This window comes from Prosopis cineraria, unplaced genomic scaffold (assembly GCF_029017545.1).
Source record: "Prosopis cineraria cultivar Desert tree isolate PC_DT_omini unplaced genomic scaffold, ASM2901754v1 PC12, whole genome shotgun sequence".
Lineage (NCBI taxonomy): Eukaryota > Viridiplantae > Streptophyta > Magnoliopsida > Fabales > Fabaceae > Prosopis > Prosopis cineraria.
The window spans coordinates 5,740,955-5,796,103 of NW_026555343.1; the positions used below are offsets into that span (position 1 = coordinate 5,740,955).

The window sequence follows — 55,149 nt, forward strand, 5'->3', positions numbered from 1 at the left end:
GGGATGGTAATTATAATTAAAAAAACATACAAAGGAGGAGAAATCTTTAGTTGTATTCAGTGTACCAAGTCATTTATAATTTATTTTATAAAAATATAATATTTAGATGATATTAAATATAAATTGATTATGACATTAATGATAATAGAAAGAGAAAAGATAAGAAATTAAACAAGCATTCCATTATAAAAATAAATTCATTAAAAATAATGATATATAAAATCGGTTAAAATGCATAAAATCTCTTTGAAATTTGAAACAGTTGTACATGACTCTTCTCGCATTTAAAAATTTACAATTAACTCCCCTAACCTTTATTTTTGTTTTTGCCCCCTACATATTATTTATTAATTAATATTTGAGGTAGACTTTATTAATAACATAACAGAATCAAGAGTAAAATGCTTTGAACTCCCCTCTGTTTTACCTTAATTATATATACCTTCTTTATATTTTTTGAAACAAAATAATTATACCTGTTATGAATAGTTACAAAACATAAACACCCCTTCTATTTTTAAGTTAACATTTTTATCCACTCAATTATTAGTTGACCATTAAGTTATATATGTAGGACAAAATACCCTTCTTTAAATGTAAATATTGTCTAAGAATTAATCATATTACCCAAAAAGATTAATGTATATTTTTTCTTTTCAATTTCTTTTGTATTGTAATCATATTTATCAAAAAAAGAATCGAAAAACTTAATGTAATAGGGATTTTTTTGGCTAGAAATAAAATAATTATTTGATATAATAAATTTCTTAATATAATTTATATTTATTTTTTAAAAATTTTATTAATTTTAACACAGAATTTTAAAGTCATTTATATTAAAATGGAAAAATATAGAATAACTATTGGGTCAATAGCAATAAGAAAAGAGAGGCAAACAAAAACTGGAGAAGGCCTAGCTAGTCAAGAAGCTGGAAAAATGAGAAAGGGAAAACAACCCAAAAAAAAAAAAACCATTAAAACATGCAAACAATAATTAAATACTACAAAATGTGATAATTATTAATTAGTTTGATATTTTAATTTTTGATGACTATTATATATTGGGAACAACTAATTTAATTCAGTTTTTGATTAAAACGAAATAGAATATGACTATTTTTTATGAAAATTTATTTATTAATTAAATGCAACTAAAATAATCATTTTAATAAAAGAAATAGTCATTTTTTAAGTAGTCATCTTCAAAAACAACAAAGTCATTTTTTAATCTGGTTATAGATCATAAATTTGCATAAAGGAAGTGGTTATCTTATAAGTCCAACCAAAATTATTTCCCAACATATAATAATCATTAATTTTTAGTATTTACACTTGATTGATAAATAAAATATGGAGTGAGAAATTAGTCATTTCCTATTATATTTTAATCAATAGAATAATATTCATTGAAGGTAATTATGTCATTTCATCAAAAAATTTAAAATAAAAAATTAAATAATAACTCATATTTTATAGTACTTAACTGTTATTTAAATATTTCGAGATAATGTTTTTGTCAAATTGAAAAAAAATCAATAAACCTTAACTTTATGCAAGCAAGATGCAAAAGGAGATTTAAAAAAAAAAAAAACGCGTGGTCATCGTCTGTATATAGTGAAAAAGGGATCGATGTGATCATTTCATCCTAGATCTGAAAGCTAGTTGAGATCTGTGCCAAACAAGTGGTCTTCTTTCCGTCAACGAGTTGAATATGGCGTTCGAGAACCACCGACTGATTAAAAGGGGATAATTCAAGAAAAGTGGAAAAACAGTAGAGGCTGTTAATAGATGAAGAAAATTCTGGATGCAGTAATATTTAATCACATGGGCGGTAAATAGAAGAAGGTCCCAGAAGAATGAAGAATCTGACAGACATATACACACATATAAATAGATGGGTTGGAAGGTTGTTAGTGTGTTGTATGTAGTGTTTACCGAGAAAGAAGGGAAAAAGAAAAAGGAAAGTGTGAAAAGAAGAGTGTGAGTGTAAAGAAAGAAAGAGAAAATAAGTAGTGGAGGTCGGTGTAGCCTGGTAAAGCGTCAAAAAATTTGAGTGAAGAGAAGAAAGAAGGAATGAGTGGTGCAAGGAAGTAATTTTCAGATTAGTCTATCCCTTTCTCTACGCTAAAATCTCAACATATGGAGAACAAGAAAAGGGAACATTTGAAACATGGTTCCTCTTCTTCTTCTTCCCGTCTGGATCCGCCAAAAACTAGAAGCGAGAGTGAAGGTAGAGGCAGGTCTGGAAACAAAAGCTCAAGCAGGTCGTCCAGAAGTAGCTCTAGAAGCCGTCCACAATCTGTAAGCAAGTCTGGATATAGAAGATTGGCTCCAAAGAAATTGAATATGGAGAACAAGGAAAGTGATCATTTTAAAATTGATTCTTCTTCCTCCAGCACTCAAGAGCAGCGAAGCAAGCATGGATGTAGAAGCAGGTCTAGAGAGAAAAGCTCAAGCAGGTTGTCCAAAAGTAACTCTGGAAGCCGTCCAAAATCTAGAAGCAAGTCTAGAGGTAGAAGTTCAAGCAAGTCATCCAAAAGTAACTCTCGAAGCCAATCAAAAACTAGAAGTAAGCTTAGAGATGGAAGCTCAAGAAGCTTGCCTGGAAGCAGCAAGAACTCTACAAGCTCGTCAAGAGCTACAGGAAAGTCAAAAGGTAGCGAGAACCTGAAGAAAACAATCCCGGAGAAAATGGATCACCCAAAGCATCAACACCCGATAGTACTGATGAGCCAAGGAAAGCCTTTCATGTGTAGTGGATGCAAAGAACTAGGATTTGGCCTGAGGTATAAGTGTGAAAACGATCGCTGTGACTTCATCCTTCACGAGGAGTGTGCCAAGGCTCGTCCCACAGACATCTACAAAAAGCATCCATTAATGGATGACTCTGAATTTGAGTTCCTTTGGGAACCTCCGGGTGGAACGAACAGCCGATATTGCGATGCTTGCGGGAGGGACATTCGAGGGTTCTTGTATCATGATCAATATTCCAGAAACAAGTTTGATTTGCACCCTTGTTGTATGAATCTTAAGAGAACCCTGTCTGACACTCGTGGCACTGTGAAGCTGAATCTTGAGGACGAAATGCCCTCCACATGTGTGAAATGCAAGAGGAAGGATTTAGATAACGTTAAGAGCAAGAAGCCCTTCAAAGGGTGGTCCTATGTGTCCTCTTGTGGGGACTATTGCTACCATGTCTATTGTGTGAAGACTTTGATTCTGGAGAACTGGGAAAAGGGCTATTTCAATGTTGGTTCTTCTTCTTCTTCTTCTTCTGGTTCATCTCTGAGGGGAACAAGCTTGGTCATCAGAAGTGAGACTGCAGGCTTATCAAGAAGTAGGACCGTGCAAAGTGATAGAAGCTCGATCACATCTTTGGCCTTGGTTAGAAGATCGGCGAGGCCGAGATCATTTTTCACAAGGGTGATTATCAAAGGGGCGAAATTAGGTTTCAGTGTTATATTATCATTGATATTCGGAAATCCAACTCCATTGTTTGCTGCTCTCGCTGAAAACTTGTTAGATTAGAGCTTGGACCCATCAGTTTGATGCTTAATTACATAATTGTGTTCTTATGTTGCTTCACTTACTGAAGTGATGTACTTTGTTAGAGCACTTTTTGGTGTGACGAGCTACGTGGTCTTTTGTCACGTTGGTTGTACTTTTGACTGTTGTTGCTAATAATAAAGTTTTCTTTATATTTGTTTTCTTTCGGTATCCCGACCTTTAAATTTTCGGTACAAATACAGATTATTTTCTTTTAATTATTTAGTGGTGTTGTTATTGGCAATTGTGATCTAATAATCATTCAGGCCAGAATGAAAAGACAAAATGGTATTTTTGGATTATATATACAAATAATAAATAAAATTCATCTCTTGATATTTAATGATAATTTAAAATATTTAATTGATATTAATTTTTTAGTAATTATTGAGCTTTGTTTTTTAATAAATTTTTAGGTTAATTAATTATGAAATTTAATTTTTTTTAGGTCATGAGAATTCAATGTATTGTTTTTGGGAACAAATTGCCACAAATAAGTTTACATAATTATATGCCCAGGAGTAAATAATTTAAGAGCAAAAATTTAATTAGATCTCCAAGTTTTTTCTTCGATCAAGTCATTATGATTAAAAAACAACTAGACATTGTGGGCCACTCTTGTCTAGAAGAGATGAGGCTCAACAAAGCCTTTGCTCAAATCTCATGACCCAATACTCTACTTGCAGGGGTAGGCTAGCCCGACCGAACTGAACAAGGGCCGGGTCCCCCTCTCTCAATGCCCTAACTTGAATTACAAGATGGCTATCCAGTTGGCGGATAGGTTAGTAATGTCAGAGCTTTATATAACTTATTTTTTAATATTACTTTTTAAGTGAATAGAGAATTGAAATGATAAACTGTGGTGTAATAACTATTTCTTTTGGATCACAATGTTGTCAACTAATTTAGCTTCTAATAGAAAAAGTTAATTAATATATTAATTTTTTAAAAATAATCGCATTTTTTCATTTACGCTCTTGAGTAGGATATTTAAACTACCCTTGTTAATAACATTAATTTCATTAAAGTAAGAGTATAAATGTCAAAAAAAAAACTTAATGCTCTATATTTTGAATTGAGGGATGCTTCAAGAATATGATTTATATTGTGGTCTAAAATAAATAAGTGCATGAATTTAAAGTTATATTAAATGAAGAATATTTTTAAAAATTTATTAAACTTTATTGATATGTATAATTTAATATCAAATTATCTTATAATTTGGGAGTGAGGGAGTTACTTAGAGTTTGTGATATATTTTCTAGCTCTGCCTTGCTATGACTTAGATCTTCAACTCTTTACGTAAAATATAAATAAATATATAATTCTATATCCTACTGACTTGTGTTTGATTATTTCCTTGCTGTGTCTATCTTGCAGGGCTTTCACATTATTTTGCAGCTTGACCATTGTCTAATGCCCTAGAAGTAGCAGCTTCATGCAAGAATCTCTGATAAACATGAAAAGGGAAGAGGCCAAGAAATCTTAACTTGGGTTAGTTTTGCTCTTACAACGACAGATTTATTTACAAGCATCGAAAGCTCAAATTTGTTGAGCCTTGTAATCTGTGCTCGGCATCACTTTGTAACCAAGATAGACATTCATACATACATACATACATATGTGTATAACCCAACATCCTACTCCTGCTTTCTTTAGATTATCACTCACAACTAGAATATATCATGATAGCGTTTGGATTTGATGAATTTAAATCTTAAAATTAAAATCTCATATTTAAAATTCATATATTTAAAAATTTTTATTTAAAAATAGTATAAGAAATTTTAAAGATATATAATGAAGATGAACTAAGATTTAAAGTAGAAATAAAAAATTGGTAGCGTATTGATGGGTTTTTTTTTTTTTTCAACTGGTGAGAGAGACCAGGAAGAGAGATGAGATGAGAAGTAAGATAGAGTAACAGACACTGATAATAAAAATGTGAAGAAAATAAGCGGATTAAAGTAGCTGATATATAGTTGTTTAATTTCTATTGGTCTTTTCTTCTATAAGCACGAGGGATCTTCGGTTCGGACCGTGCTCCTGATCCTTCGTTGTTTGGGTCTTATTTGCAGTTTACCTTGTCCTGAACTCAAAACTATCAGTTTACCTTCGCCAGGCAGTGTAATCCCGAAGTCATGTTTGTATTAGTCCTTCCTCTTTCTGTGTGCGCGGAGAACTTGTGATGGCCTTTAATATTAATTGATCCTAGTTTATGCCAATTGGCTTCCTGTTCTCTTAGTGGCACTAGCTTTTTTGTACCTTTTTATTATAAACAAAAGTTTAAGTGAATTGAGTCTCGGGGACTCACCGTTAGGGTTAGGACATAATTTCAAATTTAAAGACCCCTTACAAATATACTTATAAATCGTCTATCAATAAAGTTCTTATATAATTGGCTGACTTCTAACCAATATATATATATATATATATATGACTGATATGCTTCTTTTAACTCAGGCTTTTGTACTAAATAATTCAAAATTGGATGACTGGTAAATGAATGAATCATGAAGTCACTTTTATTATAAAAATATCGTCAGGCTCTGTTTCCTCTAGGAGATGACATTTCGTTCTTTATTAAAGAATGACCATAATGGGATTAGATAATTTCTTAGACAATGACCTGGAGCATTTGATTGTTAGATAATTTCTAACAGGTATACCATCGCTATGTGACTCTCCAATGAGGATCAGTCTTAAATTACACACAAAAACACCTCTCTCAGTAAAATTTTCGATGAACATATGGCTTGTAAAATTTTTTAAGAAATTAATTGTGTCAGGTTGAATTGTCTATTTGCAAAAAGAAAATTGTCATTTTTTATTCTGTTTTATTCAATAACATAATCAAAATAGTCATTTTTAAATATATAATAATTATTGAAGACAAATATGTTATTTCGTCAAAAATTTAAATAATAGACAAGTTCCTAAGGACTAAATAATAATAATAATCATATTTTGAGATAGTAAATTATTATTTTCATATTTCAAAGATAGTTTTTTTTTGTCATTTTCCCATTAAATAAACCAATTGATTTGAATCGTCTAGATGAAAATTGAATGGCTTAGATTTTGATAAAATAATATTTTTATATTTTAAATAAGTTATTATTTTAATAGCTAGGTAAAAAATTTAAAATAAAGAAAGTCTTATAACTAATCTAAGGGAGATGGAGATTGGACCAGAAAGAGGGAGACTACAGTGGCTGCGAGTTCATGGCGAGAAGCTTTGAGATCCAGTAACAGTGGTTGCAAGATCCAGTCAGTAGTACTTGTGAGATCCAATGTGGTTGCGAGATCAAAGACGAAGGAGAAGGCGATGAAAACGAAGGAGAAGATGATATGGAGGTGACTGTAGGGTGTAGATTGAGAAGGAGAGAACACACTAAGGGAGGCTATATTTTAGTATGAAAATTAAGTTTCAATCCTAGGCTTAAATTTTCAAGAGAGAATTTCAATGTAGGACCACAAATATGACTTTATATCGTCAGACCTAACAAATTCTAAAAATTTACTATTGGACTGAGGGGCTAAATTGAAAATAAGTTTTGAAACAAAATGACCATAACACCCATTGTTAGTTTTTTTTTTTTTTTCAAAGAATTAACAAGGCTCATCACTAAGGCCAGAAGTCCGATCGCTCTAGGATTTTCACCAAAACTCGCGGGATGACTTATCGAATTTGCCAGCCATGAAACGGTGAAAAGGAGCTTTGAGATGGTCAAGAGGGCAATAACACGCAAGATAAACAGGGCGAGGTAGGGAGAGTCATGATATGAGAGTTGAGACCAAATATCAAGAAAGCGAAGATGACAAGAACGTTTAATAGATTGCATGACTTAAGGTGAAACCATAGATGCATAAGGTAAAGAGATTAATTAAAATTAAGTAGTGGCACCCTAACGTATTTAAGATTAATGCTCTGAAGGAAAGCAAGGAGCACCCGCTAGTTGTGATGGATTTGCACCCCAACGACAGGTGGTGATAGGCATGCTGGGTTAGAGGCCTTTAATGTCTCTTATAATGTTCAAATTTTTTAATTTTATTTTTCATTTTTTGGATCATTAGTTTTCATATGAAATAAGAAACATTTCCATATCTTAAAATCTTGAAATGATGAAATTTAATATTCTTTTATGATTTTTTTTAAAATATTACAATGGCATCATTTTATTTTTGAAACGTCATAAAAAAAGAAATTTTGTAGTTTTGAGACTTAAGATATCGAAATGTCTATTATTTAATATAAAAGTCAATAATTAAAAAAATAAAAAATAAAATTGCAAAGTTGAAGCATTATAAAAAATATTAAAAAAAAAGTATATTAAATGCTCCCAGCCTGAGTGCGGGTCCATGGCGGTGGAAGCCTGGCAGAAGTGAGCATGTAATTGATTAGAAGTGATGGCACCAAAGAGATGTTAAGTATAAATGTTTCTTTAATCTGAAAATGAATGCCCTCAACCATGACGATGTCAGTGGCGTATTTTATATGCGAAGAAACCTGTTGGCATCTTCAGCACGGAATCACTCTCCCATCCTAAATGTAAGAGCTAATTAATTAAAGAGTGTATTTTGATACTAATTAAATGTATATTCTTTTAATGTAATGATTAAAAGAATGAGTATTTCAGAAGAAGCAGTACACGTTTTACAAAAATAAAAAGAAAAACTAATTTATTTTCTTAATCGGTGTAGTTAATACCTAGCTTTTATATTTAGATATGGACGAGTCCAGCATTTTAAAAACAGGCAATGGACATTAATAAAAGACTGAACATGTGCATTGAATGAATAGTAAACTGAAAATTGAAAAAATATTAGTGGGGAAAGAAAAGTATGGGGGGGAGAGAGAGAGAGAGAGAGAGAGAGAGCTCAAGAAGGTTGACCAGAAATCACTATATAAGCTCGTGAAGAAGCAGAATAAGGAAGTGTGAAGGCACAGCCAGAGAGAACAGAAGCTTTTGGCGAGGAATATATATATATATATATATATACATAGAAAGTGATTATCAGAGAGATGAGGATGGTTGATGGGCACGCAGTGTTCCAAGGAAACGTACAGGAATTTAGTGGATGCGATTGGTTCTTCTTCTTATTCTTCAATCAGAAGAAGAAGCATGCTCAGGACTACTGATCAGACTGCAATAACCTCACCATCAAGAACATGAAGTAACAGTATATGTTTATATGTATTGCTCGTGATCCTGCGCTTTTATTTACGTTTGTATCAGTGCGTCCTTCCTCTGTGTGTGTTTGTGTATGTGTGGGGAACTCGTGATGCCCAATAATTGATCCCAGTCTCCGCCAATTGGCTTCATTTCCTTGATGCCACTTGGTTGTTTGTGCCTTTACCGTTCATGCCACTAGAGTTTTCTCAATTAAATTTCTTTGTTTTCTCGGTGTTTGGAGGGGCAGATTTGAAATTAATTTTTTGATTTAAAATTTTTATGCATTTAATATCCTTTATTTGTGTAAAGTAAAAAAAAATTAACGAAATACAGACAGTGAGATTTAAAAATTGGGAGTCTGATCATTATTTTTCAATTGACGAATGAATGAGAGATAAGAGAAAGACAAAAGTGACAAAGGCACCAACAATGAAAAGAATAAATAGGGTTGAAATAATTAAATTTCAAATATTCAGGATAGGGATAAAATTTGGTAATGCAAATTTAGATTGATGGATTTAATTAAATTTAAATTTTAGATGTACAATTTACATATTTAAAATTTTTTATTTGGATAATGTCAAAAAAATTAGTAGGAGAAGAGAAATGAGTTGAAATTCAAAACAATTACAAGTGGATGAATTAATCTTCCATTTTTCATTCAGTGAAAGACAAGGACAAGAGATACTAGAAAGTGAGAGTAAGAAAAACACCAATAATAAAAAATCATGAAAAAAAAAGGGTTGGGATAAATAAAATTTCAAATAATTAGAATTAGAAAGATTTTGAAATTATAAAAAATTATAATGGAACATAAACTAAATACAAATTCTCATGCATGTTCAAACATGGATAAAATATGAATTTGAATCTGGATCAAGAACAAATCAATGAAATTTTTATGCATTTAAATGGAGAAATTAATTTAAAATGATCCATTATTGAACTTCGCAACACAAATAAAACCGCATCGTCTCGAGCCAGCCCATTCCGTTGGAGGCAATTAATAAAAACAATGGTCCAAGGAGCTAGGCCAACCAGGCGTTGTGGGCCGGAAGAGCAGCGACTTGTAATCCCTCCACTGAAGACAGCCAGAGGTGTTCGCTGTTCTGTGAAACCAGCCTCACGCAGTCCCCTCTCCCGTCCAGGAGCCACGAGATCCAAGCTTTTGCTCATATCCCATGGCTCAACTCTCCACTTGGAGTGGGCAAGCCAGCTCAAAGCAACTAACAGCCCAGCCGACACTAGCCATGTTCCACTGTCTTGAAACCCCCTCTCGGGTTACAAGCTGACGCTACTCAGCTCGGTGAACTACTCTACGTCGTCAGATTGTTATATACAATAACTTGGTTCAGAAGCTAGACGGTGTGGAGCTCTTTGGATCTATCCTGCGCTTTCTCTACTGCAGTTTTGGGATATATAATGACCGTCACGGAATACACGATCTTTACTATGTTATGATCATTAATGGAAACATGAATTAATCGGAAAATCAAAAATTCAGAGTGGAGACTTGCGATGATATAAAGAAAGAGGAATCTCTGTTCTTCCGTTTGCCTTAACTTACGCAATGCTCTTGCCTGTGGGATTTTCTAGCAAATAAAGATCATCACCTGATTCAAAAAGAATCCAGATTAAATGAATGCGGGGAAAAAAAATATGGATTTCTTCCTATTAATCAGCATATTACTGTTCCTGAATTATGAGGAAACAGCATGTATAGATTAAATAATTCACACTGCAATAGGTTTAGCTTGTTCATTAGAGGTGAGGCCGCCAAGATCATCCGTGACTCGTGGGAAATTTCTCCATTTAAAAGCTGTCAAAGTCTATGTGCTCCCACACGAAATATTCAGGTCGTCCCTCAGCGTGGAAAATTTTGCCCCTTTCTTGTTTGACCCGCTCAATAACAGCTCTTTGTTGTTCTTTCTTCTCAATTTACAGAACTTTTTTTAAAAGCTAGTTAATCTTCCTCATATTTATATTACTATCCTCCAATTTTCGCTTCCACATTACTTTTTTGGTTTCATTCCACATGTCTTGAACACCAGAAACATGATCGTTCATGACATTTTCCCAACAATCTTATATTCATTTATAGTTTTATAGTGGAAACTGATATCGAAACTTCTTAGCCACACACTCATTCATAGTCATATCATTTTAGTAATCTCGTGATTAGACAAGAGAATCAGTTTATAAGAAATTTTCACTTATTGTTTTTTTAAGTTGTCGATAAATGTACACAGGACTTTGAAAATGTGCTATTCAAATAAATTGCCTAGTTATTCAAAACACTAAATATTTCTATTTTACTCGAAAGTTAAACTCAGTCTTCGGAATTTTCAAGGGATTTGAGTCATTCCAATAGAAGACTTGGAAAACTATACTTATACACCTAACCATGTTCAAACCTTCTCGCACTTCCGCTTACCCAATATAAGGACACATTTCCATCTGTCTGCTTCAAGAGCTCCACAAGCATCGTCCTTTTTTCCTGAGTCGGATTCTCAGATTACTCAGGTAGGGTTTTGAACATTTATTCACTTCAAGATTCTGATTGTGAATTGATCATAAACTGATTAGCGATGTTACTGTTTTTTCTGTTCTTGTTTTAAACTCTTTTAAATGTGCCTCGTCAGGGTGAGTTCATAAGAATATCCAGAAGGTTCTTGGATGAAGATGGTTCTGGGCAGCCGAACTGTCTGTGTTCTTATCGTTAATTTCTGGTTCCTACTTAGTTGCAGCGTCATGACCTACGGGACTGTGACTGATATCTTCTGCTTGAAAAGTATAAAAGATTCACTTGAAGACCCGTATGGTTATCTGAAGTCTTCCTGGGATTTCAACAACATCACAGAAGGATTTATCTGCAGATTCACTGGGGTCGAATGTTGGAACTCTCGTGAGAATAGAGTCATAAATCTGAAGCTGTCAAACATGGGACTCAAGGGCCAGTTTCCACGTGGCATTCAAAACTGCTCCGGCTTAACAGGATTGGATCTGTCAATGAACAAACTTTCGGGAAAAATTCCTGCAGATATTGATGTTCTTCTTCCATATGGGGTAACTCTTGATCTATCTTCCAATAACTTTTCCGGGAAAATCCCCAAGAGTGTTGCAAATTGCACCTATCTCAATTCCCTTAGACTTGATCGGAATCGATTCAGTGGGCAAATTCCTGGAGAATTGAGCGAGCTCGGAAGGCTGAAGACACTTACTGTGACGAACAATCTTTTAATAGGTCCAGTACCGAAGCTTCCACAAGTGCCAGCTGAGAGCTATGCAAATAATTCTGGTCTCTGTGGCAGTCCCTTACCACCTTGCCAGCGAAATTGATGGTCTCGACGAATAGGTTTGAATTCTTATATTGCTCGTAGTAATGATAATCCTTTTTGCAAGTCTTGTAATAATTACTGTGTGCCTGATTGCCTTGGAGTTAGAACTATCTATTTCCCTGCCAAGATTTTCAATCATTAATTAAATGATGATGATAATGATAGGGCCTAGTTGGTTTTTTGCATTTCATGATGTTTTCTCTTGTTATCGGTTTTTTCAAGATGATTGATATTCTTTTACACTTTGAGTTTGATGGGCCCAAAAAGATAATGTAAATTAATGATAGGTTGGTATTTTGCGTGTAGAAGTTACACTTGGTCAAAAGTGAAGATTATGTCATGTTCATTCTCTTCCATGAAGAAATATAATAATGTTCATCGTCATACTGACGATTCTCTATGTATTTTATACACATATCTATTTAATTTGACTGGATCAATACAGAATCACAAGCTCGACTTGGTTTGATGGGGATGTTGATTTTGTTAAATATATAAAGCACTAATCAATCTTTTAAAATTAATGATAAACGCAACTCTATTTGATTAATTTAGTCTACTCTTGGTGGATTTGGGCCCAGCCCATTTGGAATTTTTTTTTTTTGGTTTTGGGTCAAATTGGTGCTTTGGGAGTTAGTCCCACACATTAGAGAAAAACATAGAATAAATAAATGATTGAAGTCTCCCTGTCCCTCTCAAGTTCTCTCTTTTTCTCAATTCTCAGTGATTTTATTGCATGCCTAAGATTGAGTTTCAAGTGTAATTCAATCTCCCGCGGGTTTCAAGTTTTAGTGACAGAAAGCAAATTAAAGTTTTTATATAAGCTTAAACTTGGTTTGGCCTATTTAAATATTTAATAAATAGACTAAACTAGATATAAATAAGAAGCCCCTAATACTACTTGGCCTACTTCAACCCCTAATCATGGATGCATGAGTGTGTGTTGTGTGTATTATATATTTTGGTTCAGCTAATCATCCCATGATTCTGTTGTCCAAAAAAATCTACCCATGATTCTCATTCTAAAAGGTATAAGTCATGATTTCTTGGCGAAAAAGATATATATCAATTAATTATATCGTCTTTCTTTTTCTTTTTGGATAAATTTATTTTGTTTTTCTTCGTCAACGATATAATATGCCGTGACGATCAGTAGTGTATTTATTTGTGAAGAAACTTGTTGGCATCTCCCGCATTATCAATTTTTTTTTTAAAAAAACATGCAATGCATTAATAAAGTAATGAATATGTGCATTTTATTAAATGGTTATCCGATAAAAATGAAGAAACTTTCGGGAAACAACAGTGAGAAAAGAGAGAAAATTAAGAAGAAATTAAGAAATGGAAAAGCAAAGTCGTCTACAAAATGTAAGATTCTTTGTTAAGAAAGAAAACAGTAGGAGAGAAATTTGAAAAAAATAAAAACAGAGAATAACGGTAAAGTCCCAATAGATCAAATTAATGGCAGTTAAGTCCCAATAAAATATTCTGAAATGAGTTACAAATATTAATTTAAACAGTTATAAACCGGAATGTTATTTAGTTGCAAACTAGCCCCACAAATAAGGGTAGAGAAAACTAGGAGGAAAAATTTTAAAAAATAATAAAAAGATTTACAATTTTTAGAAATTTTCTTTCACAGTTTTCTCTTGATGCAAACCAATCCTGAGAGTTACATGTAAAATTTAAATATCGTATTTGAAATTAAAAAAATTCAATTTACAATTATTTGAGTTAATATTTTTAATTTATTTTTCAAAAAAAAATTATTAAGGACCTAAATGTTACTAATTTAATATTCGGTACTTAATTGTCATTTTCTTTTAGCCAAGAAGTGTCATTTTTTTTTCCAAACAAAAAGCTGCACAAAGAAAGATATATATCTATATATCTATGTGGAATTTAAATTCTTTCATGTTAAGGTTGGTAAATTTCATGAAGATTTCCTTTTAAAATGAAAACTTCAGAGAAATTCATAAATCTCAGCTTATGTATAGGGAATAGCTCTCAAGAAAGTTACGTTGAACAGAAAAAAGACGCTATACATAGACATATAAAAGATCGTCAAGAAGCTGCAGAAGAAAGTTTAAAGGAGAGGAGGGTTGGCACCGAATGGGAAGTGATTTTGAAGAGACGATGAATCACCCATGTCATCTTCAGCATCCAATAATACTGAAAAGCGAAGGAGCTCCATTCCAATGCAGTGGCTGCGAGGAGCTAGGGTTTGGCCCAAGGTACCAGTGCCGCGAAACTGATTGTCCCTTCGTCCTTCACGACCACTGTACCACAGCTCGCCCACCGACCGCCGAAGAATCCACCTGTTCATGGGGAACCGCGGTTCGACTTCCTCTGGGAACCGCAGGGCGGACCGAACAGCCGATATTGCGACGCTTGCGGGCAGGACGTCCGAGGGTTTCTGTATCATGACCAATGTTCCAAACACAAGTTTGATTTGCATCCTTGTTGCATGAACCTAAAGAGAACCATGTCTGATCCTAGTGGCACTGTGGAGCTGAATCGTAAAGACAAAGCGCCCCCTAAATGTGTGAAATGCAAGAGGAAGTATCTGAATAATGTTCAGAGCAAGGAGGCTTTCAGAGGGTGGTCCTATGTGTCGTCTTGTGGAAACTATTGCTACCATGTTTATTGTGTGAAGACTTTGATTCTGGAGAACAGGGAAAAGGGTTATTTTAATGTTGCTTCTTCTTCTTCTTCTTCCTCCTCTTCTTCAAGCTTGGTCATCGGAAGTGAAACTGCATCAGCTACGAGCTCTTTGGCCATGGATAGAAGAAGAAGCTCGTCTAAATTATCTGTCACTCGTGCGTTGATCAAAATGGTGAAAGTAGGATTCAGCGCCATAATATCTGTTTTATTCGGAAATCCACCTCCATTGTTTGTTGCTCTCGCTGAAAACTTGCTAGAATAATAGGCTTTGGACCTATCGGTTTGAGGTTTACGTGATTGTGCTTTTACGTTGCTCGTTATGCTTTAGTTATATAGTCTGTATTATGAGTACTTTGTGCGTCGAACTTTTGAGAGTCAATAATTGATACAAGTCTCTGCCAGTTGCCTACGTGGTCTCTTGGCACGCACTCTGGTTGTACTTTTTTGCATTGTTGTTAATAAAATTATTTTTGCATTTTGATTTGTGTATATCAAAATCATTCTAGATTAATTAGGCTTTCAGAATTTTTATGGGCTTGAAATTGAACCTCTATATATAATATCTTCCGACAAGAGAATTTTCACGTTACTATATATAAAAAGTAAATAAGTAAAAAAATTAAATATTACCCTAAAGTATCTCAACCGTGAACACCTAAGATTGGCTTTTTCCCCCCTAATCCTGAACGTTTTCCATGAGAACGGGAAAAGATATTCGAATTTAATGAGAAACCAATTTTACTGACTGAACGTAAGAGTTTATCTCAATAGTTCAATTACAACTCATAAGATCCTGACATATAATGAGCAAAAGGGAGAATAAAAATTAATTTAGCTGGAAAATGACAATTAGAGCTCCATAAGAACATTAATGACAAGACTCCAAATTATTAACATTTCAATAATGAATCAGGGTTCTTACCTATAATAAATTATTCTTAAAAATAAAAAATACAATTTATCAAAAAGGTATTAAAATTTTAAACTAATCGAGGCAATGATTTTAAGTTAGTAGTCTAACTGTGATTGAATTAAGATCAACTTGATCATGATTAAAATAATATAATTTAATTACAATATATAAAATATTTATATATAATCATGATAAGAGCAATATTAAATAATTAAGACATTAATTTACAAGTAAATAAAACTTTCATGAATAAATTATACATAATACAAAAAAATAGTAATAGAGCTACTAAAGCACAAAGTTGACAAGTTATTATTTTTTACTCTATTCTTTTAAAGTTAAAATAATAGTTTATGCTTAACAAAATTATTTAAAAAATAAAATTAGTTTAAAAAATAAAAAAATTATTTTTAAAAAGTTTAGAGCATTCAGGCTAACCCAAATAAGTTCAAAATTCAAAAGTGTTAGGACTGGGCTTGACTATATGGGCTTTTTAGAAAAATAAGATACTTTAAGCCCAATCTAAATAAATCTAGCTTGAATTGAGTCCGATTTAAATAAGCTCGATCTGCTTGAATTACCAGCTCTAGATCAAAGGAGTTGATATAGTTGTTTAATTTCTATTGGTCTTTTTTTTTTTTTCAATAAGCACGAGGGATCTTTGGCCCGGACTTTGCTCCTGATCCTTCGTTGTTTGGGCTTATCTTATTCGCAGAATATCAGTTTACGGCTTGTCCTGAACATAAAACCTAGAACAATCAATTTTGCCAATTATTTTTAATGATTAAAAAAGGGATGGTAAAATCTGCGAGACCCTTTTCGGAGAGGGTTCTAAAATGAGTTCGAAACTGACTCACGTGAGATCTTAACAAGAAATTTGCTCTGCTATGCTTATATACAATGAATATATCTCCTTACAGAATGAAAATTGTCATATAAATCTAGATAATTTGGAAAATCTACATCTATTTATAGTGCATAAATACTCTTCTAATCCCATTTATAAATTGTTTTTTAATATATTTTACTAGAATCAAAGAAGATTTTAAAATTCATCAACTATGTCTAAAAACTTTATAAATTTTAATTTTGACCTTATTATATATATATATATATATTAATAACAAATTTTTTCTTACAAACATTTAATAGATGGAAAAAAGAAAAAATTGTCATAAAAGTTTAATGATGTGATGTATAAATATGATATGTGTGTGTGGGTGTGCATGCATATTTATATATATATATTGCTAATAGTATGGTAGCCTCATGATATACATGCAATCTTCTCTGTAAATAGGAGGTTGCTTGTTCAATCAGTTTACAGCTTCAAATTATTAGTATCTGTCTCTGTAAAAGAAAAGAACAATTCTTGAATAGATTGATAGGACGGTCAAAATTAATTTAAAATGATGCATTTTATTCATCTCCACACTGGAAAAAAAAATTATAAAACCATGTCTGGTCGTCTTGAAAATCAATATTTTATGGCTGAAATATATCATATGCAAAATAAATTCAAATTATAAGAGTGTGATAGAATGAAGGCAAAAGTTTAAAATATAATAATATATTCATATAACCAAAAATAAAACTAAGAGAGCAGGACGTCTTTTTTTTATAAACAGATAAAAAAAATTATGTAGGAACCCAAAAAGATGTGTTGCTGACATTTTGCCTTTGATCTGGTTTTGTATTATATTTTGTTAAAGAAACAATATAACTTTAAATCGTTATACTTTTTTGCATTTTACTATAGGCCCTTGTATTTTTTTTTTGTGTTTTAGGTCTTTACATTTTTATTTTTTTGTATTTTAAATTATTCTAAAATCTCTACACTTTCTTTATTTAAGGATTAAGAATATAAAAAAAATATAAAAAATTATAACAAAACGCAAGCCAAATACAGTACAGAAATTTAAGGTTATGTTTCCCCCTAATTAAATTTCTTTACACTTCTTGGGGGCAGCCCTCTCGGCCTGAGGCAAATTAAAAACAGTGGTCCAAAGAGCTAGGCCAACCAAACGTTGGATGCCTGGAGAGAAGCGACTTGTTATCCACCCAGAGGTCACCGCGCTGTTCTGTGAAACGAGCCTCACGCAATCCCCTCGCCCGAGGGATCTGAGACTCAGTTGAAATCAATCCCATGGTCCAACTCTCAACGAGGAGATGACAAGTTACCTGGGAGCAGCTTCCAGACCAACCTAACTTGAGTCATAGCCGTATTTCACTGTCTTTAAGCCCCATCTCGGATAAGAAGCAGAAGTTGCTCTGGACTCGACCAACGGCGTTGCCTATACAGAATAAGTTGGCTTGGAAACTAGATGGTGTGGGACTCTTTGGATCTTTCCTGAGCTTTCTGTACTGCAGTTTGATATATAATGACCCTCGCCAAATACATGATCTTACTGTGTCATCATGATGCATGCAAACATGAATTCGAGAAATCATGAATTCAGAGTGGAGGCTTGCGACGCTAAAGAAAGAGAAATCTCTGGTTTTCTGTCGTAGGAATAGAAGTAAAGTTAGAGTTTTGCTTTATCTTATGCGAGATGCTCTTTGGGCGGGGGATATTCTACTATTATTACTGACTAAAGATCATCACCACCTGATTCAATAAGAAATGATTAAAGGGGAAAAAGATCTATGGATCGGATTGGCGTCCTATTAAATAGCATATTATTAATGTTGCTAAATTCTGATAAAACAGCATGTACAGATTAAGTACTTCGCCAGGCAATGTAATCCCGGAGTCATGTTTGTATTAGTCCTTCCTCTCTGTGTGCGTGTGAAGAACTTGTGATGGCCAATAATATTAAAAGATCCTAGTTTATGCCAATTGGCTTCCTGTTCTCTTGGTGGCACTAGCTTTTTTGTACCTTTTTATTATAAACAAAAGTTGAGGTGAATTGAGTCTCAATTATTTACTGTTAGGGTTAGGACATATCTTTAAGTTTAAAGAGCTTATAAAAGTACTTATAAATTGTCTATCAATAAAATTCTCACATAATTGACTAGCTTCTGGCCTATATATATATATATATATATATATTCGACTGACATTTTTTTAGCTCAGGCTTTTGTTCAACGTTGGATGACTGGTAAATGAATTAATTATAAAGTCACTTTTATTAATACAAATATCGTCAGGCTCTGTTTCCTTTAGGTGATGACACTTTCGTTCTTTCTTAAAGAATGACCAGGATGGGATTAGATAATTTCTTAGATAATGACCTGGAGCATTTAATTGTAAGATAATTTCTTACAGATATACCATCGCTATGTGACTCTCCAATGAGGATCGGTCTTAAATTACACACAAAAACACCTCTCTCACTAAAATTTTCAATGAAAATATGGCTTGTAAAATTTTTTAAGAAATTAATTGTGCCAAGCTGAATTGTCTATTTGCAAAAAGAAAATCATCATTTTTTATTCTGTTTTATTCAATAACATAATCAAAGTAGTTATTTTTAAATGTATAATGATTATTGAAGACAAATATGTTATTTCATCAAAAATTTAAATATTAAATGTTTGTCACTATGAACAACAAATACCAAGCGTGTTAGAGATGTTGAATTTTAATTGATAACAAAAGAGTCCTGAGCTTTCTTACCATAGTTCACTCAGATGTAAAAGATACACAAGGCTTTGGTACGATAAGTGTTTTGATTTTTGTTAAATTGTGAAAAAGGTTACAAGTACTAGATTGAAAGTAAAAACTAACTAATAAAATTAAAGGCTAAAGGTACAGAATATGAGTCTTTGATATATTGAGTGTTGATTCACTTTTTTTTTGTGTCTTCGTCTTTTATTTATAGTATCAGAGTGGTGGTAGTCGTTTCCTCAAGACCTAAAATGTTTAGTTGAAGAAACTCACCACATAGTCTTTACAAGTGTTCTCCATTTTTGGTAATTAGCCCGTCTCACCGAGATACTTAGGCACAATGCCCATAGATTTTGGAATCACTCAGGATCATGTCTTTATGTGCCAATGGTCCAATGTTCATAACTAGCGAGATTTCGACATGTTTATTTTATCGTGATCTTCTATTGAGCTCGGGGCCAACCCTTTGTTTAGATTGAACCTGACTTTTCAATTACTCAACCCAAATAACTTTGTGACCTATTCGAGTGATGTTTCATATTTTAGTCCAAACAATAAACAAATTCCTAAGGACTAAATAATAATAATAATAAACATATTGAGATAGTAAATTATTATTTTCATATTTCAAAGATAGTTTTTTTGTCATTTTCTCATTAAATAAACCAATTAATTTGAATCGTCTAGATGAAAATTGAATGGCTAGATTTGGATATAATAATATTTTTATACTTTTAATAAGCTATTATTTTAATAGCTAGGTAAAAAATTTAAAATAAAGATAATCTAATAACTAAGGGAGATGGAGATTGGACCACTGATAGGGAGACTACAGTGGATGCGAGTTCAAGCGGCGAGAAGCTTTGAGATCCAGTAACAGTGGTTGCAAGATCCAGTCAATGGTGCTTGTGAGATCCAATGTGGTTGCGAGATCAAAGACGAAGGAGAAGGCGATGAAGACGAAGGAGAAGGCGATGAAGACGAAGAAGAAGAAGATATGGAGGTGACTGTAGGGTCGAGATTGAGAAGGAGAAACCGCACTAGGAAGGGAGGGTATATTTTAGTATGAAAATTAAGTTTCAGTCCTAGGCTTAAATTTTCAAGAGAGAATTTCAATATACAACCCCAAATGTGACTTTATATCAAGTTAGAACTAACAAATTCTAAAAATTTACTATAGGACTAAGGGGCTAAATTGAAAATAAGTTTTGAAAGGAAATGACCATAATGCCCATTGTTAATTATTCTTTTGAAGAATTAACAAGTCTCATCACTAAGGCCAGAAGACCGAACACTCTAGGATTAATTTTCACCAAAACTCGCAGGATGAATCATCAAAGTCTCGGTGAGCTTGGAATGCTCCATGAAACAATGAAAAGGAGTTTTGAGATGATTGATCAGGAGGGCGATAACATGCAAGATAAACAGGGCGAGGGAGCGAAAGTCATAATATGAGAATTGAGAGGTAAGACCAAATATCAAGAAAGGGGAGACGACAAGAACGTTGAATAGATTGCATGACTTAAGGTGAAACCATGGATGAATAAGGTAAAGAGATTAATTAGTAATTAAGTAGTGATACCCTAATGTACTTAAGATTAACGCTCTGAAGGAAAGCAGAGAGCACCCCACAGTTGTGATAGATTTGCACCCCAATGGCAGTGATGAAGGGCATGTCGGGCTAGGAGCTTTTAATATGTCTCTTGTAATGTCCAAATTTTTTAATTTTATTTTTCATTTCTTTTGATCATTAATTTTTATATGAAATAAGAAATATTTCAATATATTAAAATCTTGAAATAGTGAAATTTAATATTTTTTATTATTAAAAAAATCACAATTGCATCATTTTAATTTTGAAAAGTCATAAAATTTTTTTCATAATTTCAAAACTTTAAAATATCAAAATGTCTCTTATTTTTTATAGAAGTCAACAATAAAAAAAATGAAAATAAAATTAAGAAGCTGAGCCATTACAAAAAGTATTAAATAAAAGTATATTAAAGCCCCCAGCCTGTGAGTGCCTGGGTCCAGTGGTGGACGCCTAACAGAAGTAGGCACATAATTGATTAGAAGTGATGGCACCAAAGAGATGTTAAATATAAATGTTTCCTTAATCTGAAAATGAATGTGATAGGGACGCGGAAGCAGAATCGTGCTAGTTTAGGGACAGAACCCTGAAACAACAAAAACACAAGAACAAAAAGAAAGGGACGAAATTTATGACGAAAATAAAGAAAGGTATGAAGTAAATAATAGGATAATGATCAAGGAGAAGATCCTCTAGAGCACCTGCCTCTAGGAACCTCAACCTTCGAAGACACCACAAGAGTTGATCACGCTCTTGATCACGTCTGTTTCTCACATGGGATACCACCACAAAGCACTAAGGCTTACAAGAGTTATAAACTCTAAAATGAATAATTTCATTCAACTTCTATGTTGTTTACAATAGGGAGCATGCCTAATTTATATAGGCTCATAGAAAAATATTTCCTAAAATTAAAACCCTAATTTCCTAATACTAAAAGGAGAAATAATATAAAATAATGATAAAATATTCAGCCACATAATTTAGAAGATGTGATCCTAAAATTATGGGATTACAAAATTTAGAAATTAATATTATAATTAATTCTAACCTTTGACTAGACTCAAAATAGAAAATCAAATCAAAGGACCATTAAAATAGGAAATAATTTAGGAGACAATTAAGGGATCATAAAGGATTTAAAATCACGCCACCCTTAACTTCTTTACTAGGGTTTCATGCCTCCTTGCTTGCAAGAGGCTCAACTTGTAGTCTTCCTTGTATTGGGCTAAGGTCTGCATCTCTTGGGCTTGACTCTTCATGAGTTTGGATCTTAAATACATTATAAACGTATAGATGCTCTCCTTTGGGCTTGAGAGGAGTGCCCCAATACTCTCCAAGCTCTTGAACTTCTTGCACAAGACTGAATAAGGCTTGCTTCATGGCTTTGGTTCGGGCTCTTGTCATTGGACCTCCAATATGTTGCAATGGGTCTTTAGGTACGTTGGATTGGAAGTATTGGGCTCCTTCTATGTCACCATGCTCATGATTACCATCCTCAGGCTTCATTGCCATTAATGCTATGTCACCCGTGCCATGAGGTCTATCATTCCCTCCCAGTTGGAAAGGATTCGTCCTCGAATCTGCAGAATCATATAAAGATAAATCAGAAACATTAAATGTGGCACTAACATTGCCATAAGAGCTAGGCAAATCAATTTTGTAAGCATTATCATTAATTCTTTCCAAAACTTGAAAAGGTCCATCTCCTCGAGCTTGAAGTTTGGACTTTCTTTGATTAGGAAATCTCTCTTTCCTTAAATATAACCAAACCCAATCTCCAGGCTCAAAGATCACACGTCTCCTGCCTTTATTAGCTTGCTTGGCATATTGCTCATTCTTTCGCTCTATGTTTGCTTTAACCTTAGCATGTAAGTCCTGCATAAACTTAGCTTTTTTCTTGCCATCAGTGTTAGCATGCTCAAAGAAAGGCAAAGGTAAAATATCAATAGGAGATAATAGATTGAAACTATAAACAATTTCAAATGGAGAATAAGAAGTAGAAGAATGAACAGCCCTGTTGTAAGCAGATTCAATATGAGGTAAATAATTCACCCAATTCTTCAAATTTTTTGAATTATTGCTCTTAATAGTGTAGTCATAGTTCTGTTAACTACCTCAGTTTGACCATCAGTTTGTGGATGAGCAGTAGTGGAAAAAAGTAACTTAGTCCCTAATTTATGCCATAGGGTACGCCAGAAATGACTAAGAAACTTCACATCTCTGTCACTCACAATAGTCTTAGGTAAACCATGCAAACGAACAATCTCTTTAAAGAATAAGTCAGCAATGTTAACAGCATCATTGGTCTTAGCACAAGCAATAAAGTGTGCCATCTTAGAGAACCTATCAACAACAACAAATATGGAATCTTTGCCTGCAGAAGATTTAGGCAATCCAATTACAAAATTCATAGAGATATGTTCCCAAGGGTAAGAGGGGACGGGTAAAGGAGAGTAAAGTCTATGAGGTTGGATCTTAGATTTTGCCTGTCTACATTTAATGCATTTATCACAAACAGATATGACATCTTTTCGCATGTGAGGCCAAAAGAAATGATCAAACAAAATAGCCAAAGTTTTATCTACGCCAAAGTGTCCTATCAAACCACCACTATGTGCTTCCTTAGTAAGCAACTCACGCATAGAACAAATAGGAATGCATAATTTATTTTTCTTAAAAAGAAATCCATCAAATTTAAAGAAATCACCAGATCCATAATTTTCACAAGATTTCCAAATATTTTCAAAATCAGGATCAGTTTTATAAAGATCTTTTAGAATCTCAAAACCAAGTAATTGAGCATGCAAATAGGAAAGTAATGTATACCTTCGAGATAAGGCATCAGCAACGATATTTTCTTTACCTTGCTTATGCTTAATCACATAAGGAAAGGTTTCAATAAATTCCATCCAGCGAGCATGTCTCTTGTTTAACTTACCTTGAGACTTGAGAAACTTTAAACTTTCATGATCAGAATGAATGATGAATTCCTTGGGCCACAAATAATGTTGCCATGTTTTTAAGACCCTCTTTAGAGCATAAAGCTCTTTGTCAAAGGTGGAATAATTCAAAGCTACGCCGTGAAGCTTTTCACTGAAGTAAGCTATGGCCTTAGAATCCTGCATTAAAACAGCACCTATACCAATACCAGAAGCATCACATTGAATTTCAAATGCTTTAGAGAAATTAGGCAAAACAAGTAAAGGGGCATTAGTCAATTTATCCTTTAGGGTTTGGAAGGCCCTTTCTTGTGTTTTACCCCATTTAAAGGTTGCATTCTTTTTAACAAGTTCATTAAGAGGGGCAGCAATGCTAGAGAAATCCCTAACAAATCTCCTATAGAAGCTTGCTAAGCCATGGAAGCTTCTCACTTCACTTGCATTCTTAGGGGTTGGCCATTCACGAATAGCCTTAACTTTCTCCTCATCTACACGAATTCCCTGTGATCCAACAATAAATCCCAAAAAGATAACAGAGTCCATGCAAAAGAAACACTTTTGAAAATTAGCATATAACTTATATTCCCTCAAGATGTCAAACATATTTTTAAGATGATTCATATGATCAGTCAAAGATTTACTATAAATCAAAATATCATCAAAGTAAACCACAACAAACTTGCCTATAAACTTTCTAAAAACATGATTCATTAATGCCATAAAAGTGCTAGGAGCATTAGTCAAACCAAAAGGCATAACTAACCATTCGTATAATCCAAATTTAGTTTTAAAGGCAGTTTTCCATTCATCACCCTCTTTCATACGAATTTGATGATAACCACTTCTAAGATCAATTTTAGAAAAGATAGAAGCACCATGTAATTCATCAAGCATATCATCAAGTCTAGGGATAGGGTAACGATACTTTACAGTAATTTTGTTGATTGCTCTACAATCAACACACATCCTCCAAGATCCGTCTTTTTTTGGCACCAAGATAACAGGGACAGCACAAGGGCTAAGGCTCTCACGCACAAAGCCTTTCATCATTAATTCCTCTACTTGGCGTTGGATCTCCTTAGTCTCTTCAGGGTTAGCCCTATAAGCAGGCTTGTTTGGAATAGCAGCTCCAGGCAAGAAATCTATCCTATGCTCAATTCCTCTTAAGGGAGGAAGTCCATCAGGAATTTCATCAAGGAATAGATTCTATAATCCTGCAACAAAGAGACAATACTAGAAGGCAAAGTGGGGTCAAAAATGTTAGTAGAAAAATAAATATTCTTAAGAATTACAATAAGGGCTTGCTCACTCATCAAATCCTCTTGAATCTTACTTTTCCCACACAATAATATTTTTTTTCACTATTTTCCTTCACTCCCACCATTCTATTTTTTTTCTTTTCTCACCTTCTCACCACTCTTTTTCCTCTCTTTTGATTGATTTTTAAGTAAAGTAATACTCTCTTTCTTTTCTCTCTCACTCATGCCACAATCAAGGAGATCTCTCCTTTGCTTGTAATCTTGAGTAATCTTTAGTTGATCTTTATAGGTTTGGATGGGCCTAAGAGGATTTAATATAACAGTCTTGCCTTTAAAAGGCACCTTGTAACAATTTCTAAAACCATCATGAGTAGCCTTACTATCAAACTGCCAAGGCCTACCTAATAACAAGTGTCCAGCAAGCATAGGGGCTACATCATATAATAAATCACAAGTATAAACTCCAACAGAGAAAGTAATCAACACTTGCTTAGAAACCCTAATTTCAGCAGAATCATTCAACCATTGCAATTTGTAGGGCTTAGGGTGTGGAATTAAAGGTAAAGATAATTTATCTACAAGTAAAGTGCTAGCGACGTTAGTGCAACTACCACCATCAATTACCATGCTACACACTTTCTCTTTGATGAAGCATCTAGTGTGAAAAATATGCTCGCGTTGCTCATGTTCATCATCCTCCTTTGGTTGAATATTGAGAGCTCTTCTTGCCACCAAGATAGAGTCAACTACACCATTGCATTCAAGCTCATCATTTGATTCATGGGAGGTAGAATCATCATCAACATTATCAGCATCATCTTTATCACTTTCATGCACACTATTATAGCCACCATCATCTCTCAAGATCATAACCCTTTTATTGCTACAATCTCTCGCCATGTGGCCCACACCATGACATTTGAAACACTTAATAGGAGAAGTGTTAGATGAATAAGAAGAAGGTTTAGGGTTAGAAGTTTTACCCTCATACTTGGTCTTTATTTCTTCCTTGGCTTGGGATGTATCTTTGGCTTTGGAATCCTTCCATTTGGAAGTTGTCTTGGAGTCTTTCCAAGAGGACTTGGAACGTTTGTTCTTATTTCTCTGCTCCAACTTTATAGCCTTGTGTATGAGCTCTTCCTTGTCCACAAAAGTGTACAAGTCAAGCTTATCTCTCAACTCTGGCCTCAAGCCATCCATAATTCTTGACATTGCTTCACGTTCATTTTCTTGAATGTTTGCACAAACTTCAAGATATTCAACTCGTGCACATACTCCTCCACTGTCATAGATCCTTGAGAAAACATTCTCAATTTTCTATTCAGCTTTGTATAGTAGTAGCTGGGGACATAAGCCTTTCTCAAGTACCTTTTAAGCTTCTCCCACGTTTTAATGGGCTTTTTCCCAAGTTGGCTTCTTTTGTACTGTAAATCTTGCCACCAATAAACAGCATAGTCAGTGAAATTCAAAGAAGCAGTTTTTACCTTCCTTGACTCAGACAAATCAAGAGTCATGAAGATTTGGTCCATCTTCATTTCCCAATCAAGGTATTTTTCTGAATTGTTGCTACCCTTGAATGAAGGATACTTTACTTTTTGGTCCGGTAAGTCAACACCACGCTTTGAGGATTTCTTTCCCTTAGGAGAAGGGGGTTCTTCATACTCCTTATCATCGCTGGGGATCTTATGCTTCTTTCCTTTAGAAGAGGAAGTCTCCGGCTCATCTTTATCCTCTTTATGGAACCTATGATCAAGTTCCAAGTGAAACTGCTGCAACTGTGTTTTGATAAGTTCTAAAATAAAGTTCATATCAATACTAGGGGATTCATCCTTGTTACTCATGTTCACAGAAGCACTAGAAACCATATAAGATAAAAATAGGTCCTCACACACACAAACTCACGTGTTTACTCTCAAGATAAAGTCACTCGCGTTTCACAAAAAAAAAAAGTAATGGCTTTTTTTTTAATGATGAAAAACACACTTGCCTTTTATCACTCACTAAGCTTGTGGATAGAATCAATGGTGAAACCCATAAATCAAGAAACTAAGGAACAATCAAGTGAATATCTTCTAAATTAAGGAAACTAGAAAACAAGAACAAGGTGAAAAGAGAATTTTTTTTTTTTGCAATTTTGAAACAAATAGGAAAGCAAAATTTTCAAATAAAATTAAGCTTGTTAAAGGAAAAACCACACGTGACAACAAAAATAAGAAAGAAAGAAATAAAAGTCAAAGAGTCAAATACTCAAAGACAAAAATAAAATAAAAGAGTGGCACAAATAGCAAATAAGAGAGTAGATAATTTGAAAAGTGCCACCAAAAATTAAAAATAAGAAAGTGATCAACGTATAAGACTTTTTATCACCCAAGTTGACTTTTCTCTTTAGGCAACCTCTTGGTGACTTGGAGTTCAAGAATAGCCTTTTTTTACAGTCATAATTCACAGCAATATATTTTTTTTGTAAATTTTTTTTTGAATTTTTGGATTTTTTTTCTCAACACACTAATGCTTTTTTTTTGCCTTTTTTTTGCACGAATTTCTAGGTATTTTTTTTCTTTTTTTTTTGAGAAGGCTAATAAAATGAAAACTCACATAAGATAAAAAGTCACAAAGTTGAAGAAGAGAAAAACCAAAAGATAGAAGTAGATGGGGTAGATAAGAGATGATCACAAAAAGAAATAACTCAAGATGAAAAGAAGAAGGAAGGACAAGAATTTAAACCAAAACTAGCAACCAAAGCTCTGATGCCAATCTGATAGGGACGCGGAAGCAGAATCGTGCTAGTTTAGGGACAGAACCCTGAAACAACAAAAACACAAGAACAAAAAGAAAGGGACGAAATTTATGAAGGAAATAAAGAAAGGTATGAAATAAATAATAGGATAATGATCAAGGAGAAGATCCTCTAGGGCACCTACCTCTAAGAACCTCAACTTTTGAAGACACCACAAGAGTTGATCACGCTCTTGATCACGTCTGTTTCTCACACGAGATACCACCACAAAGCACTAAGGCTTACAAGAGTTATAAACTCTAAAATGAATAATTTCATTTAACTTCTATGTTGTTTACAATAGGGAGCATGTCTAATTTATATAGGCTCATAGAAAAATATTTCCTAAAATTAAAACCCTAATTTCCTAATACTAAAAGGAGAAATAATATAAAATAATGATAAAATATTCAGCCACATAATTTAGAAGATGTGATCCTAAAATTATGGGATTACAAAATTTAGAAATTAATATTATAATTAATTCTAACCTTTGACTAGACTCAAAATAGAAAATCAAATCAAAGGACCATTAAAATAGGAAATAATTTAGGAGACAATTAAGGGATCATAAAGGATTTAAAATCACGCCACCCTTGACTTCTTTACTAGGGTTTCATGCCTTCTTGCTTGCAAGAGGCTCAACTTGTAGTCTTCCTTGCATTGGGCTAAGGTCTGCATCTTTTGGGCTTGACTCTTCATGAGTTTGGATCTTAAATACATTATACACGTATAGATGCTCTTCTTTGGGCTTGAGAGGAGTGCCCCAATGCTCTCCAAGCTCTTGAACTTCTTGCACAAGACTGAACAAGGCTTGCTTCATGGCTTTGGTTCGGGCTCTTGTCATTGGACCTCCAATATGTTGCAATGGGTCTTTAGGTACGTTGGATTGGAAGTATTGGGCTCCTTCTATGTCACCATGCTCATGATTACCATCCTCAGGCTTCGTTGCCATTAATGCTATGTCACCTGTGCCATGAGGTCCATCAGAATGCCCTCAACCATGACAATGTCAGCGGCGTATTTTATATGCGAAGAAACTTGTTGGCATCATCACCACGGAATCACTCTCCCATCCTAAATGTAAGAGCTAATTAATTAAAAAGTATATTTTGATATTAATTAAATGTATATTCTTTTAATTTAAATGATTAAAAGAAAGAGTATTTTAGAAGAAGCAATACAGGTTTTACGAAAAAGAAAAACTAAATTTATTTTCTTAATCCGTGTAGTTAATTCCTAGCTTTTATATTTAGATATGGAAGAGTCCAGCATTTTAAAAACAGGCAACGGACATTAATAAAAGACTGAACATGTGCATTGAATGAATAGTAAACTGAAAAATTGAAAAAATATTAGTGGGAAAAGAAAAGTATGAAGAGAGAGAGAGAGAGAAGCTCAAGAAGGTTGACCAGAAATCACTATATAAGCTCGTGAAGAAGCAGAACAAGGAAGTGCGAAGGCAGAGCCAGAGAGAATAGAAGCTTTTGGCGAGGAACACACACACACACACACACACACACACACACACACACAGAGAAAGTGATTATCAGAGAGATGAGGATGGCTGAGGGGCACGCAGTGCTCCAAGGAAACGTACAGGAATTTAGTGGATGCGATTGGTTCTTCTTCTTCTTCTTCAACCAGAGGAAGAAGCATGCTCAGGACTACTGATCAGACTGCAATAACCTCATCATCAAGAACATGAAGTAACAGTATATGTTTATATGTATTGCTCATGATCCTGCATTTGTATATACGTTTGTATCAGTACGTCCTTCCTCTGTGCGTGTGTGTGATGTCCAATAATTGATCCCAGTCTCTGCCAATTGGTTTCATGTCCTTGATGCCCCTTGGTTGTTTGTGCCTTTACCGTTCATGCCACTAAAGTTTTCTCAATTAAATTTCTTTGTTTTCTCGGTGTTTGGAGGGGCAGATTTGAAATTAATTTTTTGATTTAAAATTTTTATACATTTAATATCCTTTATTTGTGTAAAGTAAAAAAAAAAATTAACGAAATACTGACAGTTGAGATTTAAAAATTGGGAGTATGATCACATTATTTTTCAATTAACAAGAAATGAGAATGAGAGATAAGAGAAAAGACAAAAGTGACAAAGGCACCGACAATGGAAAAGAACAAATAGGTTGAAATAATTAAAATTTCAAATATTCTGGATAGGGATAAAATTTGGTAATACAAATTTAGATTGATGAATTTAATTAAATTTAAATTTTAGATGTAAAATTTACGTATTTAAAATTTTTTATTTGAATAATGTCAAAAAAAATTAGTAGGAGAAGAGAAAATGAGTTGAAATTCAAAACAATTATAAGTGATGAATTAATCTTCCATTTTTCATTGAGTGAAAGACAAGGACAAGAGATACTAGGAGAAGTGAGATTAAGAAAAACACTGATAATAAAAAAAATGAAAAAAAAGGGTTGGGATAAATAAAATTTCAAATAATTATAATTTAGAAAGATTTTGAAATTGTAAAAAATTATAATGGAACATGAACTAAATACAAATTCTCATGCATGTTCAAACATGGATAAAATATGAATTTGAATCTGGATCAAGACCAAATCAATGAAATTTTTATGCATTTAAATGGAGAAATTAATTTAAAATGATCCATTTTATTGAAGTTCGCACTACAAATAAAACCACATCGTCTCGACCCAGCCCATTCCGCAGGAGGCAATAAATAAAAACAGTGGTCCAGGGAGCTAGGCCAACCGGGCATTGTGGGCCAGAAGAGCAGCGACTTGTAATCCCTCCACTGAAGAGAGCCAGAGGTGCTCGCTGTTCTGTGAAACCAGCCTCACGCAGTCCCCACTCGTCCAGGAGCCACGAGATCCAAGCTTTCGCTCAAATCCCATGGCTCAACTCTCTACTTGGAGCGGGCAAGCCAGCACAAAGCAACTAACAACCCAGTCCAGCCGGACACTAGCCATGTTTCACTGCCTTGTAGCCCCCTCTCGGGTTACAAGCTGACGCTACCCAGCTCGGCGAGCAGTGCTTTAACGTCAGATTGTTATATGCAATAACTTGTTCAGAAACTAGACGGTGTGGAGCTCTTTGGATCTATCCTCAACTTTCGCTACCGCAGTTTTGGGATATATAATGACCCTCACCGAATACTCGATCTTTACTGTGTTATGACCATTAATGGAAACATGAATCAATCGGAAAATCACAAATTCAGAGTGGAGACTTGCGATGATATAAAGAAAGAGGAATCTGTGGTTTTCCGTTTGCCTTAACTTACGCAATGCTCTTGCCTGTGGGATTTTCTAGCTAATAAAGATCATCACCCGATTCAAAAAGAATCCAGATTAAATGAATGCGGGGGAAAAAGAAAAAAAGGACTATGGATTTCTTCCTATTAAATACCATATTACCGTTGCAAAACTCTGAGGAAACAGCATGTATAGGTTAAGTAATTCGCACTGCAATAGATTAAGCTTGTTTATTAGAGGTGAGGCCGCCAAGATCATCCGTGACTCTCGTGGGAAATTTCTCCAATTAAAAGCTGTCGACGTCTTGTGTGCTCCCACGCGTAATATTCAGGTCGTCCCTCAGCGTGGAAAATTTTGCCCCTTTGTTGTTTGACCCGCTCAATAATAGCTCTTCCTTGTTCTTTCTTCTCAATTTACAGAACTTTTTTTAAAAGCTAGTTAATCTTCCTCATATTTATATTACTATCCTCCGATTTTCGCTTCCACATCACTTGTTTGGTTTCATTCCACGTGTCTTGAACACAAGAAACATGATCGTTCATGACATTTTCCCAACAATCTTATATTCAGTGGCGGGCCGAAGACCTTAACCCAATGGGGGCAATATTTGATAGATTTTTCTTCAAAAAAGTAATAATAATATTATAACAATATATTTAAATGTTTTATCAAATTCTTGATAGAAAAAGGTGCCCATATTTTGTATCTGTTTTGAATATAATTATTTTCAATAAAAAAATACCATGAGTAATAAAAAAAACTTATGTTATAAAAAATTATATTTTCCATTAATAAATAAATAAATTTTATAATCTTACTGTACTAAATAATTTTGACCAACTTTTAACTAACTGCAAACAATTAAATGATCATATAATTAAACTCATGCTTATTCCATTTGGTCCATGCTATAAGGTATTAGTAATTATTTTATGATTCTCAAAATAATTAGTTAAAATTTTAATCTTTTAAAAAATCATATATCTTTTTAATTATAATTTCATTAAATATCTTATAGAAGTAGCTTAATAATGATAATTGAAATTTTAATAGACCATTTTTCAAAATAAATAAAAATATAAAGATATAGTTGAAAAAAATAAGAACTATTAAATATCCTATATTTTAGGCCAAACATAACTTATAAAAAATGCCTACTAATAAAACTCCACCCACTGATTACACCATCTCTTCATGTTTTTTTTTTTTTAAATCCCCTTTTTATTTTGCTCCACTCTTGCACGCAATCGCCCACACATCCAAACTATTCCACTATTCTTCTTCTTCTTCTTACCATTGTTCTTCTTCTTCTATCGAACATTGTCTCTCATTTTCCGGCATGCAAACTAAATTTGAAACCCATTATTGAAATATAAAGCTTTCATAAGGTTCTCTAATGCTTCATCTATTATCTCACTTTTTCGAATCCATCTACCCGTTTTGTTTCTTCAATCTTGCTCAGGGGGTTCAAGTTTTGCAGAAGAGAGGGGGCATCATGTAAACTTATCACACGTTAACATGGTAATTTCAAAAATTGAGGGGAGGGGGGCATATCCCCACCCTCATTTAAACGTAGGTCCGCCTCTGCTTATAGTCATTTATGGTTTTATAGTTGAAATTGATATCGAAACTTCTTAGCCACACACTCATTAAGTCAGTCTTATCATTTTAGTAATCTCGTGATTAGACTAGAGAATCAGTTTAGAAGAAATTTTCACTTATTGTTTTAAGTTGTCGATAAATGTACACAGGACTTGGAAAATGTGCGATTCAAATAAATTGCCTAGTTATTCAAAACAATAAATATTTGAAAAAATGATAATAAAATTTCTCTTAAATATATAAATGACAAACTGATCCTTCAAAATATCATAATTTCCTTAAAGTCTCTAGAGACTTTTCTTCTATCATTGATAAATTTATATAAATTATCAAATTACCCTTATTAAAAATAAATGATTCGTAACTTTCTTTTTTATATTCACAACTTTTCATCTTATATTAACAATAATGCAATAGCAAATAAGAAATTTAACATGTGAAGTTATAATTTACTGTTGCATTATTGCGAATATAAAAAGTAAAGTTGCGAATATAAAAAGAAAATTTGTGAATCATTTATTTTGAATAAGACCAATTTGATAATTTATATAAATTTATTAATGACAGAAAATTTTTTAGGAATTTTAGAAAAATTATGATATTTTGTAGGATCAAATTGTTATTTATATATTTCAGAGGGACTTTTTTATCATTTTCCCTAAATATTTCTATTTTACTCGAAAGTTAAACTCAGTCTTCGGAATTTTCAATGGATTTGTGTCATTCCAATAGAAGACTTGGAAAACTAGACTTATACACCTAACCATGTTCAAACCTTCTCGCACTTCCGCTTACCCAATATAAGGACACATTTCCATCTGTCTGCTTCAAGAGCTCCACAAGCATCCTCCTTTTTTCCTGAGTCGGATTCTCAGATTACTCAGGTAAGGTTTTGAATGTTCATTCACTTCAAGATTCTGACTGTGAATTGATCATAAACTGATCAGCGATATTACTGGTTTTTCTGTTCTTGTTTTAACCTCTTTTAAATGTGCCTCGTCAGGGTGTGTTCATAAGAATAATATCCAGAAGCTTCTTGGATGAAGATGGTTCTGAGTAGCCGAACTGTATGTGTTCTTTTCATTAATTTCTGGTTCCTACTTAGTTGTAGCGTCATGAGCTACGGGACTGTGACTGATATCTTCTGCTTGAAAAGTATAAAAGATTCACTTGAAGACCCGTATGGTTATCTGAAGTCTTCCTGGGATTTCAACAACATCACAGAAGGATTTATCTGCAGATTCACTGGGGTCGAATGTTGGCACCCTGATGAGAATAGAGTCCTAAATCTGAAGCTGTCAGACATGGGACTCAAGGGCCAGTTTCCACGTGCCATTCAAAACTGCTCAAGCTTAACAGGATTGGATCTATCAATGAACAAACTTTCGGGGAATATTCCTGCAGATATTGATGTTCTTCTTCCATATGTGGTAACTCTTGATCTATCTTCCAATAACTTTTCCGGGAAAATCCCCAAGAGTGTTGCAAATTGCAGCTATCTCAATTCTCTTAGACTTGATCGGAATCGACTCAGTGGGCAAATTCCTGGAGAATTGAGCATGCTCAGAAGGCTGAAGACATTTACTGTGACGAGCAATCTTTTAACAGGTCCAGTTCCGAAGCTCCCACAAGTGCCAGCTGAGAGCTATGCAAATAATTCTGGTCTCTGTGGTGGTCCCTTACCACCTTGCCAGCGAAATTGATGGCCTCGACGAATAGGTTTGAATTCATATATTTCTCGTAACAAAAATAATCCTGTGTTGCAAGTCTTTTAAATTTTAATAATTACGGTGTGCCTGATTGCCTTGGAGTTAGAACTATCTATTTCCCTACCAAGATTTTAAATCATTAATTAAATAATGATGATGATATGATCTAGTTGGTTTTTGCATTTCATGCTGTTTTCTCTTGTTTTCGGTTTATTCAAGATGATTGATGTTCTTTCGCACTTTGAGTTAGATGGGCCCACAAAGATAATGTAAATTAATGATAGGTTGGTATTTTGCGTGTAGACTAGGTCAATAGTGAAGATTATGTCATGTTCATTCTCTTCCATGAAGAAATATATTAATGTCCATCGTCATACTGACTATTCTCTATGTATTTTATACACATATCTATTTAATTTGACTGGATCAATACAGAATCACAAGCTCGACTTGGTTTGATGGGGATGTCGATTTTGTTAAATATATAAAGCACTAATCAATCTTTTAAAATTAATGATAAACGCAACTCTATTTGATTAATTTAGTGTACTCTTGGTAGATTTGGGCCCAGCCCATTTGGGATTTTTTTTTTTGGTTTTGGGTCAAATTGGTGCTTTGGGAGTTAGTCCCACACATCACACATTAGAGAAAAACATAGAATAAATAAATGATTGAAGTCTCCCTGTCCCTCTCAGGTTCTCTCTTTTTCTCAATTCTCAGTGATTTTATTGCATGCCTAAGATTGAGTTTCAAGTGTAATTCAATCTCCCGCGTGGTTTCAAGTTCTAGTGACAGAAAGCAAATTAAAGTTTTTATATAAGCTTAAACTTGGTTTGGCCTATTTAAATATTTAATAAATAGACTAAACTAGATATAAATAAGAAGCCCCTGATACTACTTGGCCTACTTCAACCCCTAATCATGGAATGGATGCATGAGTGTGTGTTGTGTGTATTATATATTTTGGTTCAGCTAATCATCCCATGATTCTGTTGTCCAAAAATAATCTACTTATGATTCTCATTCTAAAAGGTATACGTCAAGATTTCTTGGCGAAAAAGATATATATGAATTAATTATATTGTTTTTCTTTTTCTTTTTGGATAAATTTATATTGTTTTTCTTCGTCAACGATATAATATGCCGTGACGATCAGTAGTGTATTTATTTGTGAAGAAACTTGTTGGCATCTTCCGCATTATAAATTTTTTTTAAAACATGCAATGCATTAATAAAGTAATGAATATGTGCATTTTATTAAATGGTTATCCAAAAAATGAAGAAACTTTCGGGAAACAACAGTGAGAAAAGAGAGAAAATAAAGAAGAAATTAAGAAATGGAAAAGCAAAGTCGTCTACAAAATGTAAGATTCTTTTTTAAGAAAGAAAACAGTGGGAGAAAAATTTTAAAAAATAAAAATAGAGAATAGCGGTAAAGTCCCAATAGATCAAATTAATGGCAGTTAAGCCTCAATAAAATATTCTGAAATGAGTTACAAATATTAATTCAAACAGTTATAAACCAAAACGTTATTTAGTTGCAAACTAGCCCCACAAATATGGGTAAAGAAAACTAGGAAGAAAAATTTAAAAAAATAATAAAAAGATTTACAATTTTTAGAAATTTTCTTTCATAGTTTTTTTTCTCTTGATGCAAACCCATCCTGAGAGTTACATGTAAAATTTAAATATCATATTTGAAATTAAAAAAAATTCAATTTACAATTATTTGATTTAATATTTTTAATTTATTTTTCAAAAAAATTATTAAGGACCTAAATGTTATTAATTTAATATTTGGGGCTTAATTGTCATTTTCTCTTAGCCAAGAAGTGTCATTTTTTTTCCAAATAAAAAGCCGCACAAAGAAAGATATATATATATCTATATATCTATGTGGAATTTAAATTCTTTCATGTTAAGGTTGGTAAATTTCATGAAGATTTCCTTTTAAAATGAAAACTTCATAGAAATTCAGAAATCTCAGCTTATATATAGGGAATAGCTCTTAAGAAAGTTACGTTGGACAGGAAAAAAAAACGCTATACATATACATATAAAAGATCGTCAAGAAGCTGCAGAAGAAAGTTTAAAGGAAAGAGGGTTGACAACGAATGGGAAGTGATTTTGAAGAGACGATGAATCACCCATGTCATCTTCAGCATCCAATAATACTGAAAAGCGAAGGAGCTCCATTCCAATGCAGCGGCTGCAAGGAACTAGGGTTTGGCCCAAGGTACCAGTGCCACGAAACTGATTGTCCCTTCGTCCTTCACTACCACTGTGCCACGGCTCGCCCCACCGACCGCACAAGAATCCACCTGTTTATGGGGAACCGCCGGTTTGACTTCCTCTGGGAACCGCCGGGCGAACCGAACCGCCGATATTGCGACGCTTGCGGGCAAGACGTCCGAGGGTTTCTGTATCAAGACCAATATTCCAAACACAATTTTGATTTGCATCCTTGTTGCATGAACCTAAAGAGAACCATATCTGATCCTAACGGCACTGTGGAGCTGAATCTAAAAGACAAAGTGCCCTCTAAATGTGTGAAATGCAAGAGGAAGGGTCTAAATAACGTTCAGAGCAAGGAGGCTTTCAGAGGGTGGTCCTATGTGTCGTCTTGTGGAAACTATTGCTACCATGTTTATTGTGTGAAGACTTTGATCCTGGAGAACTGGGAAAGGGTTATTTCAATGTTGCTTCTTCCTCCTCCTACTCTTCTTCTTCAAGCTTGGTCATCAGAAGTGAAACTTTATCAGCTACAAGCTCTTTGGCCATGGATAGAAGAAGAAGGTCGTCTAGATTATCAGTCTCCCGTGCGTTGATCAAAATGATGAAAGTAGGATTCAGCGTCATAATATCTGTTTTATTTGGAAATCCAACTCCATTGTTTGCTGCCCTCGTTGAAAACTTGTTAGAATAATAGGCTTTGGACCCAGCGGTTGAGGTTTACGTGATTGTGTTTTTATGTTGCTCATTATGCTTAGGTCATATATGTTTGTATAATATGAGTACTTTGTGTGTCAAACTTTCGAGAGTCAAGATAATTGATACAAGTCTCTACCAATTGCCCATGTGGTCTCTTGGCATGCATTTGGGTTGTACTTTTTTGCACTTTTGTTAATAAAATTATTTTTTTCATTTTGATTTGTGTATATAAAAATCATTCTTGATTTGAAAGCGAGAGGCTTCCAGAATTTTCATGGGTTTGAAATTGAACCTCTGTAATATATTCCGGCAAGAGAATTTTCACGTTACTATATATTAAATATTACCCTAAATTATCTCAACCCTTAACACCTGAGATTGCCTTTGTTCCCCTAACCCTGAGCGTTTTCATGAGAACGGGGAAAGATATTCGAATTTAATGAGAAACCAATTTAACTGACTGAACGTAAGAGTTTATCTCAATAGTTCAATTAATTTAGTTGGAAAATGACAATTAGGGATTCCATAAGAACATTAATGACAAGACTTCCAATTATGAAAATCTCAATATAAGATTCTTACTTGTAATAAATTATCTTTTGTTATTTGGCTTTTATAAATTGGCTTTTTTTCATTCTCATATATATATATTTTTATAAATTCCTAAATAATGCTATAAAGGTTATTCTCATATATGTATAGATATATATATATTTTTCATTCACAACCTATAGTAGAAAATCACAATTGGCTTATAATTTATATCTGACTCATAAATTTCAAGTTAATTTTGTAGATTTCTCAAATGATTTATCTATAAATTGATAAAAAAAAGTCTTGTAATTCTTGTATATTTTCAATTAACATTATAAATAATTTCAAATGTGTTTTCTTAGTTTTTCATATGATTTATTTATATATTGACAATAAAAATTTGAGATTTATAATTGATTCTTGTGAATTTTGAACTAACATTACAAGTAATTTCAATTATCTTTTATTAATTTTTTAACTGACTACTTGCATTTTTTAATTGCAAGTAAAGATCATGATTTATTATTATGATTTTAATAATTTAAAAATTATAACTATCATTAATGTTTTTATAAAATCCTTAATTGTTATTTTTTTTAATATCTCATTTGATATGCTGGAATTAAGTTTAGAGAAGTACAAGTAAAATTTTAAAAATGAGTTATTTGGTAAGTTGGAATCCACTTCCATCAAATTTGATGGAATTGAATTCCTCCCCTTACTCGGTGGAATTGGTTTGAGTCCCATTGAAGTGAGATTTTCGGACTACTATACCCTTGTATATTTTATCAATTGACAATTTTGCCCCTCCAAAGTTCTGAACATAATTTGTCTCTCCAGTTCCTCGGACCAACGGCCACCTTCTCTGACGCTTCGAGCATCGAGCTTAACTCTGAACCTTCATGCTTCAAGCTTCAAGCCTCCTTCTCCCCTTCGTCAGATCTCCTCATTAGAAATCTCTAGAAACTCTAAAACACCAATCTCATCATCTCACAGTCCATCGTGAATCGTGATGTCTCCCCCTCCGGCGCATCCTCCTCCTCATATGGCAGCGCTTCCTCCTGAACCTTCTTATATCTCAGTTCTCAGCTTTATTTCTGATTTCTTGGTGAACTATGAAATCTTCCAAGTTCTAACAATGGCTTCTTGATCCCTCATCCTCCCTTGCTTCTCGATCTGAGTTTGGCAACATTCAAGCACGAAGACGATGAACATTTAAATGAAAATGCCTAGAAGGACGTCATCCTCTTGTTTCCAAATTCCATTAGAAAATGTCTGAGAAGTTGGAAACGAAATTTCTTCTGGTTCTTTTGGTGAAGATGAAAGTAAAATAAGGAATATGATGAGTAGTTATTTGTTTGATAATTGCTTTACACATGACTCAAATTCGTCATATTTTATTGCTATTGCCCATCGTTTTCTAGTTGATTGCAATCACAAATTTATTGTCATGCTTATCTCTTTCTTCATCGTTCATAGTTCTCGATCTGGTGGAGAATTTTCCAGTTTAGGTGTTATCAGATGTGGTGGAGGCTAGATGATGAACAATGAAGATGACAGACTTTTTTTTTTTAATTTCAGGGATGTTTTGGTCTTTTTGACACATACAACCATATTAATTAAATATAATTTTTATTTCACTTCTATCCCCATATTAAACATACTTTTAGACCCACTTATATTTTCATTTTCACTTTCACCTCTACTTCCATTAAAAACTCTTCCATGCTATTAAATGGAACATAATTAATTTCAAAAGAGGGAATTAATTATAGTTCGATCTCTGATTAATTTTAAAAAAATAGTTGCAAATTAAGGAATTTTATTGATAGATAAAAGGTTTAAATTCTAAACATAATTTTCAGTTCGCAAGTAAGATTGTTATATGTAATTGTCTAAATTAGTATTTACAATTTATTTTAAAATTTTTTGTTTGGCTGGATCTTAGGGATCGTTCTTGAGCATAGAAATTTTGGCCCCTTCCTAATTTGACGCACTCAATGGTTCTTTCGCTGCTCTTGCTTCTCAAATTCCTCGATTTTTCTTAGGAGCTAATCAATCTCTCTATTGTTAATTAACCCTTGATTTTATCCTCCACATTATGTACCAATATCTTTATGTGAGCCCAACAGTATATAGGAGATGGTAATTATAATTAAAAAAACACAAACACACACACACGAAGGGGTTGCAAGGAACGAACCTGTAGGGAGACACACACATTAATTATAGTTTCACTGTATCGACTTGTTTTGATGTGATTAGTCCTTTTTGATATTAAAGCATTAATATGAACCGATCTTTTCTATAAGTAGGGAGTTTGGGAGAAGACGCAAGAGTGCTGTATAATGTAAGTCTATTTGAGAATGTAAATCATGATAAACATCGAATTTGTCACATTCGAGATATTAAATCACATTAAGTTAACAATCAATACAATTCAGTTAAAGAAAATTCTATGTTCAAACAAATGTCAAGTTGTTACTAATGGGATTGCGTGCTTGTTTGATTTTCAGTTTTTATTTGAAAAAAATTTATATAAAAAATTTTAAAAAATAATTTTAGGTTTCTGCACTTTTTTTTTTTTGTGTTCAAGGTTTTCATACTTTTGTTTTTTGATGTTCAAGGTCACTCTCCACAAGCAGTGTTATTGAAACCTAGAACACTGACAAAAAAAATGCAAGGATCCAAAATTTTATTTTTAAAAAAATTTAAGTATTTGTTGAATTTAACAAAAATACATTAGAGATATAATTTGAATATATTTTTTTAGGATTACCGCCGTATTCATTTCAAAGGGATTAATTTATTATAGCGCAACCACTAGTAAACGCGTGTGGACCTAATTAAGCATTGGCAACATTTGTTAGTCAATAGAAAGCGCCCAAGATATATTTGGTAGTCAACATTTGTTGGCGAAAAAGCCTAAACAACAATGATATACGTCAATTATATAATTATTTTTTTTTATTTCGTCAACAATGAGACAGATTTCTATTATATTAGCCTCGCCATGACCATTAATTTGTATCTATCTGCCTCGTCTCATTTTTATTCATGGTCATTTGCAGGTTATTTCTTGTGTTCAAAGCATAGAACGTTTAAAAATAATATTGGTTCTTGTTAAACATGATCGATTCGTTGACATAACTTTAAATATATTATTTATAGGAAACTCTTTGATAATTTGACCTATAAAATTATGAAATTTCCTTAGTATGTTTTATATTGTATCTATTTACAACGTCATTTATTATACTCCTTTTTTAAACAAGTTATTTATTATACTCTATTTGTGCATAATCAACATTATTGATTATGGTTAAATATTTTCATTGTGTATAGGATAATACGGAAAATATATTTGTTACAAGTTATTCTTATGATAAAGATTTTTCTGCAAAAATTAATTATCAATGATAAATGTCACATATTTAAAAAATTGTTATATACGATGCATGGGACTTTAGTAATTTGGTACAAATATAATACTTACTCCTTTCAAATCACAGAATAGGATATTGGTAATTAATTCACAATTTTTAAAAATATTAGTTGAAATTTTAATTTCTTAAAAAATTATAATTTTTTTTATTATTTACTCATTAAACATCCATTATAAGTGTCTTGATAATGATAATTAAAATTCTAATACATCATTTTTTAAAAAAAATTAATAAATGAAATAGGAATATAGTTGAAAAATTAATTGTAAAAATTATTCAATATCTTATATTTTAGATCAAATAAGGTTTCTAAAATATGCCTTATATTATATTATGGTATAGAAAGAGTATCTAATTTGACAATGCCACCTCAGTCGCGACGCTCATACGACCAGTAGAGTGTCTTTATATGAGAAGAAATTAAACTTGCTGGCATCTTCCGCGCAACCACCCCCGCCCCTTCCCAAAGAACATTATGTATAAAGCTCAGGAAGGATGAAGAGAAATAACGCTAATATCGTAAAAAATAAGCAGAAGAAAGTAAAGGATCAAGGGGCATGGCGACGACGATGAATCACCCATATCATCTTCAGCATCCAATAGTGCTGAAAAGAGAAGGACGACCATTCAAATGCAGTGGCTGCAAAGAACTAGGGTTTGGCCCGAGGTACCACTGCTCTAAAAGGGATTGTCCCTTCATCCTTCACGACCACTGTGCCACGGCTCGCCCCACAGACAGACCCAGAATCCATGCATTCATGGGTAACCGCCTGTTCGAGTTTCTCTGGGCACCCCCGGCAGGGCCGTACCGCCGATATTGCGATGCTTGCGGGAGGGACGTGCGAGGGTTTCTGTATCATGATCAGTCCAGACACGGGTTTGATTTGCACCCTTGTTGCATTAACCTTAGGAGAACCATGTCTGACTCTCATGGCACTATGGAGCTGAGTCTAAAGGACAAAGTGGACTACACGTGTGTGAAATGCAAGAGGAAGGATCTAGATAACGTTCAGAGCAAGGAGCCTTTCAGAGGTTGGTCCTATGTGTCTTCTTGTGGAAATTATTGCTACCATGTCTATTGTGTGAAGACCTTGATTCTGGAGAACTGGGAAACGGGCTACTTCAATGTTTCTTCTTCTTCTTCAAGCTTGGTCACCAGAAGTGAGACTACAGACTCAGTGAGAGGGATGATGCCAAATAGAAGCTCGATCACATCAGCCACAAGCTCTTCGGCCATGGAAAGAAGAAGCTTGGCGAGGCCGGGAGTTTCTTCCACTAAAGTGCTTATCAAAATGGCGAAAGTAGGTTTCAACCTTATAATGTCAGTTATATTTGGAAATCCAACTCCATTGTTTGATGCTCTCGTTGAGAACTTGGTAAACTAGAGTTTGGACCCATCTGTTTGATGCTTTGCTTAGTTGTGTTTTTATGTTATTTAAGTTTGTATGAGTGCTTTGCTTGTCGAACTTTTGAGAGTGAATAATTGATCCGGGTCCCTGCCAATTGCCTACGTGTTCTCTTGGCACTTGGGTTGTACTATTGCACTGTTGTCAATATAATTATTTTTGTATTTTGATTGTGTTTATCATTCTAAATTTCGAATGCGAGAGGCTTTCAGAATTTTCATGTGTTTGAACCTCTGTAATTTCCTCCGCCGGCAAGAGAATTTTCACGTTACTATGAAAACTAGCTCAACGTTATTAATCACCTAAGATTGCCTTTTCTTTTCCTACCCCTAAACCTTTTTTTTTTTAATTAGAAGTTGGCAAAAGTCTTGGTAATGTGGTCTTACTCGTCGTCCCCGAGCGTGGAAATTTTGGACCCTTCCTTATTTGACTCGCTCAGTGGCTCTTCGTTTCACTTTCTTCTCAGTTTCCACGATTTTTCTTAAGAGCTAATTAATATTTCTTATTATATATCTCACACATTTCTGGTCTTTAATCCTTTGATTTTGGCCTACACATTAATCATGTTTGATAGTGAGCCCTTCGTTTTTGGAAGAGGAAGAGAAAGGAGGAAAAATGAGGAAGGAGAGGAGAAGAAGAAAATGCATAATAGAGCACAGTAACTGATTATGTGAGGGTAACTTGTCATCATTTCAGTGAGAAGCATAATCGTGCCTGAAAAATTTCAGCATCTATTGGGCATTCTTTACAGAGAGAGAGACGTAGAATATATGATAAGCTATAAAATTAAACTTATAATTCAGATAAAATTAAAAAAATAATAAATAACCATTTATGTGTCGTATATTAAAAATTAAATAATCTTTTTAAAGAGTACGCTATAATAGAGAAGGGAAGGAGAGTGGGGAGCCGCGTTATGTTGAGGGATATGTGAGGTTTATAACTTTGCACCTTTTACTCATGATGTTTGCACCATATAAATTAAATAAAAAATATTTGGGCTTAAAAATTTCATGGATATATAAAATTTTAACAATTTAAATAAAATATGAAAGGTATATTTGCAGTAAAAGACCACATCAACCTGTTTAATATAACTTTTTAAATGAAAAATGATAATCAATTTATTTATGTTATTGCAATTTTAACCCTAGCATAATTATCATTTTTAATTATTAAATTATAATTTTAAAAAATATTATTTTTTTATTAAGTTATCTTGTACCCTTGGCTCCTGATCTTAGCTCTGCTACTGGAAAGGAGTATATAAATTATATATATATATATATATATAATTATATTTTTTCTTCGTCAACCATATGATATAACTAATGCTCGCACACCCCAATTAAGTAGTGGTGTGCGTATATGTATATAGTTTCTTTTACCAGCACACACACACACACACACACACTATAGTTGACTAGAAGTGAAAGCTTTCTCCTCTATTAGTTTCTTTTACCAGCATATTTATATATACAGACTATATATATGTATATAGTTTCTTTATTGTCTCTCCTAACCTCTGATGCGGTGGAAGCTGTGAACCATGGGGCTGATACTTAGAATTCAGGAACTAAGACAGGAGTTGGCTGATGTTTCTTTGCCTTCTCTTTACTACAGCTTCCTTTTATTTCCTGTCTTTTGCCTTTACTTTTTGTTTCTGGACCTTTGTATGCTTTTGTTTGGCCAATGAAGTATCTTTGCCCAAGAAAAAAGAAAAGAAAAATCTTTCTCCTTTATGAGTCTCGATCGATTCGAATATGTAGAAGGATCATTTTCCTGATCAACACCGACGTGGGACTCCAATATTGACAGTTTATTATAGGTGAAATTAAAGCGCCACAGATATATTAGGTTGTCAACATTTGATGGCGACAAAGCCTAAACGACAATTATATATATGAATTATACAATTATTATTTTTCTTCGTCAACGTTACAATATAATATAATAATTAATATAAGGAAAACATAATTTTTATTTTCTATACTTTGCTAGTGTTTTGCTATAGATTTTACAACTTTTTTTGTATTTTAGGTCTCTATATTTTTATTTTTCAGTATTCTAAGTCCCTAAATAAACAAAATATAAGATTCTTGAAAGGATCTAAAATACTAAAAAATAAAATTATAAGGATTCAGAATACTTAAAAAAATGTAGAAACCTATATCAAAACACAAACAAAGCGTAAAGACCAAATGTTAAGTTTTTCCTAATAGTATATATAGTAATTAAGTAGTGGGGTGGGTATATATATATATATATATATAGTTATTTTTTTGCAATCACAAATATATAGTTTATTAGACGTGAAAGGGCCGAAGGTATATTTGGCACAAATATAATTAGAGCTATACTTATTATATATATATAATTATATTTTTTCTTCGTCAACCATATGATATAACTAATACTCGCACACCCCAATTAAGTAGTGGTGTGCGTATATGCTAGTGTTTTGCTATAGATTTTACAAATTATATATATATATATATATAATTATATTTTTTCTTCGTCAACCATATGATATAACTAATACTCGCACACCCCAATTAAGTAGTGGTGTGCGTATATGTATATAGTTTCTTTTACCAGCACACACACACACACACTATAGTTGACTAGAAGTGAAAGCTTTCTCCTCTATTAGTTTCTTTTACCAGCATATTTATATATACAGACTATATATATGTATATAGTTTCTTTATTGTCTCTCCTAACCTCTGATGCGGTGGAAGCTGTGAACCATGGGGCTGATACTTCGAATTCAGGAACTAAGACAGGAGTTGGCTGATGTTTCTTTGCCTTCTCTTTCTCTACAGCTTCCTTTTATTTCCTGTCTTTCGCCTTTACTTTTTGTTTCTGGACCTTTGTATGCTTTTGTTTGGCCAATGAAGTATCTTTGCCCAAGAAGAAAGAAAAGAAAAATCTTTCTCCTTTATGAGTCTCGATCGATTCGAATATGTAGAAGGATCATTTTCCTGATCAACACCGACGTGGGACTCCAATATTGACAGTTTATTATAGGTGAAATTAAAGCGCCACAGATATATTAGGTTGTCAACATTTGATGGCGACAAAGCCTAAACGACAATTATATATATGAATTATACAATTATTATTTTTTCTTCGTCAACGTTACAATATAATATAATAATTAATATAAGGAAAACATAATTTTTATTTTCTATACTTTGCTAGTGTTTTGCTATAGATTTTACAACTTTTGTTTCTTTGCCTTCTCTTTACTACAGCTTCCTTTTATTTCCTGTCTTTTGCCTTTACTTTTTGTTTCTGGACCTTTGTATGCTTTTGTTTGGCCAATGAAGTATCTTTGCCCAAGAAAAAAGAAAAGAAAATCTTTCTCCTTTATGAGTCTCGATCGATTCGAATATGTAGAAGGATCATTTTCCTGATCAACACCGACGTGGGACTCCAATATTGACAGTTTATTATAGGTGAAATTAAAGCGCCACAGATATATTAGGTTGTCAACATTTGATGGCGACAAAGCCTAAACGACAATTATATATATGAATTATACAATTATTATTTTTTCTTCGTCAACGTTACAATATAATATAATAATTAATATAAGGAAAACATAATTTTTATTTTCTATACTTTGCTAGTGTTTTGCTATAGATTTTACAACTTTTTTTGTATTTTAGGTCTCTATATTTTTATTTTTCAGTATTCTAAGTCCCTAAATAAACAAAATATAAGATTCTTGAAAGGATCTAAAATACTAAAAAATAAAATTATAAGGATTCAGAATACTTAAAAAAATGTAGAAACCTATATCAAAACACAAACAAAGCGTAAAGACCAAATGTTAAGTTTTTCCTAATAGTATATATAGTAATTAAGTAGTGGGGTGGGTATATATATATATATATATAGTTATTTTTTTGCAATCACAAATATATAGTTTATTAGACGTGAAAGGGCCGAAGGTATATTTGGCACAAATATAATTAGAGCTATACTTATTAGGCCGGATTACATCTTGAGGCTCTATTTCGGCCAATCAAATCCTAGCCCTAAATTGTTTTGGTTTAAAAGGCATGGGCCAATAGACTCGGCCTAATTGAAAACTCTAAATATAATTTATTTATTTATTTTGACAATGCTAGCTAAGCCATAAGGCTCCCACAGCCTGTAAAGTATATAATATTTATTTACGATTTTAGTTAGTTGGAATTGATATGAAGTTTTTTGAGAAAATATAACTTTAAATTCCTATAATTTACTCATATTTTTCTATTGATTCTTACATTTTTTTTTTTTGGATTTTTAATCCTTCCAAGATCCCTATACTTCATTTATGAAGGGACCTAAAACATCAAACATAAAAATGTTGAAACTTAGAATACAAAAAAAAAATGCAGGAACCTAAATTTATCTTTTTCCGAGTTCTTTTAAAATAAAAAAAAGAGATAAAAAATTTTATATTTTATAAAAAATAATAAAAGCGTGAAAATATTAAAAAGATAAACTTCATATAAATTCATTAATTCCAACTTTAGATGACTTAAATTCATTACTTAGAAACAAAGTTGGAAAAAAGTTAATTATTAAATTTTTAGATAAAGATAATAAATTTTAATGTTTTCATTAATTTTGATGAAACATATTATGAGTAGTTTATAAATAACGAGCATGCAATACATTAATAAAAGAATGACTGTTTTTGTTAAATGGTAAACCGAAACGATGAAGAAACTTCAAAGAAGAAAAAGAAGTGGACCAACAAAGACGCATACAAATCGATGACTATTTCATATAAAAAGAAGGAAACGAGGGGATGAGAAATTTAAAAAATAGAAAGTAATAATGACAATAAAATCTCAATTACATATCAAAATAATAATAGTGAAGTCCTTGAAAAAAATTAAAAAAAAACAAGTTACAGATACTAATTCAAGACATTATAAAAAAATTTTAAATATAAATTAAAAATTTAATTACACGTAAAATTTAAATATCTTATTTATAATTATAACTCTTGAACTTATAATTAATGTGCCGATGCTGGCTGCTACTTTTAGCAGTGGATCCGTGTTCACGTAATGTCCGTAAGCAAGCATATATAATTACCCTCTCTATTTCAAATTATAAAATATTTTTAAAAAAGATTTAACATTTTAAAATATAAAATATTTTAATAAAAATAAGGTTTTATTAATGATACTTTTTCAATATTACCCTTCTTATATATTCTTTCACTTTAATATTTTTTCATCAATGGAATATTAAATGAAGGACATGTTCAAAAATTTATATTTATATCTTAAAAAAGTAAGATTGTAAAGTGTATTTAATAAATTTTATTGATATGTAAAATTTTATATAAAAATATCTTATAATTTGAGATAGATAAAGTATTATTTTGCTTAACTAGAGAGTTATTTAAAACTAGGGAAGAAGGTTGGTGAAGACAGATTGGCATTTGCTTGTCCAAAAGGCGATTTCACTTGACGGTAAGAAATGCCAAATCAAGTCCCAAATCTTCTTGAGTCAGCTTCTTCCAGAACGCGCGTGTCGGTAACGGGGTTTTGGAGTCTGATCAGAGGCTGTGGGGAGACTCTGCCAAAAAGTTGTTTGGGGCGGCGATGATCAAGACCAAGACTGGGAATGAGGGAGAGAGATCGTTCCCGCCACGTGTCAATATTTAGTTAAATTTATCACCATGTAAATTTTAGAACACCGGGTATTTCTCAGCGAATAAATGAACCTTTATCCATTTATATTTGATGTCATTTGAGATATATATTAAATCACGTTAAATTAACAATCACGTTAAATTAAGTTATCTTGTACCCTTGGCTCCTGATCTTAGCTCTGCTACTGGAAAGGAGTATATAAATTATATATATATATATATATATATAATTATATTTTTTCTTCGTCAACCATATGATATAACTAATACTCGCACACCCCAATTAAGTAGTGGTGTGCGTATATGTATATAGTTTCTTTTACCAGCACACACACACACACACTATAGTTGACTAGAAGTGAAAGCTTTCTCCTCTATTAGTTTCTTTTACCAGCATATTTATATATACAGACTATATATATGTATATAGTTTCTTTATTGTCTCTCCTAACCTCTGATGCGGTGGAAGCTGTGAACCATGGGGCTGATACTTCGAATTCAGGAACTAAGACAGGAGTTGGCTGATGTTTCTTTGCCTTCTCTTTCTCTACAGCTTCCTTTTATTTCCTGTCTTTCGCCTTTACTTTTTGTTTCTGGACCTTTGTATGCTTTTGTTTGGCCAATGAAGTATCTTTGCCCAAGAAGAAAGAAAAGAAAAATCTTTCTCCTTTATGAGTCTCGATCGATTCGAATATGTAGAAGGATCATTTTCCTGATCAACACCGACGTGGGACTCCAATATTGACAGTTTATTATAGGTGAAATTAAAGCGCCACAGATATATTAGGTTGTCAACATTTGATGGCGACAAAGCCTAAACGACAATTATATATATGAATTATACAATTATTATTTTTTCTTCGTCAACGTTATAATATAATATAATAATTAATATAAGGAAAACATAATTTTTATTTTCTGTACTTTGCTAGTGTTTTACTATAGATTTTACAACTTTTTTTATATTTTAGGTCTTTACATTTTTATTTTTCAGTATTCTAAGTCCCTAAATGAACAAAATATAAGATTCTTAAAAGGATCTAAAACACCAAAAAATAAAATTGTAAGGATTCAGAATACTCAAAAAAATGTAGAAACCTATATCAAAACACAAACAAAGCGTAAAGACCAAATGTTAAGTTTTTCCTAATAGTATATATAGTAATTAAGTAGTGGGGTGGGTATATATATATAGTTATTTTTTTGCAATCACAAATATATAGTTTATTAGACGTGAAAGGGCCGAAGGTATATTTGGCACAAATATAATTAGAGCTATACTTATTAGGCTGGATTACATCTTGAGGCTCTATTTCGGCCAATCAAATCCTAGTCCTAAATTTTTTTGGTTTAAAAGGAATGGGCCAATGGCCCTAATTGAAAACTCTAAATATAATTTATTTATTTATTTTGACAATGCTAGCTTAGCCATAAGGCTCCCACAGCCTGTAAAGTATATAATATTTATTTATGATTTTAGTTAGTTGGAATTGATATGAAGTTTTTTGAAAAAATATAACTTTAAGTTCCTACAATTTACTCGTATTTTTTTATTGATTCCTACATTTTTATTTTTTTAGATTTTTAATCATTTTAAGATCCCTATACTTTATTTATGAAGGGACCTAAAACATCAAAAATAAAAATGTTGAAACTTAGAATACAAAAAAAAAAAGCAGGAACCTAAATTTATCTTTTTCCAAGTTCTTTTAAAATAAAAAAAAGAGATAAAAAATTTTATATTTTATAAAAAATAATAAAAGCATGAAAATATTAAAAAGATAAATTTCATATAAATTCATTAATTCCAACTTTAGATGACTTAAATTCATTACTTAGAAACAAAGTTGGAAAAAAGTTAATTATTAAATTTTTAGATAAAGATAATAAATTTTAATGTTTTCATTAATTTTGATGAAACATATTATGAGTAGTTTATAAATAACGAGTATGCAATACATTAATAAAAGAATGACTGTTTTTGTTAAATGGTAAACCGAAACGATGAAGAAACTTCAAAGAAGAAAAAGAAGTGGACCAACAAAGACGCATACAAATCGATGACTACTTCATATAAAAAGAAGGAAACGAGGGGATGAGAAATTTAAAAAATAGAAAGTAATAATGACAATAAAATCTCAATTACATATCAAAATAATAATTGTGAAGTCCTTGAAAAAAATTTTAAAAAAACAAGTTACAGATACTAATTCAAGACATTATAAAAAAAAATTTAAATATAAATTAAAAATTTAATTACACATAAAATTTAAATATCTTATTTATAATTATAACTCTTGAACTTATAATTAATGTGCCGATGCTGGCTGCTACTTTTAGCAGTGGATCCATGTTCACGTGATGTCCGTAAGCAAGCATATATAATTACTCTCTCTATTTTAAATTATAAAATATTTTAAAAAAAATTAACATTTTAAAATATAAAATATTTTAATAAAAATAAATTTTTATTAACGATATTTTTTTAATATTGTCTTTCTTATATATTCTTTCACTTCAATATTTTTTCATCAATGAAATATTAAATAAAGGACATGTTTAAAAGTTTATATTTTTATTTTAAAAAAATAAAATTGTAAAATATATTTAATAAATTTTATTGATATGTAAGATTTTATATAAAAATATTTTAAAATTTAAAAAAGATGAAGTATTATTTTGTTTAACTAGAGAGTGATTTAAAACTAGGGAAGAAGGTTGGTGAAGACAGATTGGCATTTGCTTGTCCAGAAGGCGATTTCACTTGACGTTAAGAAATGCCAAATCAAGTCCCAAATCTTCTTGAGTCAGCTTCTTCCAGAACGTGCGTGTCGGTAATGGGGTTTTGGAGTCTGATCAGAGGCTGTGGGGAGACTCTGCCAAAAAGTGGTTGTTTGGGGCGGCGATGATCAAGACCAAGACTGGGAATGAGGGAAAGAGATCGTTTCCGCCACGTGTCAACATTTGGGATTGAAGTGGTCAAACTTGACAGTCCGTTTAGGTAAAATTATCACCATGTAAATTTTAGAACACGGGATATTTCTCAGCGAATAAATGAACCTTTATCCATTTATATTTGATGTCATTTTGAGATATATATTAAATCACGTTGAATTAACAATCAAATAATCAATACAATTATTTAACAATTTTAAATATAAGATACTTTAATTAAAATAAAATTTTGTTTATAATTTTTTAATATTACTCTTTTTATATATTCTTTTACTAATAAAATATTAAAGAAAATGAATTTTTAAAATTTATATTTATATTTTAAAAAATGAAGGTTTGTAAAGTATATTTAATAAATTTTATTAATATGTATAGTTTTATTTAAAAATATTTTATAATTTAAAATAAAAGAAATGCCGTATTCAAACAAATGTCAAGTTGAAGTTGTTGTCGCTAATGCTACTACGTGTGTTCATTTCAAAGGGATTCATTGATTATAACTCAACCGCCAGTAATAAATGCGTGTAGACCCAACTAACTACTCATACCATTTTATTTATAAATTACTTTTAATATATTTTATAAAAATCAAAAAAAAATTTAAAATTTATTAAATCTGTAAGAAAATTTAACAATTTTTCAAGTTTTTCTATATTAAATATACATACTTTAATGATATATTATCTCTTTTCAATATTTAATGAAGAAAAAAATAAAGAAATTTGTTATAAAAAATTAGTAAAATAACTTATAAATAAAATTAAAAAAATCTGCTCATGCTACCTCATAAATGAGACTAGAGAGTGTTGGCATTAAAAAAGTAAAAAAAAAAAAAAAACGTGTGGACTCTAACCCTTACTTTGACTTGATCAGGCTTGCCTAAGGAGGTAATGGTCCATGACTTTTTGTTTTGTTATTTCAAAGATTCGTGGGTAAGCTGAGATGGCTAATTTTAATTAATTAGAAGATTAATTTATTTATGTAATTCAAGCGCCCCCTTCCAGAGTGGAAGAAGAAAATATTTCAATTCTTGAAGTCCCTTTGTGCTACAAACGCGTATAGCCATTACTTTTTTAGAGTGGGGGAAAAAACAAAGCAGAACCCTAACTTATAAGATTGTCATAGTCAATATATTTTGTATTCACCCTCTCATTTTCTTGCAAATAAACAAGAAGATAAAATTCAGTCTCTTCCTTTCAATATGCGAACAAAATGAGGGAATGTCAGGGCTTGCTTAATTTTTTTAACTCTAAAATTGTTTTCAAATTAATATAATTAAACATATTTTTTGTTTTATTTTGAAAAATAATTTAGAAAATGATTTACAAAATAATTTTTAAAAATAAAAATTAAAACAAAAATAAACTAACTCTTAATATTCCTTCCTTTCCTTTCCCTCGTTTAAACATAACTTTACACAGGTCATATTGGATGTAAGTTGTAATTTTTTTTCTGTGAAAATATTAGGTCACATTTCTCTTCTTAGCTCTTCGATTTTGGCTTTGGTTGTTCTTCCTTTCCCTCTATCTCAATTTATAAGAAATTTTAGATAAAATTATACATATTAATAAAGTTTATTAAATGCACTTTACAATCTTTTTTTTTTCAAAACAAAAACACAAACTTTTAGACATACCCTTTATTTAATACTCTATTTATGAAAGAATATTAAAAAGAGATAATATAATAAGTAGAGTAATATTAAAAAAGCTCATGAATGAAATCTTATTGGAAGAATTACATATAGATCCCATATAAAAGAATTAATTGCTATAAAGTCCATTAATAATTGAATTAAGACCATTGATAATATAATGTGTTGTTATTTTCTTTAGTTTGATTGTTAATGAACCTTATAGTAATTAATTCTCTTGTGTGAGACTTCAACGTAATTCTTTCATTCTTAGTCTTATCAATGTGTCATATATTTTGAAACATTAAATGTTTCCAAAAATATCTTATAAATTTGGAGAGTTCTGCTAGCATCTTTGTTTGTCATGAGTAGAGCTGGGAATAAGGGCCAAGTTTGGAAGCCTGGTTTAAATAAGGGTTTGGACTTTGAAAATAATTTTTTTTAAAATAATCAGACTTGAGAGCCTAGCCTTGATAAGTCCTGTAAAAAAAGACTCGAGCCTGGACGACTCTTCAAGCCCTGTTATATTATTATTATTATTATTATTGTGGTGAAACACGCGTTTAAAGCCAAGGACCTGCTTTCTGAAGCCCTAATCCTACACGCATTATATTATTATTAATTTTAATTTGTTATAAAATTAATTTAATATAATTTAATAAATATTAATGTATAGTATAAAATTTTGTATATTTTTTTTCTAAAATTATTATGTTTGTGTTCTTATAAAAATGAACTATTTTTTGAATAAGATTTGAATTTTATTACTAGAATTCTAAATGTATGTTGTTTAATTTTTAAAAGATTATGAGGATTTTGATTTTTTTTAATTTTAGAATATTTTAATTAATTTGTAGTTTTAATTTTATTTTAATTTTTTTAAAATTTTTTAAAATAGGACTTGCAGGCTCGACCCTAAACCCTTCAAATAAGGATCAAGCCTTAGAAAAGGGTGAAAAATGATAAACCGAACTTAAGAACTCAAGCTCTTATAGGGTATGGGCCTGGCATATAAGGGCTAAGCCCACTCATTTCTCAGCTCTACAGTCATGAGTTGGATTTTTTCATAATTTAGGTGGGTATTTCAGTACTAGTTGTGCAAAATTCTTGTAACCATCTCCCTCCATTGCTTGGGTTTGCTTTGTTTGTCAATATTAAAGTCAATTTGACTTGGTTTAATTTCTCAGGGTTTTAATTGATATCTTTTTTTAAAAAAAAATATATAGTCAATGCATTAACATAACAGTAAAAAAAATACAAGTCAAAGACCACTCAAACGTCAGATGACAATCTGAAGGCCTATCGCCAACTGGCTACAAACTAAGAAAACCCAATACAAGAAAATAAAGCAAAGACGTGGACAACAAGGACTGAAACAAAAACAGAAAAGATACACTCGTGTTTCGCTCTCATAAAACCTCTCTTCAACTTGAGCTTCCACTTTCCTTTGAGGAGGATGATTAAGTCACTAGAAGCACAAAGAAGATTAAAAATGATGCTGCTATCCTCAAGGAACATTGGTCAAAAGTGGGTGCCAGAAATGACGCTAGCTCTTCTTCTAGACCTACTTTTACAAAGAAGCTTAAAGGAATCACCACACAGTAAGAGGAGGAGGAAGAAGAAGATATTGATGATGATGAGGAAGTTGATCATGCGACTGATGCAACTAAAGAAAATGTTCCTCACACTAAAAAGGAGTTCGAAGAACCTATCTGCATAACGACTGAAGATCCTGAACGGAACTTTCCAATGTTCAAGTTTTGAGGGTGGATGAAGAAGCAGCTTTATAAAGCTTGGAAGAAAGCTGTTATAGTCAAACTTTTAGGACGTAGTATTGGGTATAAGGCTCTTGAAAAATTGCAATCCCTTTGGGTAAAGCGTGGAGTCATCAGACTTATCAATATTGGCTCTAGGTACTACATGGCCAAACTATAAAATAAAGAAGATTGTTTCAATGCCATGACTGGAGGTGCTTGGATGATTTATGATCATTACCTTAAGGTAAGACCTTGAGAACCAAAGTTTAAACGTCATAATGCAACAATTGATAAAGTTGCAATTTGGGTTTGAGTACCATAGGTTTTCTTGGAATATTATGATGAAAAAGCTCTGTCTTTCATTGGTGATCGCATAGGCAAGACTTTAAAGGTTGATGTCAATAATGCTAATCAATTGCGAGGTCATTATGCTCAAATATATGTTC

General features: G+C 32.4%; 5 protein-coding genes across 6 annotated transcripts; all 5 read left to right on the forward strand.

Annotated features, from left to right (window-relative positions):
• Window positions 1-11,093: 11,093 nt before the first annotated feature.
• Window positions 11,094-14,190, forward strand: LOC129288858 (probably inactive leucine-rich repeat receptor-like protein kinase At5g48380). 2 transcript variants are annotated; one of them, XM_054925659.1, is made up of 3 exons: window positions 11,094-11,246; window positions 11,366-12,078; window positions 14,059-14,190. In XM_054925659.1, exon 2 carries the CDS (start codon window positions 11,400-11,402, stop codon window positions 12,060-12,062), a length of 663 nt encoding a protein of 220 aa, XP_054781634.1. In that variant the 5' UTR covers window positions 11,094-11,246; window positions 11,366-11,399; the 3' UTR covers window positions 12,063-12,078; window positions 14,059-14,190. The 2 variants fall into 2 exon arrangements, with proteins under 2 accessions (XP_054781634.1, XP_054781633.1); XM_054925658.1 differs by lacking the exon at window positions 14,059-14,190 and having other exon boundaries at window positions 11,366-12,301.
• A 356-nt stretch (window positions 14,191-14,546) lies between these two features.
• Window positions 14,547-14,987, forward strand: LOC129288348 (uncharacterized). The gene has a single exon (XM_054924866.1). The coding sequence runs from the start codon at window positions 14,547-14,549 to the stop codon at window positions 14,985-14,987; it is 441 nt and encodes a 146-aa protein (XP_054780841.1).
• An 18,423-nt stretch (window positions 14,988-33,410) lies between these two features.
• On the forward strand, window positions 33,411-34,558 carry LOC129288860 (probably inactive leucine-rich repeat receptor-like protein kinase At5g48380). The gene is made up of 2 exons (XM_054925660.1): window positions 33,411-33,548; window positions 33,668-34,558. The coding sequence occupies exon 2, from the start codon at window positions 33,705-33,707 to the stop codon at window positions 34,365-34,367; it is 663 nt and encodes a 220-aa protein (XP_054781635.1). The 5' UTR covers window positions 33,411-33,548; window positions 33,668-33,704; the 3' UTR covers window positions 34,368-34,558.
• Window positions 34,559-36,487: 1,929 nt separating this feature from the next.
• Window positions 36,488-37,201, forward strand: LOC129288349 (uncharacterized). The gene has a single exon (XM_054924868.1). The coding sequence runs from the start codon at window positions 36,488-36,490 to the stop codon at window positions 37,199-37,201; it is 714 nt and encodes a 237-aa protein (XP_054780843.1).
• A 4,640-nt stretch (window positions 37,202-41,841) lies between these two features.
• On the forward strand, window positions 41,842-42,669 carry LOC129288350 (protein VACUOLELESS GAMETOPHYTES-like). Its single transcript, XM_054924869.1, has one exon. It carries the CDS (start codon window positions 41,842-41,844, stop codon window positions 42,667-42,669), a length of 828 nt encoding a protein of 275 aa, XP_054780844.1.
• Window positions 42,670-55,149: the final 12,480 nt, after the last annotated feature.

What these genes read in the sequence shown, in the direction of transcription:
- LOC129288860 (XM_054925660.1), top strand. Translation starts at nt 33,705, where the DNA reads ATGAAGATGGTTCTGAGTAGCCGAACTGTATGTGTTCTTTTCATTAAT.
- LOC129288348 (XM_054924866.1), top strand. Translation starts at nt 14,547, where the DNA reads ATGTCTGATCCTAGTGGCACTGTGGAGCTGAATCGTAAAGACAAAGCG.
- LOC129288350 (XM_054924869.1), top strand. Translation starts at nt 41,842, where the DNA reads ATGGCGACGACGATGAATCACCCATATCATCTTCAGCATCCAATAGTG.
- LOC129288349 (XM_054924868.1), top strand. Translation starts at nt 36,488, where the DNA reads ATGGGAAGTGATTTTGAAGAGACGATGAATCACCCATGTCATCTTCAG.
- LOC129288858 (XM_054925659.1), top strand. Translation starts at nt 11,400, where the DNA reads ATGAAGATGGTTCTGGGCAGCCGAACTGTCTGTGTTCTTATCGTTAAT.